Source organism: Ambystoma mexicanum, chromosome 3p (genome assembly GCF_040938575.1).
Source record: "Ambystoma mexicanum isolate Mex_15411 chromosome 3p, UKY_AmexF1_1, whole genome shotgun sequence".
In the NCBI taxonomy this organism is placed as follows: Eukaryota; Metazoa; Chordata; class Amphibia; order Caudata; family Ambystomatidae; genus Ambystoma; species Ambystoma mexicanum.
The window spans coordinates 103,538,729-103,610,817 of record NC_090925.1 but is presented as its reverse complement, the minus strand read 5'-3'; positions in this window follow the sequence as shown (position 1 = coordinate 103,610,817).

Genomic DNA, 72,089 nt, shown 5'->3' with positions numbered 1-72,089 from the left:
AATAGAACAATATGCAGCTTAAATTGATTCTTGCTGTGGTCATCTCACTATCTGCAAGGAACCTCTATTCCAGTTCTAGCCATAGCTAGTTGAGCTGGCAAAGACTCTCTGATTCCATGGAGTTGTATATTACTTTGTGTTTCAACTTCTTGGCTTATTTCTCAAAGTTGTCAACCTTCGTGACCGATGCCGGCGCGAGTACCCCATGTCCAGTCTCCAAAATGCATGGAGCATCGGTTTTGGCCATGCCAAATGACCCAATAAGCTAATCAGAGTAGACAGTTGTCCTTGCTGAGGACCAGGCCTACCGCCCAGGCACCAAACCTATATCACATTTTTTTGTACTTAAATTTCGACACTTTTGAAAAAGTAAAACACATAACAAATTTGCAAAAGCATGTATTTATTTATTTATTTATTGGCTATTTATAAGGCGCATATACAGCTAAAAGGTGTTTTAAGGCACAACAAGACAGGCAGGGGAAACAGGGATGAAGAAAAACAAAAATGGTCCTACTAGGCCATGTGTCATTTAGATTGTGCAAGTGCAGTAACAAGAAGTGCAGGGGAGAGGGGGAGGGCGGAAGTGCCGGTCAGGGCAGAAAGGGCCCATGGGTTATGCGAGTGGCAAGGAGAGGCAGAGAATGCAGGGGAAAGAAAGGTCCATGTGCTAAGTGCGAGGGATGGGCTGAATGGGGTGTAGGCCCAGCCAGACTAGTGCAGGGGGACGGAGCCCGGAAGGGCAAGTGCAGGATAGTGGGGTTCAGGGGAGACCAAGTGCAGGGGTTGACTGGGCGAGGAGGGCCTGGTGTCCTCTAAGAATCTGAAGGAACCAGGCAGTCAGTCAAAAGGAGGCAGAGGGGACATTAGCAGGGGAGGGGGAGAGGGAAGGAGGAAGAGAAGAGGAAAGTCTTGAGAAGCTTCTGGAACTTAAGGGGATCCGACTCAAGTCTGAGGGGGGCAGGGAGGCCATTCCGGAGGGAGTCACCTGGGGAGGAGAGAGATCTGCCCCACTCTCTGCTTGGAAAAGCGTCTGATCTGCAGAGTTAGAGCTAGACGACCAAAGGGTTCTAGCAGGGCGGTATTTAGGGAGAGAGTTGGATGTAGTGGGGTCCCAGGCCCCAGAAAGTCTTGTGGATGATGCAGAGAGTCTTGAACCGGATCCTCGCAGCAACCGTGGGCCAGTGAAGAGATTTTAGGGCTGGGGAGATGTAGTCCCTGGCCATGAGGCCAAGGATAAGTCTTGCAGTCCTATTCTGAATTCATTGAAGGGGGCATAGGGAGGAGTTAGGCAGATTAATGAAAAGGCTGTTGCAATAGTCTAGCCTGGAGAGGACCAGAACTCTAGAGACTTTGAGTTTCTGGGGGAAGGTGAGGAACGGGAGAATGCCTCTGAGGAGGTGCAGTTGAAAGTGGGCCTTCTTGACAAGGTCTGTGATGTGCGGAGAGATGAGTCGAAGATGACACCAAGATTTCATGCCTCACAGGAGGGTGAGGGGAGGGGGCCAGGGAGCTGTGTCCCAATGAGATGGATCTCAGTCTTATCAGCCTTAAGGCAGAGATCGTTAGCAGTGCACCATGCCTGAATAGCATACAGACAGTCAGGAATGAAAGAGGAAGAAGAGGAGGCAGTGGATGGAAGCTTGAAGGAGAGCTGCGTGTTATCCGCATAACACTGGAAGTTAGGAGAGAAGGTGGAGATCAAATGGGCTATAGGGGCAAGGTCGATGTCACTAGTTTTTCTACTTACATTTTGACACTTTGGAAAAAACCAAACACAGATTTGCCAAAGCATACATTCAGATCCTGTGTGATGCTCCTCGTGCAAGTCTGCTGCAATCCCGTACAGCACTTCGGACTGTTGCCGTGTGCAGAATTTGTTTCCATTCAAAGCTATCCCAATTTCAAAATGTTTTACCACATAGCCGGTCCCTGATACTCATGCCCACTTTAACCACAGTACCAGTCCCTCGTGGCCATGGCCAGTGGTCAGGTTGTCTGGGTCATGGTGTATACCTCATTAACCAAAGTTATATCACTATTTTGTGTCCTACATTATGACACTTTTCAATTTAAAAAAACACGTATACATTTGCAAAACCATGCTTTCGGGGCCTTGCGAATGCTCCTCTTACAAGTTTGCTGAAATTATTTGTCAAAATGTATGCACACAAAATAGTGATATGACTTAGCCCCCACTTTACAAAATCAATTCAAACTTTGCACAAACATTTAAGGTTGGAACTACAAACCTTCTGCAAACTTTTGTGTAGACCTGTTATGAGACATCTTAACATTTTCAGAACCCCCCTCCAATTTTGCCCCCTCTTGATAAACTCCCTCCAAACTTTGCAGAAGCATTCTACTTTCGGTCTAAAATGATATTGCATGATTTTGTGCAATTTCATTGAATGGCACCAATGTTATATGCATGGATGTCCTCGAACATTTGTCAAGTTCGTGATCATCCCAGAAATGTCCCCAACATCTGAGATGTTTGCAGACATCGCAGAAGAACAAAGAATCAATTTTTGCCTTTCTGGCTTTTTATGGCCATATCCCATCCTTATCACCCCTCACCTCCCAATAGATTGTTTCATTAGTTTGACAAGTGCAGTGTTGTGTTTATTACTATATTTTCCTGCGATGTTCAACAATGCAACATGCCATCCATTTCAAAAGTTTTGCTGCACCTCACTTTTCTAATTGACCAATCAGTGTGCACGTTTGATGTCCGCAAAAACCACACCACCCTCTCATTGGTCCAGAGACATCTGCAGACACCGAATCAGGAAATAAGTCAGCAGACCGGAGGCAGATATCACTAATTATTTTGTAGCTAATTTTTGGCCATTTAAAAAAAAAATACTAGATGGATGTACACCAAATATGCAAAAGCACACTTTCAGGACCAAGCCGCTGCTCCTCGCGCCTGTTTGGTGAAAATCCGTCCAGCAGTTTGGTCTGTACGTGTGAGCAATTACTTTTTTCCATTGTGTCTATGAGGATTTCAAAAGTTTTGGCACCCCCACTATAACTTTGTCCCCCTTTGATGAAAACATACCAGCCTTTGCAAACTCATTCGGAGATGGCCATATACCTCCTTTGCAAAGTTTGGTGAGGATTTGTCAAATGGTGGCAAAGTTATAAGCCGCCCATGTGTTAAGCAACTTAACCATAATTACATGGCTGCTACTACAGGGTGTGTAATATATATATATATATTGAGTGAAAAAACGTTGTTCAGGGGAACTTATGGTTAAGTTGCACTAATAAAAACCTATGAAATTCAGTGAAAAAAACATTGATTACAAGTAAAAACAAAAAACCCTTGAAATTTGCCAGTTAATGAACCAAAATTTGCATCACCACCGTGCACTTCTAAGACTAACACCCAGCACATCAAAGATGACATCATAAATGCCATTGATGACATCACTGATGACATCACACACCTGGGCCACTTGTTTTTGTTCACTGACATATGTAGGCTAGTTGTTTTTGTTTACTGACAGTAACAGTTTTGAAATGCATATTATCACTTCAGTAAAACTCTTCATACAGACTCAGATACACCAGGAGCTCATTCCAAAACAACCTGTTACCAAATAGTAAGTACACTATATTTATTTCACTATTATTACCATTCATGAAATAAACATTTCTTACATGCAAATATCACAATTTCTTTAACAGAAATGGCAAACACACTTCAGTGGTTGGAAGAAAAATGTCCAAAAGAAGAAATGGGTGATGTTGACATCCCTAATGGTAAACAATACATCTTTCAATATAAAAAAATAATGTAATTTATACAGACCTCATTGAAATAATAATGTCTTCTTGTTTTATAGTACATTGTTTACGTGAAGAACCAACACCCCAAATTAATTATGGAGAATCCCAACAATCACAAAGACAATCCCTATCTCAAACTGTACAGAATCAAATCATGACATTGGGCCTCATTACGAGTCCGGCGGTAACCGAGGCGGTAAAACTGCCTGGTTACCGCCGGACTCGTATTACCATTCCGCCTCCGTGACTCCCGGAAATACCAGGGCATTACGACCCTGGTGTCCCGGGAATTCTGGAGGCGGAATTCGGGAAATCCCCATTCCCATTGAGTCCCATAGGACTCAATGGGAATGGGGAAGTGGAAACACCGGCACCATCTCGTGATGGTGCTGGTGTTTCCACGTGCGCCTGCAGGTGGGCGGTGTTAAACCCGCCAGGTCAGACCTGGCGGGAACATCACCTCCCGCCTGCAGGAGTCGGGATCAGGCGGCCCGGAAACAACGGTGGCGGCAGGTTTACCGCCACCGTTATTTCCGGACCGCCTGAATTGTAATGAGGCCCATTGTCCGCAAAATTGGAAGAACTTAGTAATGACTTTAAGGAACTTTTAAATTATGTTAAGAATCATATTATTACAAATGTTGGTTATCACTGTCCTTCTATTACTCGTCTCCCTTGCCTCCAGCAATCACCACAATCAAATTCCCAAAATATAAATCAAAAAAACGATTTGATGAAACATCTCTCCTTCCCTCCCCTGATGATGATTGTACAGAAATTCCAAACTCTCCCATTGTTGTTTCCTTATCCCTTTATTAAATAAATGTATTTTTATACTATAAATAGCTTGCATATTATTCTGTCATTTTTCTTTTTTTTTTTAAAAACCCATTTAGTAGTCCGCGGACCACACAACTGTTGGGGACGTCCCAATCATGGATATCCATGCGCACGCACCATACAATTCCCGCACAACGGGGTCCAAAAACAGCCGCCACTGCGGGCGTCCCTGATCCCCGAAACGTCATCATGTCATCATGTGACTGCACCCGTGCAGCATGACAGCGTGTCTGCAGATGGTGTCTGTCATCACGGACAGTTTGAAACTGAATTTTCAGACAATCTACAGTGTTTCAAGTTGAAAGTGTACCCTTCCAGAGCTCCTAGAACCATTCTTAGTTGATCTCTGAACTTTGTACAACTTTCCAAGGCCTTTTTTTGACTTGGTAGTCTGTGAGCAGTCACAAGGTCCACGGACAGTTCCTCTGAAGGGACCCACCCATTACTTTTAGTCATTGCCAATCTGGCTATCCATGAGAGAGAAGCTGCTTGCAGTTCCTTCAGCACCTGCAATCTACCATCAAAAATGGCATGTGTAATGGCCATCCCTCTGTCCCAGGGGCCAGCACCAACACCACCTGGAGCGCCTGGACAGGGGAACAGGCGCAGTGATGCAGAAGAGGATTACAAGGAAGAGGAAGAAGAGGTAGAGGAAATGCCCACCTCCAGCACCCAGAGGGAGCCATAGGTGTGGCTTTTTTTACCACCATTGGGGTGTACCAAATGCCTGGGCACACCAGATCCAACCATTTGGGTGCTCTGAGAAAAGCTGTTCCTTTCTCAGGGAAAAGCAGGTCAATGTCCTCTACCCCATCTTCCTCAAACGCTACTGCCACCACGCAGGCTACTCCTGTGTGGCAGAGGATCCTGTTGGCTGCCTTGCGGGCGATGCAGAACACTGTTGACCATTACCTTTAGAAGGTGGCAGTACTCTGTACTGTGACACATCGATCTGCAGGGGGGAACATTTTTGGAATGCTTTCGAGGCCACAGTCAAGGAGCACAAGAAACACTTACACCTACCTTAAATTAAAAGCCCATCCAACATCTTGCCCTGTCCACTTGCCCCTCCGTATTGGTGGTTGGTACCCCTTCCTTTCCTCCCCCCCCACCTTATCTCCTTGCCGCTCCTGTCAAAAAGAAAAAAAGCCAAGTAAAAATCAAAATAAAAAAATACAAAACAAAAAGGTTCCTTTAAGAGCCACCTTTCACAGTTAAAAAGTAGAAGTACAAATGAAAATCACAGGACCTTTTGCTGTCTGCATAGTCCATGGACAGTACAATAGTCAGTGGACATCTGGAAAATTCCAGGCGTGGGGTGGGGGACTAAAAATAAATTAACTTGTTTTCGTTCAGAAATGGTGGCTCTTAAAAGAACCTTTTTTATAAAAAATGTTGGTAGTTGTATATACTGAACTAACAAATGTTCTATTGAAATTATTTTTTTTTCTAACTTTCACAAAAACTGCTTCTAATTGGTTTTCAGTTTTTTGTTTTTTTATTTACAACTACTCAAAAAATACTTCATGACATATTTCATGAGTTCACAAAAAATGTTTGAGTGCATTTTGGATAGTCAAAAGAAAAATCTGATATCCGATATCAGCCAAACGCACTCTAACTCCCCGAAATAAATTCACAATATCAAACTTGATATTTTCATTATGAAAAGATGTAATTCCAAAATCCTGCAAAAACACACATACAGCTTTGTTCACGTTGCGCCTTGCTTTCTCCATTTGTGGACAAAATAAATTAGAACATTTCCACATTTGTTTTTGAGCTATCCAAGAAAACACAATTGTTGAACATGGAAACAGTTCCATTAACTTTGCGAATTAATCCTTCATTGGAAACTGTAACAAAAATCTTGTCGCACGGCCCAAACTGTTGCCTCCACAGTGAACTACAGTTATGTCTGGATGCTTCAAAGTAACCATACTTTCACAAAATGGGAGCAAGTCCACCCACTACATTCCTCGAACTCCATACTAGGAAATGTCAAATTCATGAAATCCAAGATTGAAAGGTAATCCACACTGCTTACAATACACCTTCAACCAATGGATCCATGAATTGCCCACCATCCAGATGCTCTGCTTCCTCAAAGCTGTAGCCATAGGAATCTTCACTGCACACAAGAAAGATAAATCTTCCAACCCTGTCTTCCTGCACAACACAACCAGGAAACCTGTTTGGCTGACCCCCTGATGTCCGCGACGTTCCCCGACTGTCTGCGGTCTCTGCAGTCCCATTTCCATGACAGGCATCCTTAAATGACCAGACTGGCATGTGCAGTGTCCGCAGACTACCTCCTTGACCCGGACGCCATAGCACAGGGCAGCCCTTGTACCCTTTTCCCTTTTATGTTTGTAACACTCCCTTATTGACTGTTTTTAAACTGTCACACATGCATCCACCAATCACATTCAAAAACTCTACATATAACCCTGTAATCTCAGTTCAACACTTCAGATGTACCCTTGAACTCTCAGAGTCCACGTCTCCTATTACTCACAGCCGCCTCCATCAAAACTAATGTGAAACTCGCAAAGATTTCCATTTGCAGATAGAACAGTATCCTCATCTAACAAGACATGGGGCCTCATTACGAGTGCGGCGGTAAGGGGTTAACAGCGCATTACAAGGTCCCTTAGCGGGTCACGCTAAGGGCGGCTGGTTTTACCAGCCACCCTTAGTGGGAGCCGCTAAAGGACCAGGGAGCTAATAACGGGCCTGTTGTTAATGGGCCCATTATTAGCTCCCTCCTCATTCCCATTGAGCTCTATGGGGGCTCGAATGGGAATGGGGATGGGTATTTTGAACGAGGAATTACTGGGTCCTCCAAGGTTGGAATGGCCCGATAATTCCTCATTCAAGGAACCCAGACCCGGAACGAGTTTGGAGGCAGCTATGGCGCTAATAGCACCATGGCTACCTTCAAACTCGTAATGAGGCCCATAGTAAAGGTATGCTTATATTTTGAAAAGTATTTTTTTCCAACACCTTCAAAAATACATACACAGGGTTGCTGCTACTTACCCTGTAATAAGCTTCTCAATAAGAATATTGTCTTTGTTAACAACATTATCAAATGCCGTGGACCTCACTACAAGTCAAGCGTTGGACCATTCCGCCATGGTGGATGGCGGAATTACTGCCCCATTCCAAGGTGAGTGGGGCGGTAATTCCCCATTCACCATTTGCCCTTCCCCATTCCCATTTTTGCCCCATAGGGCATAATGGGGATGGGGAAGGCGCTAATTACGGCACTGTAAATTACGGTGGCGTAATTAGCACCAAGGTCGCTTAGCATCTTGGACTTTAACGCCTGCAAAAAGCAGGCGTTAAAGTGTGAATCAGGCGTTAAGGGTTAACAGCGCCGACGGCGCCGTTAAACCCTTAACGCCTGACTTGTAATAAGGGCCCATGTATTGTAGCATTCAGCACCCGCTCACATCAAGTGGCAATTACTTACAATGATGTGCGTTTAAAAATGTTTCTTTTTAGGAGCATTTTGATGAAGGTCAAAAAATGCATATGTGCATTTGTAGCAGCACTGTGTGTAACCTTTTTCTAAAAGAAAAGAAAAGCAGATGGCAACGATGTATAGAACATCTTTAAGTGGAAGTTAGTGTGTGGAAGTTTAATATGTTGGCAGTACAAGCATAATTGCCAACATGACCCATTATAATCTGTAGGTGCTTATCAAGTCTTGCATTTCTTCTTTGCATTCTGTGACTTGCAGTTCCACTTCTCTCATTATACAACTTGAACTACAAGTCCCAAAATTCAAAGACAAAACCAGGACTGGACTAGAAGGTTGGAAAGTGGGAAATTTATATTAAATGAAAAATGGAAAATGCAGTGCATTTAAAAAAAATCTTTTTAGGATCATTTTGGTGAAAGTTAAAAAATGCATATGTGCATTTATAGCAGCGCTTTGTGTAACTTTTTTCCAAAAGAATGGAAACGCAGATGCTAAAGATGTGTAGAACATCTTTAAGTGGCACTTTGTGTGTGTGGAAGTTTGATATATTGGCAGTACATGCATACTTGCTAACATGACCCGTTCCAATCGGTAGGTGCCTATACAGTCCTGATTTTTTCTCTGCATTCTGGGACTTGTAGTTATGTTATGTTATTTGGCATTTACATAGCGCTCTATATATCAATGGTATGACCTCAAAGCGCTGGTAGGATGAACGCCCTGGGTGACTGCAGTCCAGGTCAGTTGAGAGAGTAAGTGTCGTAGGATGCATGGGTGCACCAGTTATGTATGCAGCTGATGTAATTGCCTGGTGCTAGCTGCATCCTAGCATTAGGTGTGGTGGTGTTGATATCAGTTGAATGTGTGCAGTCTGGTGGGTGGACACCCAGATTGGGTTCTGGCTGCGTTAGGCCTGTAGGACGTATGTGTGCAGCTAGGATGGTTTGTCATGGGATATAGCTGCATTTTATTAGAGTGAAGAGGTGTTCATGGTGTAGTGCTCGTATGTGAGCAGCTATGCCGAATTGATTGAGGGGTATAGCTGCACTCTAATTGTGTGATGGTGTAGAGTAGAGAGTAAGCATAGTGATATGGGGGGGTGAGTGTTTGGGTGGAGTTATGATCAAAGAAGATCGATATTCCAGAATTCAGGCAACCGGATGCTTACTAGTGAATTAATAAGCGTTTTCGGTGGTGATATGGCTCGGGATGTCATTGAGCAATTAGTCATTGGGATGCTAGGAATCGATCGCTTCAGATGGGCGTGGTTGGTATTATGGAAAGAGACACGTTTTTAGGGCTTTGCCAACAGTTATATAGTCTTGGGTGTGTCGGGTATGTGGGGGTAGCAACTTCCACAGGGTTGGGGCCAAGGTTAAGAAGGCGGATCCTCCGATCCTAACAGAGTTAGAGGTTGGGATCACTAGAAGGAGGGAAGTGCTTGATCTTAAGTTGCGGGATGGGAGGTATGGTTTTATCTTTTCTTGTAGGTATAATGGGCCAGTCTTGTGCACTGCTTGGTGAGTGATGCAAAGGGTCTTGAAGGTGGCCCTTCGTCCAACTGGGAGCCAGAGAATGGTTTGGAGTGCAGGTGAGATGTGGTCTCTTTGTTTTATAATGGAAGAAGTGGAATTACAAGATTTAAAATGCAAGGAAAAAACTATCTGGCAACAATTAGTCCACTTAAACAAAGTTAGACAAGCCCTACAATATCTAAAAGAAAACAATGAATACTACAAAGATATAAACATCGAGTAAAACCTAAGAGAAATCATCCAAATAATTCAAGATTCAACACAATCTGGCCAATTTGAATGTGTAGATCCTGTTATTGCAGCCATCATTTTAGACCAGTACACATTTCATCCACTACACTCCAAAGACACCAGAGAAGATGCATTAAAAACATATTCCAATGCGTCAATCCAAAGGATCCCCAATGAGCATATGACTGCAAGACTTAGCCTTGATCTTTAGCCCAGGACTGCATCTCTCCTGCCCTAAAATGTCTCCACTGGCTCCCAGTGGCTGCGAGGATCAAGTTCAAGGCCCTGTGGAACATTCACAAGGCTTTCTGGGGCGTGGGACCCCGCTGCATCTAACTCTCTCTCCCTAAATGCCTCCCTGTTAGAGCCCTTCGGTCTTCTAACGCCAACTTTCTGCAGATCAGATGCCTTTCCAAGCAGAGAGTGGGGGGGGGGGTAGATCTCGTTCTTGGGCAGGAGACTCCCTCTGGAATGGCCACCCTACCTCTCTCAAGCTTGAGCTGGATCTCCTTAAGTTCCAGAAGCTTCTCAATACCCTTCTATTCTATTCTCCCTTCCCTCACCCCTTCCCCAGCTAATGCCCCCTTCTGCCTCATTGACTGGCTGCATGGTGCTTCCTGAGTCCTACAGGGCACTAGGCCCTCCTCGCCCAGTCTACCCGAGCACCCCGGTCTACCTGAGCCCCCCCAACCTGTACTTGCCCTCTCGGACCCCCTTCCCCTGAATAGCCTGGTGGGGTGTGCATCCCTACTAAGCCGGGTCCATCCCTGTACTCGTCCTCGCACTCAGCCTGTAGTTCTCACTCCCTGCTTCCCCTGGCACTTGTAAGTCAATTATCTCGAGGGTTGGTAAGGACGTATATGTTGTCAACAACTGCACTTGCATACTCGAGTATGCGTAGATACGCTGCATGTTTTTCCAAGAGAAATGTTGTCTGCATTGTTACTATGGGCAGTGCACTTCACACCTCTAACGTAGTCAGGGATAGGGCATATATTAATCTGCTCAGTAGAGCAGCATTCTGCAGGGGGGACCTGTCTGCTCTTTGAAATCCTCTCCTTTTCCATCGTGCAAAACCGCAATGCACCATAGTGGTGACATACACCGAATAGAAGTAGACAGTCACTCTACATCCCTGAAACACTTCAAGTTCTTCTATCAGCACTATCAGTTTGTCCACCTGTGCTGAATAAAGCATGGGTGACCTTGTTTGTACTAGGGTTTTGTATTCTCCATCTACTAAGCAGACCACAGCCAGGCCTATGTGTCTTTGGCCTGTCTCTTGATCAATGCTGGCTGACCCACCAACAAAAAAAACATATCCTTCCTCTAGGGCATAGTCAAATGCTTTTGGAGTGTCATCGTCTTGCCGTTTGTAGGTGGCACAGTCATGAACTTCATAATTTTAAGTGATAAGTTCAGTCAAAAAGGTTGCAAGATTCACTGTTTGGCATCATATTATGCGGATGTTGTGGCATGGCAATATAATCTCACATGCAGATGCTCACTGTGTAGTGAGCGTGGATTTAGACCTTTCCAAGATAGCAAAACTACTGAACACCCCATGTTAATTGTTAAAGACTTCTCTATAGCAAAGGCAGTGGTAGCAAGTGCTTGCTCACATGGAAATTAGCGCTGCATGACAGAGTCGAGCATACCACTGTAATATGCGAGGCTCTTGTGGCCCATTGTGCTTTTTTGTGTTAAGTGGACACCGTCATAAATATCATCCCTCAATCGTACAGCCGGATACCCTGCCTTTACTCACAAGTCACCGGCCTGGTCTCCCAGTATAGCAACAAATACGCTTTTTAGAGCCCCCACAGCCAAGGTAACCCTTGTTGTTTGCTTCTCAAATGCGTAAATCCATTTACCCTCGTCCGCAGTAAGGGATACTGTGCCCTTCCTGGCACTTTGTGTAGTAGAGGAAACTGTGCCCCCGTCACCTTCCTCATCTTCTTCTTCTCCACACCCTTCCTTGTAGCCACTGCTATGCACCCGTATCTGTTCTTGAATCGGGGCCCCATAAACTTTACACTCATGGTGATATTGCAGACGGGGTCCCCCACCTCATCCACTATGTTCCACTCTTCCTATCCTGGGTCTCCACCCATCTTGTCTTCTGACCTCACTCTCCCATAGTCCAAACTTCTTCTTCGCTCTCTTCCATTCACCTTCTCCTCCCTTTCCAAATGCACATCATTAATGGCTGTGCTGTCGAACGTAAACAAAATGTCTCCCGCTCACCACCGATCCAATCGACATAATGCTTCCAGTTAAATTCTTTCATGAAGCGAAGACGTCAAAACAGCAAACAAAAAAACAAAAAATCAAAAGACCTCAATTAAGTATTGATCTAAGGTTTTACGTACATGTTTACGTATACTAAAACAGCGTTGTCTTGTTGTCTTGATACTTTATTGTCAGAAAACACACAAGACGACAATGAAAGTGCGATTGGGCCAACATTGGATAAAGTCGCACTTGAAGATGAGGAAATCAGAGTTGGAACTCAGGCTCCTGGTCTCAATAGTAATCCTCTGAAAACTGGTAAAAATAATGAACAAAAAACTAGTGGCAAATGTCAGATGTTGGTAAATAACCAAAGTAGTATAACTAATTATTTAACCAAACTCGACGCTCGACCTCAAGGCCCCTTTAATATTAGTATTTTGACAACACACTCTACCTCTGATCTAGACAAGAGTGTATTGAATACTGAGTTGGACACCACCATTTGCAAGGTTAGGAATGGCGTAGGTAAAAGCCAACAGTTAAATGGTAACGATTAGAGCGAGGGTGTGACTGCGAGGCTCTTCGATGATGGCATGACATCTTGTCAACCACCAATGGTGGTGCCCTCTGACTTGGTTAGTTCATCGGTGGCATAAAAGAGCAAGGCAGAGATATCCCAAAATATGGAAGTTTTTCTAATGTTTCAAACTTCAGAAGAAAAATGACAGATACTTGATAAAATAACTCTGCCAAACACTTTTGTGTGTCAAAACCTGTCTAGATAAACAAACACAGGCAGGAAAAAAGGTGCCTTTTGTGCTGCCCAAACTGATGGATAGCATCAATGTGTCAACCCTACCATCACCCCTAGTAAATACCACGTTGGACCCGAGAAATAATGTGCCGGGTCTAATCTTGGAGCGTAAATTTAGTATGCAAGGCTTTTTTACTTTAAACTGACAATATATCCTGGCTCTCTTCAAAGAATTTCCTAACCTCTCATTGTTCACTTCCTCTGATATGTTATATATTGAGTTTGTGGATAATGGAAGTATTGATAGGGTCAAAATTGGGTGTTCATCAAGGATGATCTATCTATCTATCTGTCTGTCTATCTATCTATCTATCTATCTATCTATCTATCTATCTATCTATCTATCTATCTATCTATCTATCTATATTTTTTTTTGTATAGCGCTACATAACCCAAAGGCCTCAGAGCGCTCACAATGACGCACAGAACAAGAAGACATAGAAAACAGTGAACGGGCGGGTTGACTGGGAACCAGTAGCTGAGATGAGATTATTCTGTACCATCATCAAACAACCAGGTCTTAAACTGCTTTTTAAAGATGCTGATAGATCCACAGTTTTTTATAGACAGTGGCAGTGAGTTCCAGACCGTGGGAGCCCAGAAGCTGAAATTGATACTGCCAACTCTTTTTAGGAGTTGACGAGGTTGAAATAAATCCTGGTTGTGGTTGGATCGCAGATTTCTCCTAAAAGGTGCTTTCTTTATTTTATCAGAAAGATAATTTGGTACAGTACCAGATAGGTATTTAAAGACTATTACAGCACTTTTAAATGTAATTATTTGATCAACTGGGAACCAGTGAAGATTCCTCCTCTCAGCCGAAATTTTTGAAGGTCTGCTTAAACCATTTACAGCTCTAACTGCTCCCTTTTGGATGGTTTGCATTTTTTTTAATTCGATTTAGAGGTGCCCATTAGTAAACTTTTACAGTAATCAAGTTTGGAGTTAACAATGGTGTAATTCATGCCTCTTTGATATTGTTAGGAACGTAGGATTCATCAAAAGATTGGTTCACAAAGTGAGTGACCCAGGGGGCCAGAGTATTGGCAAAGTCTTTAAAGAGCTTTTCTGGAAAAGCATCTCCCTTGCAGGAAGAGGGATTCAGTTTGTGTATAATATCAAGGACCTCCAATTCTGATACCCTTTCAAAGGAGAAGGCTTCTGAGGGAATTTTATCACATTGGACCATCCTCTCTGGTGTTTATTAGTAGGAGATTGTAGTTGTTCTTTGATGGCCTGTTGATGTTTTTCAGTTTTACTATTAAATCCATCATGACTAGCTTGACACCAGGCCTTACTTTCTTGTATCTGATTAATGACTACAGGGTTTTTTTAGTTCTTGCAGGATAGAAAAGATTTCTTTGGTGTGAGATTTAGCATGATTTATTCTATCATTAAAATGTTTGGCTTTGGCTTTAAGAATAATTTCTTTGTAGGCCTTGGCCTCGATAAGTTCACACCCTAGCAACACAATCGGTTCATTAGATGAATAGACCTTTATTTTCACATTTCGACCATGTGATGTGCACCTGGTAATTTACACATGAGCTCAGTGGATATCCTCGAGGTCAAGACATCCCTCAAAAATGCGGGATTCTTTGTTTGATCCCAGATGCTCTTGTGCCCCTGCCATGTCTCCCCATCGTTGGACTAAATTTGTTATCCTCACACCACACACCTTGCAGTACAAATAACAGGACATTCTATTTGCCCCCCCACCATCTGTTCCCTCCCTGGGTTGCCTGTTGCAGACACACTAATCAATCAACAGTTGAGGGATTTAGGAGTTTAGAAAGTGAGCCTCTGGTAATTCAAACAGAAAGGCTGGGGGTTTGGGGACATGGGTGCTCTAAATCTGGTTTCCATGTTTTGGCAGCTTCAGACCTCTGCCCTGCTTCTTGTGAGATCGTCCTTCAAAACCAGGCACAACCCTATCCGCGCTTTGCTGGGCACATTCCCTTCGGATTACATGGGCCTACAGTGTGAGACAAGAGAGGGCTCTGTTCTTAATTGTTAGAATAACCTTTCACACTATCGCCTGGTATGGGAACAAGGATGGGGGTGGGTATTCTTGCTGAGGCCTACAGTTATTATTCCCTATTACTGGGTCGTAGCTGTGCAGGGCCTAAATTGCAAAATGGCAGTGGTTCAGTGTGCCACTTAGAAAATCTAACATCTACACTTCCTGCAAGCTCTATTATCCCTTCTATACACCTCTCCCCTCCACCCCTGCCATCACAAGCCATTAGGTGTGTGCACTTTAGCATATAGCTCTCCGTCTAAACTGCTTGGGGGGACATGGGAGCTGGGCATGCATCCCAATATTTGGTCCCCAGCACCCCCCCCCCCAACTCCCCAATTTCACATGGTGTCCTCTTTCCCCAATCCCACCTCTAGCCTGATGCCTGGCGGTTGAGGCGGCACCCACGAGCAGAGCTCATGGTATGGCGATCCGGGAACTGCGGTACAGGCATGCTTACCAGTACCGTAGTTCCCAGACCGCCAGGGTCATAATGAGGCCCACTGCCTGCCAATCTTCACGCCCTTAAAATGCATGTTTGAATCTCACAGCTTTGTCCTGCTCCTCCACCTTCAAAATGCACATGAGGTTTTTACAGTGTTGGTGTTCTTTTCCACCTGCAAAACATATTTGGTCCTACCTTTCACTGGTTGTTCATCCAACACCACCCAAAAAAAACAAATGTGCTCATGACACTACCTTGGCTTTTTCCTTCACCTCCAAGTTGCACATGTGCCTAACACAGCCTTGGCATTCCCCTCTGCTTATTGTGATGATGCTCCCACCCTTATAATAGTTACTGGCATGGGAGCGACTCAGAGGGCCAGGCCCCACCAATCTCTATATGATGTTGGCAGCAGGGGATTTATGGAGTGGGTATGGCTGAGATATGCTGATGGTAGTAGGTAGATGCTCAGTCAACCAGGATGTGTTCAGGGGCATTGAGGGTTGGCTCTGGTACAGGGCACAGTGTGTAAGGAAACCTTTTGCAGGCCTGTGCAGTGGCTCCCTTATGAATTCAAATTATAAACCAACACTAAATCTTGCTTGACTCTGCATTTCATGAATCAGAGTTATAATTAGCCAACATACCGTTAATAATTGTATTGTCTCTGTCCTACACATTAAGGTAGATGCTGTTGCATACACCTGAGCACACCACACTAATTGGTCGCACAATTACAAGGGATGGCAGGTGTTGGTCAGCGGGACTGCCAGGCTCTCAGCTAGTTGCTCATGGTGAATTACTTGCGTTTACTATGAAATGTGCTACAGGAGGACCGCACTCGCAGGCTCCATCAATGCTTTCAAATACAGCAGGGTCATATTCCACCATATCTCACCTGTGTTTCTTACAGCGCCCATCAGAAGTAAATTGCCACTGCTAGGTAAACCCAGCAGGGCTTCGCCAGTCGTGTTGTTTTTCAGTAGGGCAAGTTGCCTCTGTCGGGTGCCGGTTAAGCGCTACAGGACCCAACATTGTGACTCTACTCCAGAAGTGTACTATCAGTGAAAGAGGACACTAAAAGTGTGAGCCTCCTCCACAAGTGTTCTTTTCTCAGACCCCCAAGCACTTCTCCAGTGGGGCTCCTCAGTCCATTTATTTCATGTTGCATCTTCCACTGGGCTTACTCCTCATTTACCTCTGTTGACTTCCAGCGCACATGTTGCTTGATAATTAGCTTATTGGGGCCAACTCTTCGGGACAGACAAACCAAGTTACAGCAGTATCTGTATCGTACTTGTATCCTGGTACCTTGGTAGTCACTGCTTGCTTGTCTCTGGTGAGATCAGAGACCTACAAACCTATAATCTATGGAACGACTGAGCGCCTCATTAGTTTATGTCTGATTTCCCAGTGGTAATTCAGCCATATTCAGTGTCCGTCCCCACCATCATAGCACCTCAGAAGTGCGGAAAAGCCTCCATATTTCAAAGAGGAAGTATTCCCCATTCTATCCCTGGCAATTCCATCAGTCAGTTCCATCCGTGGTAATTACGCCATATTTTGGTGGTAAAGTGAAGGACAATCTACAGCCAAACCTGAAAAATGGCTGTGTGGTAAATGTGGTGGTAAATCTGTTACTGCACTTTTTTACCACTTCACCATACTCACCATAAGGCCCACAATCCTTTACTTAGCCAACCAATGCATCCCACAGAAGAATCTAAAGGGATCTACATGATTTCATGGAATCCATTACTGTGAATACAATCTCACCAAATTCCTTTTTTCGTTTTGACCACATTTCACTGAAAAGAAGATACAAGGCAGCCCCAGCCGCAGCCTCCCACCTTAATACCCAAACTGTAGACTAAAGGACTTCGAGGAAGTCCCGCGAGACTTGAACACGAGATGGGAAGCTGGCTAACCGCATCATTACATTGCGAGCGTGGGGAGCCAGTGAAAGGCGGAAGCCCAACGCTCCCTTCTGCAGACTCCTTGCTACAGACTTACTTCTGTGACCTGTATTACAACTGACTTTATATATAGTTAATATGTTTATATGATGAGAGTGCACTTGAAGGTGAGAAGCCAGCGCTGTGTATGCAAAGTGATTAAATAAGCCTTACTGCAACCTCCTGCCTGCATGTGATCATTAACCTGACCACAGCACAAACCCAACCCCCATCTATATTTACATTGAAATTCGGTCAAAAACCTTCAGTGAAATTGCAGTAATGGCCTGCGATGATCTACCAATCCCATGTACACAATCCCACAACTCAACACCACCCGATTCTGTGTATTTTTCTGGTCTGTAGTATGGACAGATTTTAATAAAAGTGTGATGGACAAACAGATTTTATTCCAGTATTTTATAACTGTATTATTGCACTGGAATCGTAACTAAATCACGCCAGTATCTACCTGATGAAATCACTGTGTCTTTGTTGTAGGGGTACTCTTATTGGACATTATTACCCCAGCAATTTGTAATTAATGATCATTATGAACAGCTCCTTGGGGCCATATTCACTAGCAACTGTTGGAGTCCAATATTGCTCCCTCGCTTGTTACATATTCAGAAATCTGCCTGGAACTTATAACATTATATTTTTTAGAAGCGCTTCAATGTGGATTCCTCCTGCTTCAAAGCGATATTGTCACCCAATGTAATTGTTTTCTGTTTATCAAACTCCTAAGGATAAAGGGTTGAGTCTGCCCTGCTGGGGTTCAAACCTTCCCTGAACACAGATGCCTGAGGTGAGCGCTTAACTCACTAAGCTTTAATGATAGTTTCTTTGTTTACCATTAGGTCTCATTTTCTTTAGGAGAGGGAAAGATAAGCAGGTCCAGAAAGGCCAGTGGGGGTGGACAAAGAACCAAAAGTGGCCCTGGCAAGGTTTTGCAGAATAGCCCCAAACTACACTAAGTGAGCAAGCCCAACCGCTCTAGGATAGGTTTGTGGGGTTCTCCCACAAGAATATTTATACAACAATTGGTCCAAATAATGAATTTGAGGACATATTTTTCCCTACATAGGGATACAAAAGTACTTAAACATCACAAAAAAATCTAATATATCATTTGTTAAGAGTGATGCATAGTGAAGAAGCCCAGAAGGAAACCTCCAGAGTTCCCTATAGGCCAGTCCACCACTCAAGGCCAGTAGACCTCCTCTGACATCATATGCTATGTTACACAGAAACACACATATTCGGGCAGCACTTCTGATCTGAGCACGGTTCGCTTACCTTTGTGAATAAATGAGTAATGAATAATTAGTGAGGCTATTCCACACAATTCCTGGGAGTCAAGTTCTGAAAGGCTGGGAAGTCTACTGCTACGTGAAGCAGGGGGTTTGCTGGAGAACTCCCCCGGCTGATTTCAGTGATGGAGAAGGCACAGGGCTCTAGGAGAGATGAGGAAACCACATATTCTGATTGGGTAATTTCACAGGAAATCTATCTCATGATCAGAGGTAAAGCAGAAATTGAACACGGATATGAGTGTCCTCCACTCTGCATAAGGCAGTTTTATATGGTTGTTGGCCACTGCGGCACATGGTCCCCAGAGCTAGACATGGCGAATCTTACATCACAGCTGATGTCATTAAAAGTTTGCTGCTCACTGTAATTGAGACATCTTTCCTCAGTGAATGCTATTCCAAAGGGGATCAATAAACCAAAGGTCAATTCATTGGTAGTGCATTCCTGAAGGGTTTAAGGTGTAATGACTTGATGTCCAATTAAGGCCATGTTAGATGAAGTTAATCCATTAAGCGTTGCAAAAGTTAACCATGCTTCAATGTACCTTCCAGGTGCTTTGCTGACCACTTCCTTAAGGGGACTGAAGCCCCCTCAAAAGTTTGACCAAAGTATAGTAAACAAGCCCCGAGTAGCAGAGAGAAACCCTTGATGAAAAAGTGGGTCAACACGCAGGACCATGTTTAAAGCACACACCCAGCTCGAGAGCAGCACAGGACTGTAGAGGGTGCACAGGGTGCACAGGGTGTAGGTCACCAACCTATGGCATCTTTTTAACAGCAGTGCAGTACTGTGAGGTGTGGTCTGTGCATCAGTCAATGTTTCCAATGGCATTAGTCCTTGGTAAGTTGCTGTTGAAAAAGCCACGTTTTGAGAGATTGGCAAAATTGGGGAATTGTGGGGGCGTCCCGAGGCAATACCAGGATCGAGTTCCAGAGGGCGAGTGTGTGAGAAGAGAAGGTTGTTTGCCAGTACTCTCTTTGAGGGTGAGATGTCATTTGAGCTGGTTGATCGATTTGCTGCACGAGGATCCTGCGCCACCAGATTTGTGGAGCTTAGCCACCTGGTACACTGGTGTGCTACTCGTGACTGCTTTGTCGATGATGCATGCCGTCTTAAACAGTATCCTAAACTGCAAAGGAAGTCAATATAGATTGCGTAGGACAGGGATGATTGGTAAATCGTAACAGTCTGGCCTGTGTAAGGTATGTGATGAACTAAATCATAATTTAAAAATTCAAGATTACTAACGGTGCCAGTGCTTCCGTGACAACAATGCCAGTAGGGGGCTGAACACCCAGCAGGTCAGTCCTGCCGGGGGATCTGTGGCCCCTACCGGCATCATTGTAGTTTGGCGGTCTGGAAAGGGTGCTGGTACTTGGCTACCGGCACCCTTATTTCCAGAACGCCTTACTTGGAATGAGGCCCACCATCTGGAAAATCAATGGCAACTTCTACGTGCCCAGAAGAAGCAAAGACAGGAGTTTGAGAAGGCGAATCCAACAATGAGAAGAAGCTCAAGTGTTAGCGATCAAGTCAAAAGTCTACAGGAGGAAAAGGCTAATCTTCAAAATACCATGCCACCACTAAAGCCATTGCCACATTCCACAACACCATTTACACAGATGGGGGAAAGATGTGGATTATGCATAGAGTTGCATTGTACCAGAAAGCTTGCCCTGAAATCCGCCAAGAAGACAAACATGAAGAAGTATCTTGATGGAACAGAGCAAAGCCACAACCGTCCCAGGTAGTGATACCGTGCAAATCGAGAAACCAGGAATGTAGACCAAGAACACCAAGACGCTGAGAAGGACCACACTGGACAGCATGTCATCAGGGGATGACAAACACTGGTTGAAGAGTTCCAAGTGCATCCCACTATCCCCACCCGAGTGCATGGGCGTAATTTTAGGGGGGACAGGGGTGTTTGTCCCCCCAACTTTCATGGCACACCAATTTGCCCCCATTCATTTGGCTGGGGCACCTTTCCTTCAGATGTCATGTCCCCCCCAACATTTCCAACATTTTCAGCAAAGTTACTCCACTGCCCGAGTGGAGGAAGACAAGGTGACATACCATCCCAGTGCAACAGCAGCCCTATGCCGTGAGAAATCCGCAATGGTGAGGTTCACCCAGTAGGAACTTTATTAAACCAACTCAAAGAGGTGATGTACCTTCTGTCTTAAGAGCTAAGCGTGGTTCCTGCACATTGAGATGTGATTCGAGGGGCAGTGAGCTGCACAGGCACAAAGTGAGAAGCGAAGAGGAAGCGTGGCTGGGCAGCGTACAGAGTGCAAAATCCACCCGGGGAATTTTGGGGTGAAATCGTAGAGTTTACGCAGGGTTTCTGGGTATGGGACAGCGGCATGGGTGAGTCACAAGTGGGTGGTTAAGCATAGGTTTTCGGTCCTTGGATGTAGAGCTCCCTGGCTTCCCCACTCTAATGCAATCCAAACAGTAAGAGCGTTCATGCATTATTGCTGTCAGAATGTCTGAAACAAGTGCAAGAATTTAAAATGACATCGTATATAATTGCTCACAAAAATAATTTATAATTTAAAGAAGGTTGCGTCTACCTGATAGCGCCTGCCCGTCCTATGATGTGTGCCTTAGTATAAGTGTAAAAACGGGCGAGCACCCTTGTAATAATTTTTGGGGAAACACTAGCAGCTTAGAACCAAAGCTGCGCTGTACTATGGGAGTTGACGGTCTTCTAATCACTGTTCTCATCTATCCCAGTGAATATGGACCTCATTACAAGTGTGGCAGTCTGGAAATAAGGGTGCCGGTCGCACCGTACCAGCACCCTTTTCGGACTGCCACACTACAACTGTGCGACTGGGGCCATTGTGCCCGGCAGGTCTGATCTGCCAGGCGTAATGGCACCCGCCCGCTGAGCTTTCACAGAAGCACCGGCACCATTAGCAACGGTGCCGGTGCTTTCGTCTCCCCACTCCCATGGAGTCCTATGGGGCTCCATGGGAGTGGGGACTAACATTTTCCAGTGCCTGCCTTCCTGATCCGCCAGGACTTGTAATGGCACCCGGAAGTCAGGCGCCTGTAAAGTGTCACGAGTCCGGCAGCAATCCACCTGGACTCGTAATGAGGCCTTTATGTGTATCCCTGAGTCATGGTGAACTATTCATGATTCAGGACTGGGCCTCAACACGTAGCAGGACTCTCTGCCTCTCTTTCCTCTTCTCCATCTCTTCCTCCACTCACTCTCTCTGTAAAACATAACACACCTCATGATATTATACAGTGCTCTGCTCAGGCACTGAATCTGCTGCCTGGCTGTTACTGACATTTGAGATCTAGTGCGATCAATTTGATCCTGCAATGCGATCTGTGGTCCTTGTTGTACATAGAGTTTGTTTTTGTTCACTTTAGAACAACTTGTGTAGCGTTTTCACCTTTCTTTGAGTAATTTATTTGTCAGGTGCAATAATCAAAGTTGAAAGGCATATATATTTGTTTGAGTGCCACAGTGGCCCAATGGCAGCCCTGTGTACCGATCTCTGTTCATATGTTAAATCGCAGCTCCAAATCCTCTTTCTGGGGTTGATAAATTTGGTTATATAAACTTTGGTGCAAGTGTAGAGCTCAGTGCCCCTAAACGAGGGAAGACAGACACCCCCAATGCACAGCATACTGCGTTAGTTGGGAGAGGCAGCCAAATTCTAGACAATGGATCCAAATTGTTGGGGCGCATATCCCAGTTTTGCCAGCGGAGGATACTGTGATCCTGGGCATATCATCTATCTCAGTGTAGAGCACTGTGCTGTTTCAGGTGAAAAGGTTTGCCTGCTCACATTCTGGTGCATGGGTTAGGCCATTGCCCACTAAGCATCAGAGAGCTGCCAAATGTCACAGGTCTTAATGGGATTATAATTTTCCAGAAATGCCACCCCTGCCTTGTTGGAAGAGCCCCTACAGTCTCTCCCTGTGTTCAGGACGGATCGGTTCTTGTGGTGTGACCATTCCAGGTGGGTGGGGAGGGCCACTGAAGCCCATTGCTGCTCTCATTGTGCCTCGCTGCTCATGTGCTCTGGGAGGCTTGTGCTTTAGTGGCCCATTGCACTTATATTCTCATAAGGCCACTCTAATCAATTCCTGGGCTCTCTCTGATAGACAGCATCCAGCGATAAAGCTGCCAAAGAAAACGCCGCCAGGTGGCGATATTTACCTCTTTAGACAGAAAAACCTAGTTAGAGCGGTATCTGTATCGTGCTTGTATCCTGGTACTGCGGTATTCACTGCTTGCTTGTCTCTGGTGAGATCAGAGACCTACAAACCTATAATTTAGTTAACGACCGAGGGCCTCATTAGTGTATGTCTAATCTCCCAGTGGTAATTCAGCCATATTCAGTGACCGTCCCCACCATCATAGCACCTCAGAAGTGCGGAAAAGCCTACATATTTCAAAGAGGAAGTATTCCCCATTCTATCCCTGGCAATTCCATCAGTCAGTTCCATCCGTGGTAATTACGCCATATTTTGGTGGTAAAGTGAAGGACAATCTACAGCCAAACCTGAAAAATGGCTGTGTGGTAAATGTGGTGGTAAATCTGTTACTGCACTTTTTACCACTTCACCATACTCACCATAAGGCCCACAATCCTTTACTTAGCCAACTAATGCATCCCACAGAAGAATCTAAAGGGATCTACATGATTTCATGGAATCCATTACTGTGAATACAATCTCACCAAATTCCTTTTTTCGTTTTGACCACATTTCACTGAAAAGAAGATACAAGGCAGCCCCAGCCGCAGCCTCCCACCTTAATACCCAAACTGTAGACTAAAGGACTTCGAGGAAGTCCCACGTGAAGTCTCGCGAGACTTGAACACGAGATGGGAAGCTGGCTAACCGCATCATTACATTGCGAGCGTGGGGAGCCAGTGAAAGGCGGAAGCCCAACGCTCCCTTCTGCAGACTCCTTGCTACAGACTTACTTCTGTGACCTGTATTACAACTGACTTTATATATAGTTAATATGTTTATATGATGAGAGTGCACTTGAAGGTGAGAAGCCAGCGCTGTGTATGCAAAGTGATTAAATAAGCCTTACTGCAACCTCCTGCCTGCATGTGATCATTAACCTGACCACAGCACAAACCCAACCCCCATCTATATTTACATTGAAATTCGGTCAAAAACCTTCAGTGAAATTGCAGTAATGGCCTGCGATGATCTACCAATCCCATGTACACAATCCCACAACTCAACACCACCGATTGTGTGTATTTTTCTGGTCTGTAGTATGGACAGATTTTAATAAAAGTGTGATGGACAAACAGATTTTATTCCAATATTTTATAACTGTATTATTGCACTGGAATCGTAACTAAATCACGCCAGTATTTACCTGATGAAATCACTGTGTCTTTGTTGTAGGGGTACTCTTATTGGACATTATTACCCCAGCAATTTGTAATTAATGATCATTATGAACAGCTCCTTGGGGCCATATTCACTAGCAACTGTTGGAGTCCAATATTGCTCCCTCGCTTGTTACATATTCAGAAATCTGCCTGGAACTTATAACATTATATTTTTTATAAGCGCTTCAATGTGGATTCCTCCTGCGTCAAAGCGATATTGTCACCCAATGTAATGGTTTTCTGTTTATCAAACTCCTAAGGATAAAGGGTTGAGTCTGCCCTGCTGGGGTTCAAACCTTCCCTGAACACAGATGCCTGAGGTGAGCGCTTAACTCACTAAGCTTTAATGATAGTTTCTTCATTTACCATCAGGTCTCATTTTTTTTAGGAGAGGGAAAGATAAGCAGGTCCAGAAAGGCCAGTGGGGGTGGACAAAGAACCAAAAGTGGCCCTGGCAAGGTTTTGCAGAATAGCCCCAAACTACACTATGTGAGCAAGCCCAACCGCTCTAGGATAGGTTTGTGGAGTTCTCCCACAAGAATATTTATACAACAATTGGTCCAAATAATGAATTTGAGGACATATTTTTCCCTACATAGGGATAAAAAAGTACTTAAACATCACAAAAAAATCTAATATATCATTTGTTAAGAGTGATGCATAGTGAAGAAGCCCAGAAGGAAACCTCCAGAGTTCCCTGTAGGCCAGCCCACCACTCAAGGCCAGTAGACCTCCTCTGACATCATATGCTATGTTACACAGAAACACACATATTCGGGCAGCACTTCTGATCAGAGCATGGTTCGCTTACCTTTGTGAATAATTAGTGAGGCTATTCCACACAATTCCTGGGAGTCAAGTTCTGAAAGGCTGGGAAGTCTGCTAATTGAAGCAGGGGGTTTGCTGGAGAACTCCCCCGGCTGATTTCAGTGATGGAGAAGGCACAGGGCTCTAGGAGAGATGAGGAAACCACATATTCTGATTGGGTAATTTCACAGGAAATCTATCTCATGATCAGAGGTAAAGCAGAAATTGAACACGGATACGAGTGTCCTCCACTCTGCATAAGGCAGTTTTATATGGTTGTTGGCCACTGCGGCACATGGTCCCCAGAGCTAGACATGGCGAATCTTACATCACAGCTGATGTCATTAAAAGTTTGCTGCTCACTGTAATTGAGACATCTTGCCTCAGTGAATGCTATTCCAAAGGGGATCAATAAACCAAAGGTCAATTCATTGGTAGTGCATTCCTGAAGGGTTTAAGGTGTAATGACTTGATGTCCAATTAAGGCCATGTTAGATGAAGTTAATCCATTAAGCGTTGCAAAAGTTAACCATGCTTCAATGTACCTTCCAGGTGCTTTGCTGACCACTTCCTTAAGGGGACTGAAGCCCCCTCAAAAGTTTGACCAAAGTATAGTAAACTATCCCCGAGTAGCAGAGAGAAACCCTTGATGAAAAATTGGGTCAACACGCAGGACCATGTTTAAAGCACACGCCCAGCTCGAGAACAGCACAGGACTGTAGAGGGTGCACAGGGTGCACAGGGTGTAGGTCGCCAACCTATGGCATCTTTTTAACAGCAGTGCAGTACTGTGAGGTGTGGTCTGTGCATCAGTCAATGTTTCCAATGGCATTAGTCCTTGGTAAGTTGCTGTTGAAAAAGCCACATTTTGAGAGATTGGTAAAATTGGGGAATTGTGGGGGCGTCCCGAGCCAATACCAGGATCGAGTTCCAGAGGGCGAGTGTGTGAGAAGAGAAGGATGTTTGAGGGTTCTCTCTTTGAGGGTGAGATGTCATTTGAGCTGGTTGATTGTTTTGCTGCGCGAGGAACCTGCGCCACCAGATTTGTGGAGCTTAGCCACCTGGTACACTGGTGTGCTACTCGTGACTGCTTTGTCGATGATGCATGCCGTCTTAAACAGTATCCTAAACTGCAAAGGAAGTCAATATAGATTGCGTAGGACAGGGATGATTGGTAAATCGTAACAGTCTGGCCTGTGTAAGGTATGTGATGAACTAAATCATAATTTAAAAATTCAAGATTACTAACGGTGCCAGTGCTTCCGTGACAACAATGCCAGTAGGGGCCTGAACACCCAGCAGGTCAGTCCTGCCGGGGGATCTGTGGCCCCTACCGGCATCATTGTAGTTTGGCGGTCTGGAAAGGGTGCTGGTACTTGGCTACCGGCAACCTTATTTCCAGAACGCCATACTTGGAATGAGGCCCACCATCTGGAAAATCAATGGCAACTTCTACGTGCCCAGAAGAAGCAAAGACAGGAGTTTGAGAAGGCGAATCCAACAATGAGAAGAAGCTCAAGTGTTAGCGATCAAGTCAAAAGTCTACAGGAGGAAAAGGCTAATCTTCAAAATACAATGCCACCACTAAAGCCATTGCCACATTCCACAACACCATTTACACAGATGGGGGAAAGATGTGGATTATGCATAGAGTTGCATTGTACCAGAAAGCTTGCCCTGAAATCCGCCAAGAAGACAAACATGAAGAAGTATCTTGATGGAACAGAGCAAAGCCACAACCGTCCCAGGTAGTGATACCGTGCAAATCGAGAAACCAGGAATGTAGACCAAGAACACCAAGACGCTGAGAAGGACCACACTGGACAGCATGTCATCAGGGGATGACAAACACTGGTTGAAGAGTTCCAAGTGCATCCCACTATCCCCACCCGAGTGCATGGGCGTAATTTTAGGGGGGACAGGGGTGTTTGTCCCCCCAACTTTCATGGCACACCAATTTGCCCCCATTCATTTGGCTGGGGCACCTTTCCTTCAGATGTCATGTCCCCCCCAACATTTCCAACATTTTCAGCAAAGTTACTCCACTGCCCGAGTGGAGGAAGACAAGGTGACATACCATCCCAGTGCAACAGGCAGCCCTATGCCGTGAGAAATCCGCACTGGTGAGGTTCACCCAATAGGAACTTTATTAAACCAACTCAAAGAGGTGATGTACCTTCTGTCTTAAGAGCTAAGCGTGGCTCCTGCACATTGAGATGTGATTCGAGGGGCAGTGAGCTGCACAGGCACAAAGTGAGAAGCGAAGAGGAAGCGTGGCTGGGCAGCGTACAGAGTGCAAAATCCACCCAGGGAATTTTGGGGTGAAATCGTAGAGTTTACGCAGGGTTTCTGGGTATGGGACAGCGGCATGGGTGAGTCACAAGTGGGTGGTTAAGCATAGGTTTTCGGTCCTTGGATGTAGAGCTCCCTGGCTTCCCCTCTCTAATGCAATCCAAACAGTAAGAGCGTTCATGCAGTATTGCTGTCAGAATGTCTGAAACAAGTGCAAGAATTTAAAATGACATCGTATATAATTGCTCACAAAAATAATTTATAATTTAAAGAAGGTTGCGTCTACCTGATAGCGCCTGCCCGTCCTATGATGTGTGCCTTAGTATAAGTGTAAAAACGGGCGAGCACCCTTGTAATAATTTTTGGGGAAACACTAGCAGTTTAGAACCAAAGCTGCGCTGTACTATGGGAGTTGACGGTCTTCTAATCACTGTTCTGATCTATCCCAGTGAATATGGACCTCATTACAAGTGTGGCAGTCTGGAAATAATGGTGCCGGTCGCACCGTACCAGCACCCTTTTCGGACTGCCACACTACAACTGTGCGACTGGGGCCATTGTGCCCGGCAGGTCTGATCTGCCAGGCGTAATGGCACCCGCCCGCTGAGCTTTCACAGAAGCACCGGCACCATTAGCAACGGTGACGGTGCTTTCGTCTCCCCACTCCCATGGAGTCCTATGGGGCTCCATGGGAGTGGGGACTAACATTTTCCAGTGCCTGCCTTCCTGATCCGCCAGGACTTGTAATGGCACCCGGAAGTCAGGCGCCTGTAAAGTGTCACGAGTTCGGCAGCAATCCACCGGGACTCGTAATGAGGCCTTTATGTGTATCCCTGAGTCATGGTGAACTATTCATGATTCAGGACTGGGCCTCAACACGTAGCAGGACTCTCTGCCTCTCTTTCCTCTTCTCCATCTCTTCCTCCACTCACTCTCTCTGTAAAACATAACACACCTCATGATATTATACAGTGCTCTGCTCAGGCACTGAATCTGCTGCCGGGCTGTTGCTGACATTTGAGATCTAGTGCGATCAATTTGATCCTGCAATGCGATCTGTGGTCCTTGTTGTACATAGAGTTTGTTTTTGTTCACTTTGGAACAACTTGTGTAGCGTTTTCACCTTTCTTTGAGTAATTTATTTGTCAGGTGCAATAATCAAAGTTGAAAGGCATATATATTTGTTTGAGTGCCACAGTGGCCCAATGGCAGCCCTGTGTACCGAATCACTTGTGGCAGAGATCTCTGTTCATATGTTAAATCGCAGCTCCAAATCCTCTTTCTGGGGTTGATACATTTGGTTATATAAACTTTGGTGCAAGTCTAGAGCTCAGTGCCCCTAAACGAGGGAAGACAGACACCCCCAATGCACAGCATACTGCGTTAGTTGGGAGAGGCAGCCAAATTCTAGTCAATGGATCCAAATTGTTGGGGCGCATATCCCAGTTTTGCCAGCGGAGGATACTGTGATCCCGGGCATATCATCTATCTCAGTGTAGAGCACTGTGCTGTTTCAGGTGAAAAGGTTTGCCTGCTCACATTCTGGTGCATGGGTTAGGCCATTGCCCACTAAGCATCAGAGAGCTGCCAAATGTCACAGGCCTTAATGGGATTATAATTTTCCAGAAATGCCACCCCTGCCTTGTTGGAAGAGCCCCTACAGTCTCTCCCTGTGTTCAGGACGGATCGGTTCTTGTGGTGTGACCATTCCAGGTGTGTGGGGAGGGCACTGAAGCCCATTGCTCCTCTCATTGTGCCTCGCTGCTCATGTGCTCTGGGAGGCTTGTGCTTTAGCGGCCCATTGCACTTATATTCTCATAAGGCCACTATAATCAATTCCTGGGCTCTCTCTGATAGACAGCATCCAGCGATAAAGCTGCCAAAGAAAACGCCGCCAGGTGGCGATATTTACCCTCATTTGCTCCCTGAATAAAATCAAGCACTTTCCCCAAATATTCTAGGCCCGGAGTTTAGAATAGTAAATAACACAAGTCCTGGAGGATGTTGGGGAATGCACTTTAAAGTGCAAGAAAAGAAAAGAAAATCACCTTTCCGGTAACTTTTCCCGGTGACTTCATCACATAGAGCCTAATAGATTCACCACAGTTAACAATGGCCAGCTGCCAGAAAACGATGGCAGGCCTTAAACCCAGGTGGCCCTCATTTACATCACCCAACAAGAAGGGGATAGTGTAGATGGCTCTTCCAGGGGGAGGGAAAGACCACTCTGCTTCAACTTGGATTCGGTGCAATTACACCCCCCTGCTGGCTTAAAGCCTGGCGGTATCCCGGCGGTAATTGTGCCAGGATACTGCCATCGCAAATAGCGTTACGGCTACTTGGTCCGGCGCTATTAGCGGCAGATCACGAGTAGCGGTTGGGCGGTTAAAACCCATTCCCCATTGGGTCGATTGGACCCAATGGGGGTTTCATGTCGCTATTAGCTGGAGGTAAAACTCCAAACTTTTCGCCCAACTCATAATTGGGCCAGCCCTTAAATGTGGCAGTAATAGCGTTAGTGCCACATTTAAGGGCTACCGCCCAACTCGTGATGAGGCCCAAATGTCTGTTGGTGAAATGCTAAGGGACAAGGGTGCCAGGCACTGCAACCAAGTCACTGGATTTTCCAGAAATTGATCTTCTTTAGTGACATTTAGCAAGCATGATAAGTGTTATTATGTAGCATGTTGGCATTGGTCGACAATGGAACCGATGGCACTAGCGCACAACGACAGACCTTCCTGCACATTGCTTTATTTATGTGAGTGCAAATGATGGAGGTTGCATCCTGCAGTTTAGATTGAGTTGATGGAATAACAGTAGAAGTGCAAAGGCTGGTGACTTGAACTGGCTCCTGGTGCTCATTATGGCAAGCCATTAATTACCATTCAAAAAGGGGATTTTTGTAAGGAATGTAAAAACATGTTTTAAATCTCAGATATCGTTCTGTAATCCATACTTCTTTCCATGGGGGTAAGTCGTCTGCTTGTCCCATGCAATGCTAAGGTGAATTGGAACTGTTTTCCATATTAAGAAATGCATATTTCTTTTATGTTTAGTTTTCATTCTTTCTTTGATTTATTTGGGTGTTTTATTTATTTATTTACATTTATAAAGCACACAAAGCGGCCCTTGGGCATCGTGGCGCTGTTACAGTAGGCTTACTTAGTTGCATGAGGAGTACAGAGTAATGACAATGAATATAGAGAGTAAAGGCTAATAACTGTGGAGAGGGTTACAATTACTAGGAAAAACAGTGAAGAGACTCACCCACTCTCTTCAATTCGCACCCACTCATTCTCTCACCTTCCTATGCCCTCACTCACGCACCTGGTTGCCCCGTTATTCTCCCCGTCACCTGGCTGCCCACCGTCTTTCCTGTTCTTACATAGTCCTTTTAGCTCCTTCGGATGCTGAGAGCAGGGGTGGTTGTGATGAGTGCGTGGGCGGGAGAGTAAGTGGGCAGGACAGAACGTCAGTGGGCAGGTGGAAGAGTGAGTGAGTGGAATGGTGGGAGAGTGAGTGAGTGAGTGGGTGGTAGAGTGAGTGAGCAGAAGAGAGAGTGAGTGAGCGAAGCAGGTGAGTGGGTGTGCAAGCATATGGATGGGAGAGTGGCCCAGAGAGTGAGTGAGAGGGACAGGTAGGTGTGAGTGTGAGTGAGCGAGTGGGTAGACTACTGAGCCAGAGGAAGGACAGTGAGTGGGTGAGCAGGAACGGGATTGATTGTGGGAGGGCTAGAGAATGAGCTGGAGGCAGAAGAGCAGACGTATGACTGAGTGGGTGGTACAGTGAATGAGTGAGCAGGAGAGCAGATGGGTGAATGAGTGAGTGGGCAGGTGGAAGAAAGAATGAGTGTGTGGCACTCGAGTGAGCAGATGTGAGAGTGAGTTCAGCAGGCAGGAGAGTGAATAGCTAGCCAGGTGAGAGACTGAGTGAGTGGGAGAGTGACGGGCTGGTGGGACAGTGAGTGAGAAGGCAGGTGGAACAGTGGGAAGGGAAACAGACAGTGAACGGGTATGCTGGAAAGCAAGCAGCAGAGTGAGGGAGCAAGTTGGTGGGACAGTGATTATTTGAGAAAGCCCAGAGGTGGGAGATTGAGTGAGTGAGGAAGCGGGTGGGAGGGCGAGTGAGCAAGCAAGAACATGGCAGAGTCAATGTTTGAGCTGATGGGCATGAATTGGAGTTAGTGGATGAGCCGGCAGGTAAGTGAGTTGGGGGCAGGGAGAGCAGGAAAGTGGGCGGGTAGCCAGGCGATTGGGAGAGTAAGGGGGCAACCAAGTGGGTGGTCGAGTGAGGGCTTAGGAAGGTGAGAGAATGAGTGGGTGCGAAGGGAGGAGAGTGGGTGAGTGGATGAGCAGGAAGGAAGAAGAGCAGGTGGCCAGGCGGGAATGAGAGAGGGAGAGAGAGAGAGAGCAGTTGGGAGAGAGTGACTGAGTGGGAGAGAGAGTGAGTGTTTCGGTGGAGTGGGTGGTTGGGCGACTGAGTGGATGAGAGGAAAGTGGAGATTGGGGGAATTGCCTGGCTATTGGGTAGATTTCTGAAAGGCAAACTGAAGGGTCTGTGGAGGGATCATGCAGTAGGATTGATTACACACAAAGGTGATTTTACTTGTTACTAAGACCTCCTGGACATTGCACCCATCCAGTAAGGGCGTATTCTTGATGTGTTCTCAGAACATCTGGGGACATTTTAATATTTGGGCCTACCCACCTCAAATACATTGTCCTCTGGACAGACAAACAGATGGAAAACATATTGTTATTTAAACTCTTGACACATTCCATAGTACAATATATATACATACAAGAAACATGTTTACATTTTATTGAAAGTAACTGAAAACATGGTCACAAGATACAATTTATATATAAATCACTTGCAAAATGTCCCTTACTTTCCAGCAGTGTTTCTCATAAACTGACACCCCCATCCTCCCCACCCCAAGACTATCAGAATAGCTGCTCCATTCCCCAATACTTATACATTCGCAAAACACTTTCATCTGGGCCGTGGCAGCACAGAGGGAACTATCGGCTCTGGTGTAGATGGGGCAAAGCACTAAAAGTACTCAAACCTGCTAAAAAGCAAAAGCAGCACTACAGCATTTGATGTTCTTCTGCTTTTGATTCCACTACTTTTCCTCGGATGAAAACCATCATGGTGGAATGGTAGGGCACTGCTGGCAATGTTATTATTGCACACCTGTGTGTCTCAGCTCCCTGATAATAGCTATAGCTTGGCCAATAAAGGTCAGAGATTAACAGGAGGTGCGTCACTAGGGGAGAGGTGATGAGTTGTGATCAGACCAACAAGCAGCTGCAGTGAGAAATGTCTCTGAAATACATTTACTTTCCAGTGATCCTTTATATGGAAAAAATACCCATATTTAATACTCAACACACCCACCCAAGTGAAGAGTCCCGCCCCAGATTTATGGGGAGTGATAAACTTCTTGTTCTGGGGAAAAGGTTGTTTACATAATGAAAACGACTTTCTACTCCTTAAAGTGGAATAGGGAATGCGGTTAGTTCTCCCTTTCATTCCCATGAAGATCATGTACATTTAAATAACCAACACAGATTTTTCAAATACATTGCACAGATATAGAAAGATGTCGCCTTAAATCGACTCCTAATGCCAATTAAATTTAATTTGGTGATTACGCCTCAATTTTATTGTTATAATCTCATGTTTTTGTGACATTATAATAAATCATTCCAATTCTGCTCTCCAAAATAAAAGCTTCTACCTAGAAGTTCTCTCAGACCACCACATCCTTGCAAAACAACTTGTCACGTTTAATTCAAATTATTTAGAAATGAGTCTGTGAGATGTCAGAAACGTCCAAAATCAGGTCCGGGTTCCCAGAATGGGGATTACTGGGCCATTCCGAGTTCGGAGGGCCCGGTAATTCCTCCCTCCAGGAACCCGGGCCCGGACCTTCCCCATTCCCATTTCAGCCCCCGGAGGGATGAATGGAAATGGGGGAGGGAGCTAACAACGGGCCGATTACGACCGGCCCGTTGTTAGCTCCCTCTTCCCCTCGCGGGACCCGCTCTGCACGTCTGGTCAAACCAGACGTGCAGAGCGGGTCCCGCGAGGGGACCTCGTAATGTGGCGGAATGGTGTTAACGGATCTGCATCCTTTTGCGGCACCCGTTAACCCATTCCGCCACTCTTGTAATGAGGCCCAATATGTCGCTGGTATAATTTGCTAAACTTACAATAGAATCATTTCCCCCAACTCTTACACTGTTTCCTCTGAGTTATGTTTTATTTGAAACAGTATGAAGAATTGAGTTTTCGGTATCCACAGAAGTTAGATGTTATATTGTGAATACAAACATAAGTGAGACAAAAGTAGGCCGTTTTTTGTTTTCTTTTTGTAGACGAGCTGCTTGGATTTATGTGGAATATTGTGGGTGGTTTCTCCAACATTGAAAGTTAAGAGACCACTTTAACTTCTAAGTTTATTATTATAAATAAAACAGATTATTCAGATAAAAACATTCTGTTTCTTGCGCCATATTGTGGGGTGTGATTGTTGTGGTTAGGGCTTTTAGATTAGGGATATTTCTCTGTAATCCATTAATTATTATAAAAGTAAAAATATTCCAAAGACATAAGCCATTACAAGGAAGACTAGGAAGAAGGCCAATTAAGAAGGATTTGGACTCTGTCTAAGTATTATGAAGAAGGACAATGACTAGGACCAAAGACATTTATGAAGGAGTAGGACTATGATGAGCCACTCTGATGAAGGAGGCCTAGGATGAAGGAGAACTAGGATGGAGGACTAAGATAAAGAGGAATGGCTAGGACAAAGGGTTATGATGAAGGACAATAATGAAGTAGGAGGACTAGGATATGACTGGTTATTTATAAACGCACTTAATACCCAGAGGTTTCTAAACGTGGACCCAGGGATCGGACCAGTGTTTCTCCGTGTCGTCTTGCGTCCAAGGCGAGCATGTTGCCCCTGATCTATCCTCCCGAGACTGTTTAATGGAAAAGGCCTGATATAAAGGTTTCCATAAAGAAGAAGGACTAGGACGAAGGTCAATGATGAAGGAAAATGACAATGATGAAGTAGAAGAACTATGATGAAGGACTGTCAGAACCAAGGGCGGGAAGGACATCGACATCCTCTCCCGAACCACAGAAGCCACATGGAAACAACCCTCCCACATTGGTTGGCACGGGTTCCTGATGTTAGAAGCACAGGTGTCCACGAGGCAGCCAATGGAGCAATGAGGGATTAGGGAGAGGTGGTGGATAGGTTCAGGGGAGTTTAGGGAAAAGACCTTGGTATATTGTAACTCATACCTGACCAACCTGACCTGACTTCTGAACCTGCATATAAGAACTTCCAAACACTATTTCCTGACAGTTTCTCCTACTTCTCTAAAGCCTACACATGTAAACATAGACAGAGAGAAATTCAAATACATACGACACTTAGATTGTCACAGACATTTAGACTCATGACCGTGCAACCGTGTCCTGAGAGTAACATAAACACACGGCAGCATAATGAGAAACAGCAATAGGGAGTATTCCCGGATGATACGCAGACTCATGACCTTTAGGCAAAGCATGAACTGCAAAGAAAGCAACTTGTACATGGAACGGCATTCCTAAACACTTGCGTTCCAACTACCACTTGTTTTATAGTCACACGTGCGCACACTAAATCATTACCATGACTTCTTGTTCAGGCATGAAATGGGAAACTAAACGTGTAACAACATGTAGTACTCTACAAATTAAAGTTTTGTGGCTGTTTGTGGCTGAACGTTCCAAAAGCACGTGTTGGTAGCCACAAGTGAAGTCATTAGTACTGAATCATGGCCAAAACCCAGAATGTTTACTTAACTGAAACCCGGGTGCCTCCCCAGGTGACCCGAGCATAAATTATTCCCACGTTGTATTAGGAACTCTTCACCATCCCTCTGTCCGCCCTGCAGTTTGTGGAGTATTAGTAACACCATGCCTCATCGGTTGATCCTCACCGCCACGTCCACCTGTACTGAAAATCTTCAATACTCCGCAACCGGCATGGGCGGAAGGCAGACTTATCAAATGCAGCTGTTTATGCTGCATGCACACAACCCCTAAGGCTCCTGGGCAATGCAGTTCATAGCCCTAGAGAGCCACATCACCCAGGCTTATTAGCCTTAGCCTGATTGCTGCGACCACAGGCCATTCCACCTGTCCCCACACTACATGTCCCCACCATTCTTTTGACAGTACCACCCCTCTCAGGGTTTCTCACTGGTCCTGGCTTTTAGGGATGTATAATATGGAATGTCTCACCAAACACTGTGCATGAACTGCCTCCACCAGCTCCCATGAACAAGACTCTGGTCCATAACCTAGCAACTCCACAAAATACTACAAGCGGCGTTACCACCTTCTTGAGTCCAAAATTCGCTTCACTTCATATTCTGCTTGCCCATCCTTCATGATGATTGGCAGCCTCTTGCTACTGACCCTTGGAGCTGCGCGTTAAGCAAGACACATGGAAAACCAGATGAATTTTCAAATTCTTGGACAACATTAATTGCAAAGCTGTCTGAAAGACACATTTTTCAATCACATAAGGTCCAATGAACTGAGGTGGACATGTTTGTGGTACCACAAACTCAAATTCTGGGTTCATAACCAAACCCAATCTCCCACCTTATAAATAGGTGTCTCTCAGCGTTTCTTTCCGCCTGTGCCTTGTAGTCTTCCTTAGCTTTCTCTAAATTGTGCCACGCCTTCCGCCTAATTTCAAGAAACAGCAGTTTGTTCTTGTTCATAGCTGGAATCCTGGATGATTCGGGCAATGTCTCTGGTATCATATTTTGTTCATGACCATAGAGATGCTAATTTGGACCCATACCGAACGATGCATGTTCTGTATTATTATAAGTGAATTCTGCCAGCCACAAAGCTTGCATCCATGAGGACATAACGTCATCTAGGTAGCATTGAATACACTGCTCTAAAGTCTAGTTCACTCTTTCCGTCTGCCCATCTGTTTGTTGAAGATAACTTGTTGAAAGTGCACAACTGATTTCTAACATGCCACAGAAGGGGTGCAAAAACCCAGAGGTAATATGGGGCCCCCGATCAGACACAATAGTTTTCAGAAGGCCATGTAATCTCACTATGTGTTGCAAAAACAATTCAGCCAACTGACTGGTACCTGGGATTTCTATGCATGGAATGAAGTGGGCCTGCTTGGAAAAATACTCCACCACTTCCAGGATGTAATAATGCTTATTATCTTTGGGGAGGTCAGTTATGAAGTCCATAGAGACATGAGACAATGGAGCTTCCGGCATAGGCAAGGGCTGTAACAATCGCATTCTCTTGGAATGGTCGGCCTTACGCCGCATGCATGCCTCACACTCTTGGATATATGTATGGATGTGTTTATTCATACCCAGCCACCAAAAATACTTTTCGAGCATGTGCTTGGTTTTATGTTCACCAGATTGCCCTGCCAGTGGGGATTTGTGACCCCAATACAAAGATTTCTCTCACAATACTTGTGTGGGTAAATACAACTCTCCTGCCTCATATGGGAGCCCCTCCTAAGTAGTCCTTAGGGAATGGCTTGCCACCCATTAATGTAAATCCTTTTTTCCCATACTCCTGCGCACTTGTCCTAGCAGGTTATCTACAACTACCCTAATAATCTTCTCAGGAGGAATTATGTCCTTCACTTCAGAAACAGTGGTCTCCTGATGCTGCTGTCTTGTTAGTGGCTACGCCTTCCCATTTTTCCTCCCTGGGCGATAGATTACCATCAAATAAAATTCATTGAAATACTAGGGCCATCTCAATCGTCTTGGACTCAATGGCTGAGCTGTTTTTAAATACTGTATATTCTTATGGTCTTTCATCACCGATACTTGGTGCTGTGCTCCCATAAGGTAATGTCTCCATTCCTGGAATGCCGCTCTGATGGCCAATCGTTCTTTATCAGTGATGGAGTAATTGTGTTCACACCCAATGTGTTTTCTGGAATGATATGCCACCGGATGCAATAATCCCTCATCATGCTTTTGGGACAATACAACCCCCAGGGCCTGGTTAGAAGCAGCCGTTTCTACAAGAGAGGGTCTCTCTAGAACCGGATGTCTCAGCACGCGTGCTTTCGTGAAAGCTTTTTTTCATTCCTGAAAGGCTCTCTCCGCCACCTCATCCCAGACAAACTGTACTGATTTCCTAAGCAACCGTGTTTTGGGTGTTACAATGTGTGAGAAATTGATAATAAATCTTCCATAGAAATGTGTAAATGCCAGAAAGGATTGTATGTCTTTTACAGGCTGGGGTGAGGGCAAGTCTGCCGCAGCCTGCACCTTTATCCTGTCCATGACTACTCCAACTGGTGTCAAAATGAACCTCAAAAATTCCACTCTCTCAGTGTAGAATACACACTTCCCCAGCTTTGCATATATTTGGTATTCTTGCAACTTCTGAAGCACCGCTGTAACGTCTCTAACATGCTGTTCCTTGGCTTCAGAGTAGATCAGAATGTCATCAATGTAAACAATGATGAATACGTCAATGTAGTCCCTTAATACTTCCTGCGCTGCCCTTAAGCATGGATCAGACTACTGTCTTTGCTGTCTTACACTTAAACATAATATCCTCTCAGGATATACAATATGGGAAACTATTTTCTTCTCTATTAAGGGTGCTATTGTCTGGCCTTTAATACCGATTATAGAATATTTCTTCTATTATGAGCAAACACTCTGAAATGAGATGGTGGTTTTCCTTTTCCTCTAAAGCCACAGGTATAATGAGTAGGGCCCCATGAAACTAGATCCACCACCTCCAACCTGCACTCCTTCTTCTTAACATCTCACTGTGAATTGGCACACATCCTCAGTACTGCAACCCATCCTGCAACTCCACTAACCTGTTTGCTCCAGGATAGTAGAGGAACTTGCAGTTCACATATGCTTCTACCGCTCGTCTTCGTCAACTTTTCCCTTTTCCATTGGAGCCTTTTGTTCTGCTACAAGGTAGTAACTCTTCCTAATGATCCAAAAGAAGCCCTCAGTTGGCCCAAATAACCCTGCTAAGTTTTTGTCAATATCTTTTCTCCTTCACTATTCAGAAATCCTCAAACAACACATCTTTAAAGGATATCCTCCTACCTGGACTCTTATTATCTCCAGGACCCTCTTTAATGTGGATTCCACTGAAGTCATTTTATAGAAAAAACCCTCACCCAACTTTTCCCATTTTTGGCCTCTTCTCACCACTGGAACAGTTCTCTGTCCTTATCCTCCTGGACCTCTTGGAATCAGGGGGCCAGCCTTCAACAGGGTTGCCTCTACCTGCTTCATCGGTCCTTCTCTATGTCTTGGAAAAAGGCACCTTGTATCTACCCGCTCCTTACTTACAACTCTACCAAAACCCTCATACTGACTCTGGTGCTCGGCCAAATTGACTACTGTGCCAGCCTCCACTTTTACCTCCCCCTCTACTCCTTTTGGGCAAAGTACTCAAGTTCGCCACTTGTATGCTCTGGAATCCTCCCCGCTCTTCCACTAAATACAAACACTGCCACCATGGTGGTTGGCTTCCCATGGAAAAACAGTCCCTCTATAAATGTCCCGGGAGGATAGCTCAGCGGCAGTGTGCGCGTCTTGGAAGCAAGACGACACGAAACAAAAACAAGTTCGATCCCCGGGTCCGCGCTTAGAAATCTCTGGGTGTTTAAGCGCGTTATAAATACGTAACTAAGACAAAAAAAAAAATACGCAACTAAGAAAAACACACAATTCCTGTAACAGCGCCCCGATGCCTGCGGGCTGTGTGAGTGCTTTATAAATGTAAAATAAATAAAAATAAACAAATAAATGATTTCTCTATGTTTTCAACTTCATACAAGAGCTGTGCTTCCTGACTAGATGAAATGAACTCCCTTTTTTTTCCTTTGTGCAACCTTCACTCTTTTTTGTACTCCCTAACCTCACTGTTCCACAACCACTCAGAGCTTCCTCTCACTTCGGCTCCTTCTCTCTGGAGAACCACTAACCTCTGTTATCATCAAGCCACGCCTACTAACCCCATAAGGAGAATCCTCACTTCCGAATTACTTCCCTCTTCCCCTCCCCGGCTGTTTCTGTGTATTTGCAACTGTTTCTCTTCTTTTCCTTTGCATCTTCTGCATTTTGTTCCTGTGTAAGTGATTGTTTTGGCCTCCATCACTGTTTCTCTGCTGTCCCCTGCTTGTTCTGCCTTTTTCCCGTCTAGGTGAATGTATTGGCGTCTATCACTGTTGGTTGCATTTCTCCTGCATTTTCTGCATCTCCCCTCTGGGCGAATGTTCCTGGGTGTGCTTGTACAGGGCTTGCTGTGTCGAGTAGGCCTATCTCCTCTTCTCTAGGTTCCCTCTTATGCTGTGATCACTACTGTTGCCCTCCAGGCCTTTTTTCCTCTCTAGGTTGAGCTGGGCCTGGTCGGCTCCCACCGCTTTCTCTACTCACTGCCTGTTGCTGTCCTTGCTTGCTTGTCTCTGTCTGCACTCTGCTGTTGCCCGTTGTCCCCTCTGCTTACCTCCCTTTTCACTAATCCTTTCCTTGTGCACTGTGTGGGGCGTAGCTCTGTGCAGTGCTTCCTTCTCTTCTTCTCCTCTCGCCTGCCCCTCTATAACACCCACTATGGTGCTCTCAATTCCCTCCATCTTCTCTAGCTGCTTTTCTATCTCCTATCCTACTATTCTCACAAACACTAGTAGGAAGAAGCTCAAGAAGGACACCCTGGTCTCCAATTCAGGCTTTCCCATCGCTGACAACTATGTTAGTGCTTCCTCCAGACAGACTCTCACCGACATCCTCTTTGTCGTTCCTTCGCCCGATCTATGGACCCTTCATATGGTCACACTTCTCTTTCCTTCCTCCTCTTCTCCCATTAATGGTGGCACCCGGTGGGAGGTCCTCTTGGCCCCCTTCCAGTTCTCCAGAGTCATCATTAATCTCTATCTAAATGGCACTGTCATGGTCCAGGGCCCTCAGCCCAACCTCCTACAATTTGATAGGCATCTCCCTTGCCTCATCAACTTCCTTCCTTCTCCTGCTATTCCTTCTATCACTTCTCTGGCTCCTCTGCCACCTCCTTCTTCTTCTACTGTTCTGGTTCCAATGTAATCTACTTCTGCTCTGGCTCCTCGGCCCCCTCTGTCCTCCACCTCTTTACCTCCCTTTCCATCCATTACCTCTCTGGCTCCTCTGCTGCCTCCTCCTTCCACCTCTCTGGCTCCTCTGCCACTTATGAGGGTACTTCTCTCCCCTGTACCATCCCAGGAAGTCTTTCAAAAGTGGCAACCTGCTCCATGTGGAAACTCTCAACTCTCGCTCTGCTGTCAAACACTCCTCTGACATCTGCCACCTCCTTGAACTCCTGGACCTGGATGTTCTCGCTCTTACTGAGGCATGGTTCAAGGCCAGCTCTGTCACAAATGTTGAAACACTCCTCCCTGAGGGCTACAAGATCCTCTCCAAGCCCAGAGCCAATATGCCCAGAGGTGGAGTGGCCCTGATCTTTCCTGAGAGGATCCCTGCTTCCATCATCCCCACTCAGATCTATTCCTCCTTTGAATGCCTGATCTGTAGGTTCTCTATCTCTCCTGGCCTCTGTCCAACCTTGGCCACTATCTACAGGCAACCTGGCCAGGTCACCCTCTTTCTCTCTGAATGGGCTGACCTCACTTCCTCTCTCCTTTCCTCTACCTCCCAGCTTCTCCTCCTAGGGGATCTCAACATCCACCTTGACTCCCCAGACTCCTATGGGATTTGTCACAACCTATGTGACACTCTTTTCCTCTCCATTCGACCCTGTGGTCCGACTCACTATGCCGGCCACACCTTGGATGTTCTCATCACTTCAGACATCCCCCTCTCTAATCCTCTCACTACCCCTCACTCCTGGACTGACCACTTTCTTATTTCTTCTCACTTGAAGCTTCCTGTTCCCTTGACAAAGTCCCACCCACCACTTCCACCTTCCTTCGCGGTTAATCGACCTAAGAAGCCAGTGTCAGTGACTGCCTTTGCCTCCACTTTCTCTCCCCCACCTCCTCCTGTGGCTGACGCCCATATTGACACGGCCCTTTCCAACCTTCACCCTTCGATCTCTAGCACTCTTGATATCCTTGCCCCTGCTATGAGGATCCGCCTGAAGCCTGCTACCAAGTGCAATTCTTGGTATGATTATGATCTGGCTGCTCTGAAACGCAAGTGAACAGTAGCTGATCAGAAGTGGGGAGCTTTGGGTGCACCCTCTGACAAACTGGCTGCAGCCTGCTCCAAAGGCAATACAGGATCTCCATCTTCTCTAAGAAGAAGGTCCATATTCAACCCTACATCTCAGCGGCCTCCAACAACAGCCAAACTTTTCCAAATCTGCAAGGAGCTGGCCAATCCTAGTGCAGTATCTACCTCTTCTACACCTACCCAGGCCCTCTGCACAGCTCTGGCTTCTCATTTCACCACTAAAATCCAGGAAATCCTGTCAGCACTCTCATATTCTCTTCTCTCTACCTGCCCCTCTTGTAGACCCTCCTTGCCCACCGCCCCTCCTCTGTTTCTCCCCTCCCTAACACCTGAATACCTTTCCAGACAAGGTCTATAAAAGTCTCATCCAAACAGGTGACTTCCTGCTCCTCCAGAACCATTAAGGACAACTTTGGTTCTCTCGCTCCAGACTTGGCTGATTTCTGTAAGCACTCCTTCACCACTGGATCTTTCCCCTCTCTTGTCAAGCAGTCCCTGTGCACCCCCTACTAAAATAGCCTTTTGCTGACCCCTACATTCTGGAAAACTATCGCCCGATCTCTATCACTCCTTTCCTGGGTAAACTCCTGGAGAAGTTGGCTTTCTCCCAACTAACCCTCCAAACTGAATCTGTTGGTTTTCTCCATTACCATCAGCCTGGCTTCAGGGCAGCCAGAGCCACAGAAACTGCACCCCTGAACACCTGGTAAGATCTGCTCTCTAATCTTGACTTTAGCTCTCTCTCTATCCTCATTCTCCTTGACCCTTCCTCTGCATTTGACACAGTCAACCACAAAATCTGTATTACTCGTCTCTGCAAGACCATTGGCATCACAGATCAGGATCTGGCGTGGCTGACTTCCTTCCTCCTGGACGGACCTTCCCAGGTTCAGCTTGGGTTCTTTCTCTCCACCACCTCCCTTTCCACATGTGGTGTCCCCCAGGGCTCTATCCTCTCACCCTGGCTCTTTATTGTCTATCTGTCCCCTCTGGCCCTCCTGATCTATACCTTTTCCTCTAACGTTCAGTGTTATGCAGATGTCACAAAGCTCTCTTTGAGGCTACCCTCGGCCTCCTCTTCACTCATCCCTGACTGTCTATCCGCTGTTCAGGCATGGTGCACCTCTAACGATCTCTTCCTTAATGCCCGTAAGACTGAGATCCTTCTCACTGAGACCCCTGCTCCCGCTTTTCCTGTCTCACTCTGGCCGCCCTCTTTGGGCCCTCTGCCATCACCCTCTTGTGAGGCAAAATACCTTGGGGTAATCTTCGACTCCACTCTCTTGTTCTCTCCACACATCACAAACTTTGCCAAGATGGCCCATTTCCAGCTCTTCCAAATCAGAGGTATTCTCCCTTTTCTCCCTTTCCTCCAGAAGATCACTGTTTCCAGGGCCCTCTAATCTGGACTTCAACTCATCCAGAATACTACTGCAAGACTTATTCTTGGCCCCATCCAAGGGACTGCATCTCTCTGGCCCCGAAATCCCTCTACTGGCTGCAATAATCAAGTTTAAGACCCTCTGTATCGCCCACAAGGTGTTTTTGGGCCGTGGCTCTCACTACCTTCAACTCTCTCTTCCTAAGTACCTTACTCCTAAAGCCCTTCGCTCGTCTACTTCTAACTGTCTGCGAGTGAGTCACTTCTCTAAGCAGAGAATGGGGGGTAGATCTCTCTCCTCTGGAGGTGCTTCTCTCTTGAATGGCCTCCCTGACACTCTCCGCCTTGAGCCGGATCTCCTTAAATTCCGTAAGCTCCTCAAGACCTCCCTTTTTTCTCCTCTTCTTTCTCGCTCCCTCTCCCATGCTAACATTCCCTTGCTCCTGCTCCGTCTGCTGACTGGCTGATCAGTGTCCTCTGAGTCTTACAGGGCGCAAGGCCTCCCCCCTAACAGGCCCCCTGCCCTTGCGCCTGGCCCAACTTGCACTGCCACCTGGCTAACCTTGCACTACCGGGCTGGGATTGTACCCTGTAGTCCCAGCCTTCCTTGCACTTAACTGCTCTGCTGCTCTGGGTGCACTTCTCCCTGTACTCTACCGCCTGCACTTTTTGTTGCGCAATTGCACAATCTCAATGACACAAGGCCTAGTAAGATTGCTTGTTTTGTCCTCCCTGTTATTCCTCCTCCCTTGCCTGGTTGCACCATGAAACACTTGTGTATAGGTGTATAATAAATAACTAACCAATCAATCAGTCAATCTATCTAATCCTGTAGTTTATACTCTCCTGTACATTTTAACCCCCTTAGATTACTCTCGTCCATCTGTCATATCCTGTCTCTGGATTCTGCACCATCTACCGGTCAGTTGCTCACTATCCTTCCCGCTAATGCACAGCACTTGATTCAGGTCTGCCCGGATAAATGGTCTCCTTTTGGGCAAAACATCTTGTACCATGAATTCAGTAGAATACAGCAGGCCTAGACAGAAAAAGAGAGACTGTGTTGCCAGCCAGAGAGGGATCCTGGGAACAAGCTTAGGTCATCTTGTGATGGCTCTGCTTGGGGCTAATTTGCTATACTTTTGTCCAGGTTTTTTGTAGGGGCTCAAGCCCCTCTGTCCAATCCAGTGGCCGGCGCTGCCCTTAGCAGTCTATGCTGAAACATGGTTGAATATTGCAACATCCAATAGATCATCTTCAGATCTTCAATGGATTCAATTAGACAGGAAGCAAACACGCCTTAAACCCTGTGGGAATCCATTAGCAAGAGATCCACCTTTGGGTTATTGATCTAATTCAGAATCCTTATTACTGCAGGGACAATGGTCCAATTACAGTGAGCAGCAAATCTTTAATTGCAAGAGATGTGCTTCCTCATCTGCCACGTCCAGCACTGGGGATTCGTGCAAAACCGGTTATATATGTGTGTGTGCCAGAGAAGAGAAGAGCAGAGAAGGCAGGGTTCCAGTGACACACCACCCTCAGAGTAGTCTGCTTCCCTTGCCTCTTCTGGAGCTGTGCACCTTCTCCATCCAGGGAGCTGATCAGCAAACACCCTGCCTGGAGTGCCAGACTCCCCATCATCCCAGAAGAGGGCTTGCAGGGAGTGTGAACTCTGTCTGGAAACTAACCTCAATGTGATTGCTTGTGAAAGGTGAGTGAGTCGGCCTCGGGATACCCATCCGAGGACACACACGTGACCAATCAGTCGGGAAGCTCTGGCCACAGACATATGTATTCAGCCTTCAGGACACTGGTTCGAACCTTCGCAATGGAAACTCAACCCTTTTTCCTACCATGACCACTATATTGAGAAGCATTCTGGAAGAGCATTCTCATCCTTAGGAAGGTAATATATTACGTGCCATTACACTGGGTAATGACAGTACTTAGAAGCAGGACAAATCGCTAATACAGCGCTATATCAAAATATATATATACAATATTATTGATACTATTATATTTGTTGGAATATGATCAATACTTTAATATTATATAGAGCTATAGTTACAAACAGAAGTGGATATTGAATATGTAATGTGAAGTAACAATAACGGTGTAAGACTTCTTCCACAATGCCTACTAAAGATATAATTGTCACTAGTTATATGGAGCCTGATTTGCATATGGTCTTTCCCCTTTCTGTAATGGCTTGGCAGGCTAAACACTGATGGTTGAGATGAATTCTAAACATTCCAGCCATCACCTTCTGTTTTGTACCAGCTATATCCGGCATACACTACGCCGATCTAGCGCTTGCTCTCATGCTGACTGCCTCTATGAGCTTGTTCTCTCTCTCTCTCTCTCTCTCTCTCTCTCTCTCTCTCTCTCTCTCTCTCTCTCTCTCTCTTTCTTTCTCTCTCTCTCTCTCTCTCTCTCTCTCTCTCTCTCTCTCTCTCTATCTCTCTCTCTCTCTATTCAACAAGACCGGTGCCGGACCCGATATTGGAGGCAGCCATGGCGCAAATAGCGCCATGGCTACCTCCAATCTCGGAATGATGCCCTATGTCTCTTACTGTGTGAGTGAGAGTTATGCTGTCAGGTGCATGTTTGCTAGAGCTAGCCCAGACATTGCTAAATGTTGCATGACCAGAAGAAAAAAACAAATATCTTGGGGTTGGAGAGGTTTTTTTTTAGCAAAAGCAGCCATTTAAAAATATATTTTTTTTAACTTTATTGCAGCATATGGTTATAAAACAAACCTTTTGCCGTTTTAATACATTGAATAAGACAATAAAAAGAAAAACCATTCTGTTAAAATATGACAACGTGGCAGCAAGGTTAGCAGCGTACAATTAAATATAAAACATCTAAGAGAATAAAACTTTCGATATGATTTAACAAAATTAAAATCTCTATACGTTTCATTAAAACACAATAAATAATTGACACATTTAATACTGATATAAAATGGAGAGCTACCTTCCATATATAATAAGCATCTGCTGTCATAACCATCAGTGGAGTAACTTTACTGAAAATGTTGGGGGGGACATGACAGCTCAAGAAATGGGGCGGGGTGGAGGAAGGGTGGAAACTATGACATAACAAAAGTCCCTTGCCGACGCTCTGTTATAACTTGCATAAGACTGGTGCCGTATCTTTAAAATTTAATTCTAAAGACAAGCCAGTCTTCTGAAGGATATAACACCATAGTGTGTCTTTACAATTCACTGCATTTACAACAGTAAAAAAATGCCAGTCTAGCCAATTAATAACACATACCATGCTTTCTTTATCAAGATGCCCAGAATAAAGTCATGTCACAATACGAAAGGGCTAGACTGGCTGCTCCAAAATCCCAGTCTGAGTCTAACCATGTAATATTTCATATTTGCCTTCTCAATGCCAATAAACAAGTGCTGCACCTGCGAAGCAACTCTCACACACACATACAATAAAAATGCATACCCATTCACCATGGACGGCATCGGGGCATTTCAACCTTTTCAAATAAAAGAGGCCTTGAGCCTTAGGGGTGGCCCCAAGCACCTGCCCCCATGTTGCCAGTCAGCACTCAGTAGTCTTGTTACACAGCATTATATTAATTTCTCTCTATGTCAGTTATGTTGCTTAAAATGTGCACTTTGCAGCACTCACATTACAAACTGCGTTTTCTCTTCCCACGGGTGACATTTGCCACTTGCTGTCAAAGAAGGGTTTAGAGCTCTTCAGCAGGCATTTTGCTGGCTGGCCGCATTGAGATAATTGGCGTCTATTAACCTTATCTTTGTCACCAATGTAATGTATGCACCCCACGGGTGCCTCAGACTGTTTTTGCTCTAAGCAGGGAGCCCCAACCATCATGTTGAAAATGGACCCCCACACATCTTCAGTCCTGCCTGCCACCCACCTAGTGACACAACAACATGACATTCACAAAATGCATTCCACCCAGAACAAACCAACCATGCATTATTTATCATTCATTCAGATACAAAAGTCAAAACACATATGCTTGTTCACGCTCACCTACTCACACACACACATGCACCCAGCACCTCCACTGCAATGCAGTGTGTGCCCACAACATTCATATGTACATTACATACACAATAACACATGCAAAAAGTGGTGCACAGCCATTGAGCAGACCATGCTTTATCCCCCCCCTGGACCTGACAACCGAAATGTTGGGCTACGTTGACTTGACCTGGCTGAACTACAATGCCATAGCAGGACAGGACCTGACAAACAGTGCTTGGGGGGAGGGTGCACTTTTAACAAAGGCCAGGCAATTAGTAATAATTTAGCACATTTCATTGTTAGCACCTGGATATGTATGCATACATTTTAGGCAATTGAAATACTGATGAGTGACTTGGTACTTGCATGTCAGGGGAGTGAGCAGGACATGGGAGACAGCTGGCAGCTCATTCTCAAAGTTCTTAAGTAAGTGTGTGTGTCTGACACAGAGCGTCAACCGCTTTTAACATTTAAGCTGACTAGAATAGTCTCATTACAATATGCAGATGCACCCACACAGTTTGCCCCTCTCCCGGTGACTCCCACAGTCTCTAAAAGTTAGCCCCTCACTACAGGGTTAGCCCGCAGTCAGGGCCAGCCCTAGGATTTGCAAGACTCTGGCCGGCAAATGATGCGTGGCTCGCCTCGTAGAAATGATATAAAGAAAATTGTCATTAATATCTCTAGGGATCAGATAAACTGATGCTCAATATCTGATTTGTAACTGTTAATGTTACGGTTGTAGCAGTATCAGGAGTGAGGCTTATTTTTGAGTAGCCAACCGAGTGAGCTGAATCGTTTGTAGAGATGGGGACCTCACAAGAAAATACTGTGACGAGGAAGAGCAGGGCAAAGAGAAATGAAGATCACTGGTAAGTAATACAAACATAACTAATGTGACTGCACGTTCCAAGGGTGTAAGGGCAGGAATTGGTCCTGGGCCAGACAGGGCAAAGTGCTTTTGCTGCAGGATAGTGCAATCGTAACAAAGCCTTTTTACCCGAAAGGTACTGAGGCAGTTGCAGTAAGAAATTCTGCAGGTCTTCAAATGTCATCAATAGGTTTCAAGGCCAGAAAAAAAGTGTGGGGGTTCATTAACATACGCACAGGGACTGAACGTATCTGACAGTGAAATACGCAAATGTAATTCAACTGGCCTTTCCTAATGGAAGAAAATTCAAATCAGAAATGAACATTGTCTTATACAAAATGCATTATCAATATCAGGAGAAATAAACAGCTGGAGGAGATTTTCCTAGTACACGGCTGGCAAAATGTAAAAATTGTGCACCTTTTAACCCAAAAATCTATATTGAAATGTTCTCTGGAAAGCAAAATACCAATACAAGATGTGTGCTTTGGGGACACTTTCATGTGGTTTTGTGGGTTCAAATCCTGGTGGGTGAAAACTTGGGAAAACAACCTTTTTTCCATGCTGGCCTCAGAAACACCCAAGGGGGATGGAGTCGGCACTGTGAAAAAAGTGAGCGGACACAGTCAACCCACATGTAATCTCAATTTTTACCCTGAAAATCAATCAACACTGGACCAGGGAGAACATCTTCAGTCCAGCAACCTCTCTTCCCACATCCATGGACCTGGTAAATCATCACAACAAATGTGCCCTCTGATCCTTTACCCTCCTCACCACAACGTTTGGCTTTCAGCAATAATCTGTTTTATAAATCAGACCTGAAAAGTACATAATTAAAGTACTCCAGCAATATAAGAATCCTTATTGAAAATGTCAAACAATAAGAGTACAAATGCGTTATTTTCACCCCATCTTGAAGACTACAAATACCAGAATGCAATTCCACAAAATTATAAAGAATGGCTTGTAGGCTGTATTTTAAGACTTAATCATAACAAAAGATAATGTGAAATGGTAACCTTTTGCATATTTTGACAAAGGCATTCTCCCCCAAAAAAGAAAAATGTATTTAACACATGAAGTGGGAGAATGGGAAACTAAGCTCCCCCCAATCTCATCAAGAGCATGGCCTAGAGGATCACGGCCCAGGCACCCCCCACGGGACGAGTTTGTCTATCTACCAGACGACAAAATACCCTGGTTCAGGAACATAAGAGTATGTCCACCAGCTTGTCCGAACCAAGCCGACACCTGCGGCATGAATGAGCTTGACTAAGACAACAGCCACAAGTGTCCACACCATTAGAGGTGCCATAACGACATAGCCAACTGACAAGAACACACGTGCCACCATGCACACTGGTCACTCACACACCAACCTACACGAAGAACATACTCAGTGCTGTGACGTAGATAACTGACACGCTCACTGACGTGCATCGTTGTTATTTTTCACATAGGTTTCTTTTTATAGTAATGCAGAAACGCAAGACGCCTGAAGAGCTCGCGTGTATGCTTGCTGGCGCTTCTCCCGCCACCCATAACTATAACGATCCCGCCACCCATAAATATGATGGCGCCATCATATAGATCTAATACAGCTTGTGACGCCCCGTCAACACGAGACCCCCATACCCTGGATGATGCACCGCCACTTATGAACTAGGCCGAGTAGGCCGCAAGCAAGAGTCCCAGGCAGGAGCCCCGCCATGGAAAACCTCTCAGAACACGAGTACAAGTGCTGACCATGCTGAACAAGCCCCCAACAAGAGCTCACAGCCAAGGCCACGATGTTGCAAACTGACATGCCGCGAGCCCAGCGCCAAGGTTACACCTGTTGAACAGTAAGCCCACAGAGACAAAATACAAATATAATGCTCATAATTCTGCTCCAGCTACGGTCTCTCGACACGTGACCAAGCCGATCTGACAAGGTGCCAGATCCACAAGACGGAAAGTCGCCTGGGTCCCACGTCTGGGACCCAGGTTGCAACAACAAAGCGGCAAGATAGATACCTATGGCGATGGGAACGAACCGCTCACAAAACCAAGAGCAGACATGTCCATTGTCCGCACAAACACATAGTTGCACATTGTTGCTAATGACAGGTACACCACGAGCTGGGAACGACGATGGTCCCAGGCTTGGGGGCTCGTGGGAGAACCAATCAGAACACAGGGAGGCTCATCACTGACGCCATTAGTATTAGCCAATCACCAAGAGTTCCCTTGTAATGAATTGTAAGTAACAATTATTAGGGACAACCCAAATGTACCACCTGACCCATCCTTATCCACTAATATCCTTCTCCATATGTACCCTATACTAACCCTATCACTCGAGGAACCAATCCTGAGTGGCAATAGGTTTTTTGCTAACTTTCCCAGGTGACGCAGGTAGCGCGTCATACTGTAGTAAAAAGGGCCTGCGAGCCCGCTAAGAGTGAGAGGGTCTGGTCGGACGCGTACAATCCGAGACTCATCCCTGCCGTTGTTATAAGAAACAGCAGAACCACCTTGCTCCATGTGTGTGTCTCATACTCCTTTGGGGAACACGGGAGGAGTTGGGGCCTCCCAGCCCGGAGGTCCGTGGACGCCTCTGCCGGCCCCGGGATAATCCCCCCGACAAGTTGGAGGCCCTGCTGAGATCTCTTTAAGGTCTATCCTTTTAAATTTTATTACAAGGCCTCTTGTTGCGAGGAGGCCCGGCGGCGGGGCCCCCTCTGCCGCTGCCCCCTTTTGTGGACCACAGGACCATTGTGGAACTGCAAGAAGACCGGACAGCGCAATCCGGATATTGGCCCTCTGGAGCCGGTTGAGAAGTATCCCGCCCGCGGTTGGCGAGTGTCCAGAGGTGGTCCAGACGAGGGGAGGTGGCGAGCTGCTTGGAGGGGTGCACGCAGTTGGACGGCCCCGCATCAAGAGAACTTGTTGAGTAAGACACACCCAACAAGCAATGTGACATTGTGAGGGTGGGGGGAGGAATTGTAAAAGGGCGGCGGGAGGTGTTATTACAGTGTGTTGCAAGGATTTGATTAACCCTTTAAGTGCCATGGGTATTTCTCCCCAGTGCCAGATCCATTTTTGGTGATTTTGGTATGTGGCCATTCAATGGCTTGTAACTTTTTCGTTACATGAGATATCTCGGCCAAATTTGGCTCCTTTTTTTCCCACATGTAGGCAGTCATAACGCCACCCAGGAATCCCAGGTTGCTGTAGGGGGGTGAGAGAAAATAAGGAAAAAGTGCGAAAATTTTGGGTTTTTTTAAAAAATGCCAATAAAATGATGTACAAAGAAGCCTGTGGTTTTTTTCTTGTAAGAGCTAGGAACAAATGGTTTGCTGTGCTGAGTTCCCCAATGTGTTGGCTTTCAGGAACAGGTTGAGTGGAAATGGAAAAACATTATTTTGATGGGGTTATCAACCTTTTTGTGAGAGGTAGGCATTTTTGCCATTTTTGCCAATTGGACATGCATGGACGGAATGGAAGAAAAGGGCAGGAAAGCCAAATTGGAGGACAGAAAGGCATATATTTCTGAAAAGTAGACAAAATTCCAAGTTTAGGAAGGGGTGATTTGCATAGGTCAGGTGTGAGAGACGGGCCTCAACGACCGGTGGGGGGTGTCTGTACTTCCGCTCCCTATATGGTGGAGGAGAGGCACAGGAGACCCCAGCCAAGATTCTCTATTCGGTAGCAATGGTCGAGCAATCAAGGCCTAACTTCTCAGGAGGTGATGCAGGCTGGTTCTTAAGTACAGTGTATCCCCCAAGCCCCCACAAAGGAATATCCACACTCTGTATTGGTTAGAACACAGTCTTTATATAATCAATATTCAAGGTTATGTACATTTATCATAATAACTCACGTTGTACTCCGGCAAAATCTACAATGGCAAATATATACAATCCTAAAGTGGTACCACCCTAGATCTCATTACAGTGCATTAACAATACTGTACAATGTCACTCAGACCAATAGAGGGAAACCAGCAATAGAGAGAGGAGAGGAAATAAGATGGTTGAGCAATAGGCAGAATACTGACCCCTACCACTAGGCACAGTTCTGTGTGGAGATCCCCCCACCTGGGCAACCTGTAAAGAAAGATATAGCACAAGCCCAGTCCATATATTGCTTCTGCAAGTCTTATTCTCTCCTCTAATGTTTTTACCCCCCCAATGTACGTGGTGGAGTCGAGCTCCTCGAAGAGGCGTCGACAAACGTCGAGGAACGCGCTGTTCGGCGACGGGGAATCGACGGCCCTTCTTGAATGCCTTCCCTTTCAAGCGGGAGGCACGGGGCGTCGAACGTCCGTCGACAAACGAGGTAGAACGATGTCGATGAGGCGGCAGCTTCGTCCGAGCGGTGCTCGTCGGCGTCGGAGCGTCGGCGTCCTGAAAGGCGGAGGTGTGCGGGGCACCTCGATGACAATAGTTCTGGACCGCAAAGATTGTAGAGACGGAGGCCCAGCAGGGCGTCGAGTCGTCTGAGTCTTTGAGGTCGTCGGGTGGCGGGAAACCCACCGGTAGGTTTCTCCTCAGCGCGTTGGTCGTCCTCGACTTTCTCCGACAGGATAAGCGGTCGACGAGGCGCTCGAGAGAGTCCTTCGATTGAATGTTCTTAAGCAAAGGAGCGGACGGCTCCAGTCGTCGGCGGCACGGCGTCAAGTGGTTCCCACGGCTGGGCAACACAACTTCGATGGGCCTCCAGCCGTTACACAAACCTGCGAACCCTGGTCGACGGCAATGGACTTCGACGGCGTCGATGTCCGGGTGCTTCACCTCGATCTCCTCAGCGGTCCCGTCTCGGGTCGACAGCCTTTGGAGGGTCTGTCTTCCAGGGCGCTTCGGCGAAGATGGAGCGGTGCTCGATGGTCCCTCGGAGCACGGGAAGAGGGCGCCTTACCAGGTCCTCTCTCGGGTCAGCCCTCGACGATCTCGTCAGCCTTCGGATCGGTCGAAGCAAATGCCACAGCAAGTCTTCTTCTTCCAGCTGGACGTCGAGGATCAGCAGTTCCAGTTACTCGTAGAGTGGAGACTGAGCTCTCTGGCTGCTTTAGGAGCACAATGGTCGCTTCTCAACCAAAGGTCCCTTCTGAACACTTTTCCAGTGGTGAGAGGTCCCCAGATATACTATCCTCTCTCTCATCCACGCTGCTGGCACACACTCAGCAGCCAATCATACTGCAGGGCATTCATGCAGTCAGTCAGCCAATCAGACACACAGTGCATTCAGGCCACACTCCTCCCTTCCAGACACTCACAACAAGAAATGTGGATTGGGACAAGTACCCAGCCATTCAACACAACACACTGCATTCAGGCCAGTTTCGGGCAGGGCTGTCTCAGTCTTTGTCTCTCATGCCAGAAACCAGACAACCACAACAAGAAGTGTATATTGGTCACACACTCCATTCACCCAGGTCCCACCCACAGGAGGTACCCACAACAGACAGTCACTGGGAAGGCTCCAGTCAGTCTAGCTGGGCCTTCACAACAACACCATATATGGAACTTCCACCCAACAGCCAGTAAGGGGGAAGGGACAGAGAAAGGGCTTCCCAGGACTTTGGGAAAACAAGATAACAGGCAATAGAAAGCAAGAGGCCACAGGGGCCATCTTGTTTCCTATCAGGAATCAACAGATCCCAATGGCAGGGCCTGGGTATCCCAAAATGGAGGACACCCGGAGCACCTGTCAATTTCAGCATGGAGCTGCCACCAGCCCATACCCTGCTCTGGGGCCACCCACAGGTGCCCAAAAACATACACTAGGGGCACAGGGTTGTACCCCTACCCATGGGTGCCATAAGGGTATCCCATGGGTCTGTTCACCAAACCAAAAGAGAGAGCTGCACTGCCAGGAGTCCCACATGGACTCCGGGGCAGAAAACATAACAGAACACACGGTAAAAACAGTAAAAGGACAAGGATTCAGATGCCCTGTCCCTCAGATGCATTTCCAGCATCACATCAGGCAACAACTAGGTAGGGGAAACTGCCATTGAATGGGGGAAAAGCGGGAAAATGAATGAAAGAAAAGGTATGTGTTGGACATGGTTGGCTTGGTACGGCAATGGCTTCTATGAATTTTGAGAAAAGCAATGCTCCGCTACATTCCCCCGACTCTTGCAGTTAGGAGAGCATACATTTTTGTAGTGTTTGTACAAAACAAGCAGTACCACAAGCCAAACACTGAGCCATGGTACATAGGAGTTTTACGCTCATGGCCTGACCAGACGCACTTAGCATGTGTAAATTGGGAAAACCAATGTGGTGAGGAACGGCAGCCATAAATTTTTTGAAAAAGCACAGGCAGACCTTTTCAAGGGTAGGAGACTTGTGCAGGTTACAAAAGTGTATGGTGGCTAAAGCAGTGACTAAATGTAGGTCACATTTGGGAAAAGAAAGGGTTGTGAGACAAAGGGCTCCAGCAAATGGGTCAAAACGTTATGAAAACCACACAAACACAACACATGGCCTACCGTCCCGCGTTCCCACAGGTGTCCCGATGAAAATGGTACCCCACATGTGTGGATGCACCTACCTGGCCGCCAAGGGGAAAGGCTAAAACACAAGTAACCCCAAGTCTGTTTTCAGAGGGAAATCTCAGACATCCTGCCGACCGGCACAACGTACAGATATGGGCCTCGGGTGTCCAAGCCACCGAGGAAAACGGGGAACCCCGTGCATTTCCGAAAAGAGGACATCCGTGGGAATCTGCAGAGGTACGATTTGCGCACATCGCCCCAGATTTTTTTACCCAGACACCCCTACAAAGTCCGAAATGTGGTGAAAAAAACGCTTTTTCCGCACATTTCGCTCGACGCACCCATCTAAACACGCCCCCAACAACACATGGCCTACCGTCACGCGTTTCCACAGGTGTCCCGATGAAAACGGTACCTCACATGTGTGGGTGCACCTACCTGGCCGCCAAGGGAAAAGCCTAAAACACAAGTAACCCCAAGTCTGTTTTCACACCGGAAATGTCACACTCTCACATCATACAGATATGGGCCTCGGGTATCCAAGCCACCGAGGAAAACAGGAAACCCCATGCATTTCCGAAAACAGGACACCCGTGGTAATCCGCAGAGGTATGATATGCCCAAATCGCCCCAGAATTTATTACCCAGACACCCCTGCAAAGTCTGAAATGTGGGAAAAAATATGCATTTTCCGCACATTTCACTCGACTCACCCATCGAAACACGCCCCCAAGAACACATCGCCTACTGTCACGCGTTCCCAGAGGTGTCCCGATGAAAACGGTACCTCACATGTGTGGGTGCACCTACCTGGCCGCCAAGGGGAAAGCCTAAAACACAAGTAACCCCAAGTCTGTTTTCAGAGGGAAATTTCAGACATTCTGCCGACCGGCACAACATACAGATATGGGCCTCGGGTGTCCAAGGCACCGAGGAAAACAGGGAACCCCATGCATTTCCGAAAAGAGGACACCCGTGGGAATCCGCAGAGGTATGATATGCCCAAATTGCCCCAGAATTTATTACCCAGACACCCCTGCAAAGTCCGAAATGTGGGGAAAAAAATGCTTTTTCCGCACATTTCGCTCGACGCACCCATCGAAACACACCCCCAACAACACATGGCCTACCGTCACGCGTTCCCACAGATGTCCCGATGAAAACGGTACCTCACATGTGTGGGTGCACCTACCTGGCCGCCAAGGGGAAAGCCTAAAACACAAGTAACCCCAAGTCTGCTTTCACACCGGAAATGTCACACTCTCACATCATACAGATATGGGCCTCAGGTGTCCAAGCCATCGAGGAAAACAGGGAACCCCATGCATTTCTGAAAAGAGGACACCCGTGGGAATCTGCAGAGGTATGATATGCCCAAATCGCCCCAGAATTTATTACCCAGACACCCCCGCAAAGTCCGAAATGTGGGAAAAAATACGCATTTTCCGCACATTTCGCTCGACTCACCCATCGAAACACGCCCCCAACAACACATGGCCTACTGTCGCGCGTTCCCACAGGTGTCCCAATGAAAACGGTACCTCACATGTGTGGGTGCACCTACCTGGCCACCAAGGGGAAAGCCTAAAACACAAGTAACCCCAAGTCTGTTTTCAGAAGGAAATCTCAGACATTCTGCCGACCGGCACAACGTACAGATATGGGCCTCGGGTGTCCAAGCCACCGAGGAAAACAGGGAACCCCATGCATTTCCGAAAAGAGGACACCTGTGGGAATCCGGAGAGGTATGATATGCCCAAATCGCCCCAGAATTTATTACCCAGAAACCCCCGCAAAGTCCGAAATGTGGGAAAAAATATGCATTTTCCGCACATTTCGCTCGACTCACCCATCGAAACACGCCCCCAACAACACATGGCCTACTGTCCCGCGTTCCCACAGGTGTCCCAATGAAAACGGTACCTCACATGTGTGGGTGCACCTACCTGGCCGCCAAGGGGAAAGCCTAAAACACAAGAAACCCCAAGTCTGTTTTCACACCGGAAATGTCACACTCTCACATCATACAAATATGGGCCTCGGGTGTCCAAGCCACCGAGGAAAACGGGGAACCCCATTCATTTCCGAAAAGAGGACATCCGTGGGAATCCGCAGAGGTATGATTTGCGCACATCGCCCCAGATTTTTTTACCCAGACACCCCTGCAAAGTCCGAAATGTGGGGAAAAAACGCTTTTTCCGCACATTTCGCTCGACGCACCCATTGAAACACGCCCCCAACAACACATGGCCTACCGTCACGCGTTCCCACAGGTGTCCCGATGAAAACGGTACCTCACATGTGTGGGTGCACCTACCTGGCCGCCAAGGGGAAAGCCTAAAACACAAGTAACCCCAAGTCTGTTTTCAGAGGGAAATCTCAGACATTCTGCCGACCGGCACAACGTACAGATATGGGCCTCGGGTGTCCAAGCCACTGAGGAAAATAGGGAACCCCATGCATTTCCGAAAAGAGGACACCCGTGGGAATCCGTAGAGGTATGATATGCCCAAATTGCCCCAGAATTTATTACCCAGACACCCCTGCAAAGTCCGAAATGTGGGGAAAAAAACGCTTTTTCCGCACATTTCGCTTGACGCACCCATCGAAACCCGCTCCCAACAACACATGGCCTACCGTCCCGCGTTCCCACAGGTGTCCCGATGAAAATGGTACCCCACATGTGTGGGTGCACCTACCTGGCCGCTATGGGGAAGGCCTAAAACACAAATAACACCAAGTCTGTTTTCACACCGGAAATGTCACACTCTCACATCATACAGATATGGGCCTCGGGTGTCCAAGCCACCAAGGAAAACAGGGAACCCCATGCATTTCCGAAAAGAGGACACCCGTGGGAATCCGCAGAGGTATGATATGCCCAAATCGCCCCAGAATTTATTACCCAGAAACCCCCGCAAAGTCCGAAATGTGGGAAAAAATATGCATTTTCCGCACATTTCGCTCGACTCACCCATCGAAACACGCCCCCAACAACACATGGCCTACCGTCCCGCGTTCCCACAGGTGTCCCGATGAAAATGGTACCCCACATGTGTGGGTGCACCTACCTGGCCGCCAAGGGGAAAGGCTAAAACACAAGTAACCCAAGTCTGTTTTCAGAGGGAAATCTCAGACATCCTGCCGACCGGCACAACGTACAGATATGGGCCTCGGGTGTCCAAGCCACCGAGGAAAACGGGGAACCCCGTGCATTTCCGAAAAGAGGACATCCGTGGGAATCTGCAGAGGTACGATTTGCGCACATCGCCCCAGATTTTTTTACCCAGACACCCCTACAAAGTCCGAAATGTGGTGAAAAAAACGCTTTTTCCGCACATTTCGCTCGACGCACCCATCTAAACACGCCCCCAACAACACATGGCCTACCGTCACGCGTTCCCACAGGAGTCCCGATGAAAACGGTACCTCACATGTGTGGGTGCACCTACCTGGCCGCCAAGAGAAAAGCCTAAAACACAAGTAACCCCAAGTCTGTTTTCACACTGGAAATGTCACACTCTCACATCATACAGATATGGGCCTCGGGTGTCCAAGCCACCAAGGAAAACAGGGAACCCCGTGCATTTCCGAAAAGAGGACATCCGTGGGAATCTGCAGAGGTACGATTTGCGCACATCGCCCCAGATTTTTTTACCCAGACACCCCTACAAAGTCCGAAATGTGGTGAAAAAAACGCTTTTTCCGCACATTTCGCTCGACGCACCCATCTAAACACGCCCCCAACAACACATGGCCTACCGTCACGCGTTCCCACAGGAGTCCCGATGAAAACGGTACCTCACATGTGTGGGTGCACCTACCTGGCCGCCAAGAGAAAAGCCTAAAACACAAGTAACCCCAAGTCTGTTTTCACACCGGAAATGTCACACTCTCACATCATACAGATATGGGCCTCGGGTGTCCAAGCCACCAAGGAAAACAGGGAACCCCATGCATTTCCGAAAATAGGACACCCGTGGGAATCCGCAGAGGTATGATATGCCCAAATCGCCCCAGAATTTATTACCCAGACACCCCTGCAAAGTCCGAAATGTGGGAAAAAATATGCATTTTCCGCACATTTCACTCGACTCACCCATCGAAACACGCCCCCAACAACACATCGCCTACTGTCACGCGTTCCCACAGGTGTCCCGATGAAAACGGTACCTCACATGTGTGGGTGCACCTACCTGGCCGCCAAGGGGAAAGCCTAAAATACAAGTAACCCCAAGTCTGTTTTCAGAGGGAAATTTCAGACATTCTGCCGACCGGCACAACATACAGATATGGGCCTCGGGTGTCCAAGGCACCGAGGAAAACAGGGAACCCCATGCATTTCCAAAAAGGGGACACCCGTGGGAATCCGCAGAGGTATGATATGCCCAAATTGCCCCAGAATTTATTACCCAGACACCCCTGCAAAGTCCGAAATGTGGGGAAAAAAACGCTTTTTCCGCACATTTCGCTCGACGCACCCATCGAAACACACCCCCAACAACACATGGCCTACTGTCACGCGTTCCCACAGATGTCCCGATGAAAACGGTACCTCACATGTGTGGGTGCACCTACCTGGCCGCCAAGGGGAAAGCCTAAAACACAAGTAACCCCAAGTCTGCTTTCACACCGGAAATGTCACACTCTCACATCATACAGATATGGGCCTCAGGTGTCCAAGCCACCGAGGAAAACAGGGAACCCCATGCATTTCCGAAAAGAGGACACCCGTGGGAATCCGCAGAGGTATGATATGCCCAAATCGCCCCAGAATTTATTACCCAGACACCCCCGCAAAGTCCGAAATGTGGGAAAAAATACGCATTTTCCGCACATTTCGCTCGACTCACCCATCGAAACACGCCCCCAACAACACATGGCCTACTGTCCCGCGTTCCCACAGGTGTCCCAATGAAAACGGTACCTCACATGTGTGGGTGCACCTACCTGGCCACCAAGGGGAAAGCCTAAAACACAAGTAACCCCAAGTCTGTTTTCAGAAGGAAATCTCAGACATTCTGCCGACCGGCACAACGTACAGATATGGGCCTCGGGTGTCCAAGCCACCGAGGAAAACAGGGAACCCCATGCATTTCCGAAAAGAGGACACCTGTGGGAATCCGCAGAGGTATGATATGCCCAAATCGCCCCAGAATTTATTACCCAGAAACCCCCGCAAAGTCCGAAATGTGGGAAAAAATATGCATTTTCCGCACATTTCGCTCGACTCACCCATCGAAACACGCCCCCAACAACACATGGCCTACTGTCCCGCGTTCCCACAGGTGTCCCAATGAAAACGGTACCTCACATGTGTGGGTGCACCTACCTGGCCGCCAAGGGGAAAGCCTAAAACACAAGAAACCCCAAGTCTGTTTTCACACCGGAAATGTCACACTCTCACATCATACAAATATGGGCCTCGGGTGTCCAAGCCACCGAGGAAAACGGGGAACCCCATTCATTTCTGAAAAGAGGACATCCGTGGGAATCCGCAGAGGTATGATTTGCGCACATCGCCCCAGATTTTTTTACCCAGACACCCCTGCAAAGTCCGAAATGTGGGGAAAAAACGCTTTTTCCGCACATTTCGCTCGACGCACCCATTGAAACACGCCCCCAACAACACATGGCCTACCGTCACGCGTTCCCACAGGTGTCCCGATGAAAACGGTACCTCACATGTGTGGGTGCACCTACCTGGCCGCCAAGGGGAAAGCCTAAAACACAAGTAACCCCAAGTCTGTTTTCAGAGGGAAATCTCAGACATTCTGCCGACCGGCACAACGTACAGATATGGGCCTCGGGTGTCCAAGCCACTTAGGAAAATAGGGAACCCCATGCATTTCCGAAAAGAGGACACCCGTGGGAATCCACAGAGGTATGATATGCCCAAATTGCCCCAGAATTTATTACCCAGACACCCCTGCAAAGTCCGAAATGTGGGGAAAAAAACGCTTTTTCCGCACATTTCGCTTGACGCACCCATCGAAACACGCTCCCAACAACACATGGCCTACCGTTACGCGTTCCCACAGGTGTCCCGATGGAAACGGTACCCCACATGTGTGGGTGCACCTACCTGGCCGCTATGGGGAAGGCCTAAAACACAAATAACACCAAGTCTGTTTTCACACCGGAAATGTCACACTCTCACATCATACAGATATGGGCCTTGGGTGTCCAAGCCACCAAGGAAAACAGGGAACCCCATGCATTTCCGAAAAGAGGACACCCGTGGGAATCCGCAGAGGTATGATATGCCCAAATCGCCCCAGATTTTATTACCCAGACACCACCGCAAAGTCCGAAATGTGGGAAAAAATATGCATTTTCCGCACATTTCGCTCGACTCACCCATCGAAACACGCCCCCAACATCACATGGCCTACTGTCCCACGTTCCCACAGGTGTCCCGATGAAAACGGTACCTCACATGTGTGGGTGCACCTACCTGGCCGCCAAGGGGAAAGCCTAAAACACAAGTAACCCCAAGTCTGTTTTCACACCGGAAATGTCACACTCTCACATCACACAGATATGGGCCTCGGGTGTCCAAGCCACCGAGGAAAACGGGGAACCCCGTGCATTTCCGAAAAGAGGACATCCGTGGGAATCCGCAGAGGTATGATTTGCGCACATCGCCCCAGATTTTTTTACCCAGACACCCCTGCAAAGTCCGAAATGTGGGGAAAAAAATGCTTTTTCTGCACATTTCGCTCGGCTCACCCATCGAAACACGCCCCCAACAACACATGGCCTACCGTCACGCGTTCCCACAGGTGTCCCGATGAAAACGGTACCCCACATGTGTGGGTGCACCTACCTGGCCGCCAAGGGGAAAGCCTAAAGTACCAGTAACCCCAAGTCTGTTTTCAGAGGGAAATCTCAGACATTCTGCCGACCGGCACAACGTACAGATATGGGCCTCGGGTGTCCAAGCCACCGAAGAAAACGGGGAACCCCATGCATTTCCAAAAAGAGGACATCCGTGGGAATCCGCAGAGGTATGATTTGCGCACATCGCCCCAGATTTTTTTACCCAGACACCCCTGCAAAGTCCGAAATGTGGGGAAAAAAACGCAATTTCCGCACATTTCATTTGGCTCACCCATCGAAACACGCCCCCAACAACACATGGCCTACCGTCACGCGTTCCCACAGGTGTCCCGATGAAAATGGTACCTCACATGTGTGGGTGCACCTACCTGGCCGCCAAGGGGAAAGCCTAAAACACAAGTAACCCCAAGTCTGTTTTCACACCGGAAATATCACACTCTCACATCATACAGATATGGGCCTCGGGTGTCCAAGCCACCAAGGAAAACAGGGAACCCCATAAATTTCCGAAAAGAAGACACCCGTGGGAATCCGCAAAGGTATGATATGCCCAAATTGCCCCAGATTTTATTACCCAGACACCCCTGCAAAGTCCGAAATGTGGGAAAAAATACGCAATTTCCGCACATTTCACTTGGCTCACCCATCGAAACACGCCCCCAACAACACATGGCCTACCGTCACGCGTTCCCACAGGTGTCCCGATGAAAACGGTACCTCACATGTGTGGGTGCACCTACCTGGCCGCCAAGGGGAAAGCCCAAAACACAAGTAACCCCAAGTCTGTTTTCACACCGGAAATGTCACACTCTCACATCATACAGATATGGGCCTCGGGTGTCCAAGCCACCAAGGAAAACAGGGAACCCCTTGCATTTCCGAAAAGAGGACACCCGTGGGAATCCGCAGAGGTATGATATGCCCAAATCGCCCCAGAATTTATTACCCAGACACCCCCGCAAAGTCCGAAATGTGGGAAAAAATACGCATTTTCCTCACATTTCGCTCGACTCAACCATCGAAACACGCCCCCAACAACACATGGCCTACTGTCCCGCGTTCCCACAGGTGTCCCGATGAAAATGGTACCTCTCATGTGTGGGTGCACCTACCTGGCCGCCAAGGGGAAAGCCTAAAACACAAGTAACCCCAAGTCTGTTTTCACACCGGAAATGTCACACTCTCACATCATACAGATAAGGGCCTTGTGTTCCAAGCCACCGAGGAAAACAGGGAACCCCATGCATTTCCGAAAAGAGGACACCCGTGGGAATCTGCAAAGGTATGATATGCCCAAATTGCCCCAGATTTTATTACCCAGACACCCCCGCAAAGTCTGAAATGTGGGAAAAAATACGCAATTTCCGCACATTTCGCTCGGCTCACCCATCGAAACACGCCCTCAACAACACATGGCCTACCGTCGCGCATTACCACAGGTGTCCCGATGTAAACGGTACCTCACATGTGTGGGTGCACCTACCTGGCCGCCAAGGGGAAAGCATAAAACACAAGTAACCCCAAGTCTGTTTTCAGAGGGAAATCTCAGACATTCTGCCGACCGGCACAACGTACAGATATGGGCCTCGGGTGTCCAAGCCACCGAGAAAAACAGGGAACCCCATGCATTTCCAAAAAGAGGACACCCGTGGGAATCCGCAAAGGTATGATATGCCCAAATTGGCCAAGATTTTATTACCCAGACACCCCTGCAAAGTCCGAAATGTGGGGAAAAAAACGCTTTTTCCGCACATTTCGCTCGACGCACCCATCGAAACACGCTCCCAACAACACATGGCCTACCGTCACGCGTTCCCACAGGTGTCCCGATGAAAATGGTACCTCACATGTGTGGGTGCACCTACCTGGCCGCCAAGGGGAAAGCCTAAAACACAAGTAACCCCAAGTCTGTTTTCACACCGGAAATGTCACACTCTCACATCATACAGATATGAGCCTCGGTTGTCCAAGCCAAGAAAGAAAACAGGGAACCCCATGCATTTCCGGAAAGAGGACACCCGTGGGAATCCGCAGAGGTATGATATGCCCAAATCGCCCCAGAATTTTTTACCCAGACACCCCCGCAAAGTCCGAAATGTGGGAAAAAATAAGCATTTTCCTCACATTTTGCTCAACTCACTCATCGAAACACGCCCCCAACAACACATGGCCTACTGTCCCGCGTTACCACAGGTGTCCCGATGAAAACGGTACCTCACATGTGTGGGTGCACCTACCTGGCCGCCAAGGGGAAAGCCTAAAACACAAGTAACCCCAAGTCTGTTTTCAGAGGGAAATCTCAGACATTCTGCCAACCGGCACAACGTACAGATATGGGCCTCGGGTGTCCAAGCCACCGAGGAAAACTGGGAACCCCATGCATTTCCAAAAAGAGGACACCCGTGGGAATCCGCAGAGGTATGATATGCCCAAATTGCCCCGGAATTTATTACCCAGACACCCCTGCAAAGTCCGAAATGTGGGAAAAAATACGCAATTTCTGCACATTTCGCTCGGCTCACCCATCGAAACACGCCCCCAACAACACATGGCCTACCGTCACGCGTTCCCACAGGTGTCCTGATGAAAATGGTACCTCACATGTGTGGGTGCACCTATCTGGCCGGCAAGGGGAAAGCCTAAAACACAAGTAACCCCAAGTCTGTTTTCAGAGGGAAATCTCAGACATTCTGCCAACCGGCACAATGTACAGATATGGGCCTCGGGTGTCCAAGCCACCGAGGAAAACAGGGAGCCCCATGCATTTCCGAAAAGAGGACACCCATGGGAATCCGCAGAGGTGTGCTTTGCGCACATCGCCCCAGATTTTTTTACCCAGACAGCCCTGCAATGTCCGAAATGTGGGAAAAAAAACGCTTTTTCCGCACATTTCGCTCGATGCACCCATCGAAACACGCCCCCAACAACACATGGCCTACCGTCCCGCGTTCCCACAGGTGTCCCGATGAAAACGGTACCTCACATGCGTGGGTGCACCTACCTGGCCGGCAAGGGGCAAGCCGAAAACGCAAGCAACCCCCAGTCTGTTTGCAGAGGGGAATCTCAGCCATTCTGCCGACCGGCACAACATACAGATATGGGCCTCGGGTGTCCAAGCCATCGAGGAAAACAGGGAGCCCCATGCATTTCCGAAAAGAGGACACCCATGGGAATCCGCAGAGGTGTGATTTGCGCACATCGGCCCAGAGTATTTTACCCAGACACCCCTGCAAAGTCCGAAATGTGGGGAAAAAAACGCTTTTTCCGCACATTTTGCTCGACGCACCCATCGAAACACGCCCCCAACAACACATGGCCTACCGTCCCGCGTTCCCACCGGTGTCCCGATGAAAACGGTACCTCACATGCGTGGGTGCACCTACCTGGCCGGCAAGGGGCAAGCCGAAAACGCAAGCAACCCCCAGTCTGTTTGCAGAGGGGAATCTCAGCCATTCTGCCGACCGGCACAACATACAGATATGGGCCTCGGGTGTCCAAGCCACCAAGGAAAACAGGGAGCCCCATGCATTTCCGAAAAGAGGACACGCGTGGGAATCCGCAGAGGTGTGCTTTGCGCACATCGCCCCAGATTTTTTTACCCAGACACCCCTGCAAAGTCCGAAATGTGGGAAAAATAACGCTTTTTCCGCACATTTTGCTCGATGCACCCATCGAAACACGCCCCCAACAACACTTGGCCTACCGTCCCACGTTCCCACAGGTGTCCCGATGAAAACGGTACCTCACATCAGTGGGTGCACCTACCTGGCCGGCAAGGGGCAAGCCGAAAACGCAAGCAACCCCCAGTCTGTTTGCCGAGGGGAATCTCAGCCATTCTGCCGACCGGCACAACATACAGATATGGGCCTCGGGTGTCCAAGCCATCGAGGAAAACAGGGAGCCCCATGCATTTCCGAAAAGAGGACACCCGTGGGAATCCGCAGAGGTGTGATTTGCGCACATCGGCGCAGAGTATTTTACCCAGACACCCCTGCAAAGTCCGAAATGTGGGGAAAAAAACGCTTTTTCCGCACATTTTGCTCGACGCACCCATCGAAACATGCCCCCAACAACACATGGCCTACCGTCCCGCGTTCCCACAGGTGTCCCGATGAAAACGGTACCTCACATGTGTGGGTGCACCTACCTGGCCGGCAAGGGGCAAGCCGAAAACGCAAGCAACCCCCAATCTGTTTGCAGAGGGGAATCTCAGCCATTCTGCCAACCGGCACAACATACAGATATGGGCCTCGGGTGTCCAAGCCACCGAGGAAAACAGGGAGCCCCATGCATTTCTGAAAAGAGGACACCCGTGGGAATCCGCAGAGGTGTGATTTGCGCACATCGGCCCAGATTATTTTACTCAGACACCCCTGCAAAGTCCGAAATGTGGGGAAAAAAACGCTTTTTCCGCACATTTCGCTCGACGCACCCATCGAAACACGCCCCCAACAACACATGGCCTACCGTCCCGCGTTCCCACAGGTGTCCCGATGAAAACGGTACCTCACATGCGTGGGTGCACCTACCTGGCCGGCAAGGGGCAAGCCGAAAACGCAAGCAACCCCCAGTCTGTTTGCAGAGGGGAATCTCAGCCATTCTGCCGACCGGCACAACATACAGATATGGGCCTCGGGTGTCCAAGCCACCAAGGAAAACAGGGAGCCCCATGCATTTCCGAAAAGAGGACACCCGTGGGAATCCGCAGAGGTGTTATTTGCGCACATCGCCCCAGATTTTTTTACCCAGACACCCCTGCAAAGTCCGAAATGTGGGGAAAAAAACGCTTTTTCCGCACATTTCGCTCGACGCACCCTTTGAAACACGCCCCCAACAACACATGGCCCACCGTCCCGCGTTCCCACAGGTGTCCCGATGAAAACAGTACCTCACATGCGTGGGTGCACCTACCTGGCCGGCAAGGGGGAAAGCCGAAAACGCAAGCAACCCCCAGTCTGTTTGCAGAGGGGAATCTCAGCCATTCTGCCGACCAGCACAACGTACAGATATGGGCCTCGGGTGTCCAAGCCACCGAGGAAAACAGGGAGCCCCATGCATTTCCGAAAAGAGGACACCCGTGGGAATCCGCAGAGGTGTGATTTGCGCACATCGGCCCAGATTATTTTACCCAGACACCCCTGCAAAGGGCTCCCTGTTTTCCTCGGTGGCTTGGACACCCGAGGCCCATATCTGTATGTTGTGCCGGTCGGCAGAATGGCTGAGATTCCCCTCTGCAAACAGACTGGGGGTTGCTTGCGTTTTCGCTTGCCCCTTGCCGGCCAGGTAGGTGCACCAACGCATGTGAGGTACCGTTTTCATCGGGACACCTGTGGGAACGCGGGATGGTGGGCCATGTGTTGTTGGGGGCGTGTTTCGATGGGTGCGTCGAGCGAAATGTGCGGAAAAAGCATTTGTTTTCCCACATTTCGGACTTTGCAGGGGTGTCTGGTTAAAAAAATCTGGGGCAATGTGCGCAAAGCACACCTCTGCGGATTCCCACGTGTGTCCTCTTTTCGGAAATGCATGGGGCTCCCTGTTTTCCTCGGTGGCTTGGACACCCGAGGCCCATATCTGTACGTTGTGCCGGTCGGCAGAATGGCTGAGATTCCCCTCTGCAAGCAGACTGGGGGTTGCTTGCGTTTTCGGCTTGCCCCTTGGCGGCCAGGTAGGTGCACCCACGCATGTGCGGTACCGTTTTCATCGGGACACCGGTGGGAACGCGGGACGGTGGGCCATGTGTTGTTTGGGGCGTGTTTCGATGGGTGCGTCGAGCGAAATGTGCGGAAAAAGCGTTTTTTTCCGCACATTTCGGACTTTGCAGGGGTGTCTGGGTAAAAGAATCTGGGGCGATGTGCGCAAAGCACACCTCTGCGGATTCCCACGGGTGTCCCTTTTTCGGAAATGCATGGGGCTCCCTGTTTTCCTCGGTGGCTTGGACACCCGAGGCCCATATCTGTACGTTGTGCCGGTCGGCAGAATGGCTGAGATTCCCCTCTGCAAACAGACTGGGGGTGCTTGCGTTTTCGGCTTGCCCCTTGCCGGCCAGGTAGGTACACCCACGCATGTGAGGTACCGTTTTCATCGGGACACCTGTGGGAACACGATAAGGTATGACATCTGCTGTTGGCGATGGGTTTCAGTGAGTGGACACAGGGAAATGTCTCTGAAATTGGCCGGAAATGAAGACAATTCTCAGACATTTCGCTCTGGCCACCCACCGAAACACACCGCCAACACCACGTGGCCTATCTTCCCGTGTCCCCACACATGTCCCGATGAAAACGGTACCTCACATGTGTGGGTGCACCTACCGGGGGCGCAAAAGGAAAAGGGTAACCGACTGAGAACCCCAAGCCATTCGGCACTGCCCATTTTGTTCATGTGGGCAACCTACAGATTTGGGCCTAGGGTGTCGCAGCCAGCAAGGGAAACAGGGAACCCCATGCATTTCCCAAAAGAGGACACCCGTGGGAATCCACAGAGGTCTGCCTTGCGCAAATTGCCCCAGTTTTTATTAGCCACAATCCCCGACAAAGTGTGATATTTGGTGGGGAAAAAACACAATGTTCACTTTGTCTGGGGTTCTGGGTAATAAATTCTGGCCCGCTTCGCGCAAATCAGACCTCTGTGCTTTCCCACGGGTGTCCTCTTTTGGGAAATGCATGGGGTTCCCTGTTTTCCTTGCTAGCTTGGACACCCTAGGCCCAAATCTGTAGGTTGCCCACATGAACAAATTGTGCTGTGGCGAAAGGCTTGGAGTTACCAGCGGGTTACCCTTTTCCTTTTGCGCCCCCGGTAGGTGCACCCACACATGCGAGGTACCTTTTTCGTCGGGTCACCTGTGGGAACACAAGAAGGTATGACATCTGCTGTTGGCGACGTGTTTCGGTGAGTGGACACAGGGAAATGTCTCTGAAATTGGCCGGAAATGAAGACAATTCTCAGACATTTCGCTCTGGCCACCCACCGAAACACACCGCCAACAACACGTGGCCTACCTTCCCGTGTCCCCACATGTGTCCCGATGAAAACGGTACCTCACATGTGTGGGTGCACCTACCGGGGGCGCAAAAGGAAAAGGGTAACCGACTGGGAACCCCAAGCCATTCGCCACTGCCCATTTTGTTCATGTGGGCAACCTACAGATTTGGGCCTAGGGTGTCGCAGCCAGCAAGGGAAACAGGGAACCCCATGCATTTCCCAAAAGAGGACACCCGTGGGAATCCACAGAGGTCTGCCTTGCGCAAATTGCCCCAGTTTTTATTAGCCACAATCCCCGACAAAGTGTGATATTTGGTGGGGAAAAACACAATGTTCACTTTGTCTGGGGTTCTGGGTAATAAATTCTGGCCCGCTTCGCGCAAATCAGACCTCTGTGCTTTCCCACGGGTGTCCTCTTTTGGGAAATGCATGGGGTTCCCTCTTTTCCTTGCTGGCTTGGACACCCTAGGCCCAAATCTGTAGGTTGCCCACATGAACAAATTGTGCTGTGGCGAAAGGCTTGGGGTTACCAGCGGGTTACCCTTTTCCTTTTGCGCCCCCGGTAGGTGCACCCACACATGCGAGGTGCCTTTTTCGTCGGGACACCTGTGGGAACACAAGAAGTTATGACATCTGCTGTTGGCGACGTGTTTCGGTGAGTGGACACAGGGAAATGTCTCTGAAATTGGCCGGAAATGAAGACAATTCTCAGACATTTTGCTCTGGCCACCCACCGAAACACACCGCCAACAACACGTGGCATACCTTCCCATGTCCCCACACGTGTCCCGATGAAAACGGTACCTCACATGTGTGGGTGCACCTACCGGGGGCGCAAAAGGAAAAGGGTAACCGACTGGGAACCCCAAGCCATTCGCCACTGCCCATTTTGTTCATGTGGGCAACCTACAGATTTGGGCCTAGGGTGTCGCAGCCAGCAAGGGAAACAGGGAACCCCATGCATTTCCCAAAAGAGGACACCCGTGGGAATCCACAGAGGTCTGCCTTGCGCAAATTGCCCCAGTTTTTATTAGCCACAATCCCAGACAAAGTGTGATATTTGGTGGGGAAAAAACACAATGTTCACTTTGTCTGGGGTTCTGGGTAATAAATTCTGGCCCGCTTCGCGCAAATCAGACCTCTGTGCTTTCCCACGGGTGTCCTCTTTTGGGAAATGCATGGGGTTCCCTGTTTTCCTTGCTGGCTTGGACACCCTAGGCCCAAATCTGTAGGTTGCCCACATGAACAAATTGTGCTGTGGCGAAAGGCTTGGGGTTACCAGCGGGTTACCCTTTTCCTTTTGCGCCCCCGGTAGGTGCACCCACACATGCGAGGTGCCTTTTTCGTCGGGACACCTGTGGGAACACAAGAAGTTATGACATCTGCTGTTGGCGACGTGTTTCGGTGAGTGGACACAGGGAAATGTCTCTGAAATTGGCCGGAAATGAAGACAATTCTCAGACATTTTGCTCTGGCCACCCACCGAAACACACCGCCAACAACACGTGGCATACCTTCCCATGTCCCCACACGTGTCCCGATGAAAACGGTACCTCACATGTGTGGGTGCACCTACCGGGGGCGCAAAAGGAAAAGGGTAACCGACTGGGAACCCCAAGCCATTCGCCACTGCCCATTTTGTTCATGTGGGCAACCTACAGATTTGGGCCTAGGGTGTCGCAGCCAGCAAGGGAAACAGGGAACCCCATGCATTTCCCAAAAGAGGACACCCGTGGGAATCCACAGAGGTCTGCCTTGCGCAAATTGCCCCAGTTTTTATTAGCCACAATCCCCGACAAAGTGTGATATTTGGTGGGGAAAAAACACAATGTTCACTTTGTCTGGGGTTCTGGGTAATAAATTCTGGCCCGCTTCGCGCAAATCAGACCTCTGTGCTTTCCCACAGGTGTCCTCTTTTGGGAAATGCATGGGGTTCCCTGTTTTCCTTGCTGGCTTGGACACCCTAGGCCCAAATCTGTAGGTTGCCCACATGAACAAATTGTGCTGTGGCGAAAGGCTTGGGGTTACCAGCGGGTTACCCTTTTCCTTTTGCGCCCCCGGTAGGTGCACCCACACATGCGAGGTGCCTTTTTCGTCGGGACACCTGTGGGAACACAAGAAGTTATGACATCTGCTGTTGGCGACGTGTTTCGGTGAGTGGACACAGGGAAATGTCTCTGAAATTGGCCGGAAATGAAGACAATTCTCAGACATTTTGCTCTGGCCACCCACCGAAACACACCGCCAACAACACGTGGCATACCTTCCCATGTCCCCACACGTGTCCCGATGAAAACGGTACCTCACATGTGTGGGTGCACCTACCGGGGGCGCAAAAGGAAAAGGGTAACCGACTGGGAACCCCAAGCCATTCGCCACTGCCCATTTTGTTCATGTGGGCAACCTACAGATTTGGGCCTAGGGTGTCGCAGCCAGCAAGGGAAACAGGGAACCCCATGCATTTCCCAAAAGAGGACACCCGTGGGAATCCACAGAGGTCTGCCTTGCGCAAATTGCCCCAGTTTTTATTAGCCACAATCCCCGACAAAGTGTGATATTTGGTGGGGAAAAAACACAATGTTCACTTTCTCTGGGGTTCTGGGTAATAAATTCTGGCCCGCTTCGCGCAAATCAGACCTCTGTGCTTTCCCACAGGTGTCCTCTTTTGGGAAATGCATGGGGTTCCCTGTTTTCCTTGCTGGCTTGGACACCCTAGGCCCAAATCTGTTTGTTGTCCACATGAACAAATTGTGCTGTGGCGAAAGGCTTGGGGTTACCAGCGGGTTACCCTTTTCCTTTTGCGCCCCCGGTAGGTGCACCCACACATGCGAGGTACCTTTTTCGTCGGGACACCTGTGGGAACACAAGAAGGTATGACATCTGCTGTTGGCGACGTGTTTCGGTGAGTGGACACAGGGAAATGTCTCTGAAATTGGCCGGAAATGAAGACAATTCTCAGACATTTCGCTCTGGCCACCCACCGAAACACACCGCCAACAACACGTGGCCTACCTTCCCGTGTCCCCACACGTGTCCCGATTAAAACGGTACCTCACATGTGTGGGTGCCCCTACCGGGGGCGCAAAAGGAAAAGGGTAACCGACTGGGAACCCCAAGCCATTCGCCACTGCCCATTTTGTTCATGTGGGCAACCTACAGATTTGGGCCTAGGGTGTCGCAGCCAGCAAGGGAAACAGGGAACCCCATGCATTTCCAAAAAGAGGACACCCGTGGGAATCCACAGAGGTCTGCCTTGCGCAAATTGCCCCTGTTTTTATTAGCCACAATCCCCGACAAAGTGTAATATTTGGTGGGGAAAAAACACAATGTTCACTTTGTCTGGGGTTCTGGGTAATAAATTCTGGCCCGCTTCGCGCAAATCAGACCTCTGTGCTTTCCCACGGGTGTCCTCTTTTGGGAAATGCATGGGGTTCCCTGTTTTCCTTGCTGGCTTGGACACCCTAGGCCCAAATCTGTAGGTTGCCCACATGAACAAATTGTGCTGTGGCGAAAGGCTTGGGGTTACCAGCGGGTTACCCTTGTCCTTTTGCGCCCCCGGTAGGTGCACCCACACATGCGAGGTACCTTTTTCGTCGGGACACCTGTGGGAACACAAGAAGGTATGACATCTGCTGTTGGCGACGTGTTTCGGTGAGTGGACACAGGGAAATGTCTCTGAAATTGGCCGGAAATGAAGACAATTCTCAGACATTTCGCTCTGGCCACCCACCGAAACACACCGCCAACAACACGTGGCCTACCTTCCCGTGTCCCCACACGTGTCCCGATGAAAACGGTACCTCACATGTGTGGGTGCACCTACCGGGGGCGCAAAAGGAAAAGGGTAACCGACTGGGAACCCCAAGCCATTCGCCACTGCCCATTTTGTTCATGTGGGTAACCTACAGATTTGGGCCTAGGGTGTCGCAGCCAGCAAGGGAAACAGGGAACCCCATGCATTTCCCAAAAGAGGACACCCTTGGGAATCCACAGATGTCTGACTTACGCAAATCGGCCCAGAATGTAATACCCAGAACCACCAGCAAAGA